Source organism: Achroia grisella, unplaced genomic scaffold (genome assembly GCF_030625045.1).
Source record: "Achroia grisella isolate CSIRO2021 unplaced genomic scaffold, CSIRO_AGI_Agris_v1 utg782, whole genome shotgun sequence".
Taxonomy (NCBI): domain Eukaryota; kingdom Metazoa; phylum Arthropoda; class Insecta; order Lepidoptera; family Pyralidae; genus Achroia; species Achroia grisella.
The window spans coordinates 2,652,061-2,709,438 of NW_026713022.1; the positions used below are offsets into that span (position 1 = coordinate 2,652,061).

Consider the following 57,378-nt stretch of genomic DNA (forward strand, 5'->3'; position numbering starts at 1 on the left):
ATGATTACCATCGCAGTGGTGGAAACAGTGAGGACCTAATTTAGTTGTGGAATTTCTTATCAATATGTGGAAGTCGTGATACTTTGTTTCAAGAGGTAGAGAAACTATCTGAATAGTTTGACAGTGGTTAGCGGGTATCTACCATACATACGTCAAATTATTGTCCAGTATTTATAGTGAAAGTGAATAAATAATTTCAACAAATCAGCGATATATATAACTAATAGACATAAATAATATGACGACCATTTAAGTTCATATAAATGAAGTAGTAAGGAATAATTTGACGATCTTGTAAACATGTGATGAAGATTAATTTGGGATTTGGTCGTCTTTTCTACACAGTAGGGCGGGCACAGAATATTTTTCCTACAATGACGTAACTTGATCTTACAATATTTTTTATGACTTCTTGAACTATGGTACTTATCTAACCTGTGGTGTGTTTTACATAAAACTTTACTTAAAGAATTAAGTACTTAGTTAAGCACAAAGTTATTTATTTTGAGTCTTATTGTATATTTTCTACATCTGTGATTTAAACTATTTATTTCCTTTATCGGAGTGAGATTATACAGTATTATAAATTATTAGTTTAGTTTTTACTATTTGTAAATATAACTTCTATAACGGCCTATTTTCTATGCAAATATTAGGGTATTCTACTTAGTGCTTTAGAATCATTATGAATATTATTCGTACGATGATGTATTGTTTGAAAATAATGTCATAATGTCAGGTAAATGATGGCGAGGTAATGTTAAAAAGTATTATTTTTATTGTTTTTAAATATACACTATTCACGACCATGGTCGATATCAAAATAGAAACTATGTTAGTTTTTGATTTGATGTCTTGTTTCTAGTTATTTTCTTAATTAGTAAGGGTTTCATTTATTGAATAATATGGTAACACTTTATGTGAATAAAAAAAGAGGTTACATTTTAATATATATACATATATATGTTGTATAATCAAAATATATAGAACTACTATTAAATTAATTAATATATATATATCATCTGTGAGATGTATTTTAATAATCCAGAAAAAATTTCAATAATATTGTAATAAATATCTACTATTAGTGTAAGATACGTCCCAAGAAGAGATATATATGTTATTAGATAATGGGAACGTTTATATGTTACATCATATGTAAATTTAGAAATCGCACGTGGGTTGTCGGGCGCTATACTGGGTCAAAGGTGTTAAAACACAGAGCAAAGAAGTAAGTAAAAACAAGATTTAATGATAAGAATATACTTTGACCACCTTTGAATGGCTTTACACAATCTTTGTGTAAAGCAAATCAAAACATATTTATTAATGTACATCTATTACAGACTCTTAATGATATGTCTAATCTACCATCGGTTCGGGGTGCTTTCGAGAAACTCAGCTCGTACCTATTCTTTTCAAATAAGGTGGTATACATGGTAACACTAATACAGATTAATTTTTAAATTCAAATTTAGAAGAATAGAGCATATGCTATTACAATTTTCTCCAAAGCGAACAGTGTAATTCGTGTTCGTTACCCAACATACTAGTCCCAACAAGCAGCACCCGTTCACGAATATGACGGTATATATACCATTGTACTTGAAAAAATGAGTTGATAGTAAAATGTCATGTATTACGAATGCAGTAAAGCTAATTATTCCGTTTCATATTTATGACTTACGACTTTTTTGTCGAGGTACCAGAAAAACATATATCTCTGTTAGGACGTATCTCCTACAATATATATGAGTTTAGTGGTAAAACAAAAATTAAATGTATAAAGTTTAATGTGTACAAGCTCGCTGGATGTGAAATAGTGTTCATCGAATGTGCCAAATGATTGGCTATTTGTCATTGCAATTCCATTCGTAATGTTATAATAAATAAGAGTTCAAATTGTTTACTTCATGTAACGAAGCTTAACTATAACGGAGCCTCTATCTACTTTATATCCTGATTGTACTAAATGTATAATTAATGTCCTAATTCTATACATTCTGGGCCTATATGTTTTGTACATCTATCTATAGGTATGTGTACCTAGTAGAATTATAAGTAATTATATATGTGAGTAGTTAATTAGAACGAAACACTGTAGTGTATACTAATATATAATAGTTTATCTAACAAACCAACTGTATTAGTAAGATGATGATGATGTTGATGTCGGACAACGCTCTAATATTTAAAATGACAACCCATCAGTTGGCTTTTTGGAGAAACTGTTACTAACTATGCCGTAAATCTGTGCTGTAATTAAACCAAAGAAATCTATTTTAAATATCATTGTATGAGAATATATATGTTAAATGTATGAAATAAAAAGACGGAAAATTATAACATATTTTTTTATTTGGTCTTCATTGCGTTATATTGGCAAGTTGCCGTATCTCGTTTGACTTTTATTGACTTAGGAGTTAGGGTTTCTTCGCTTTGTGAAATCAAGGATCAGGGAAATAAAAAAAAATGTAACAAGAAATAATAACAATTTAATTAACAATAACAATTAAACAACAATACTGTGCGGTTAACTTAGTTCTATAGCGCACCAGGTAGAAATATTTAATAAAAACACACATATTAAAAAAATATAAAATATCAGTTATAAAGTAAACAGTTTTAGTACACGTATCATTAACAACTGTAACTTTTACTTAATACTCTTTATTTGAAGAAATAGAAGGAAATGCATACAGTTATACTGGTTATAGTAGGAAAGAGATGAAAAATGAAATAAGAGGTAAGTAGTAGAGAACGCAGTGAGAAAAGACAAAATAAAGAGAGAGAAAGCAATATAAAGAAATAAGAAGACAGATGATATATGAATAATCATTAATTCATGTAATTTTATATTAAGAAGTGAAAAAAGGACAATATATAAATAAATCTATAATATATAATTTCTCATCGATATAATTTTTATGCTCAATAAGATGTCCAAATGCATATAATATCAACATATACGTAGTCAATAAAATCGATACCTGTGTAGAAATAAGAATATATAAACATAGATTCAGTTAGGAAAGAAATGGAAGAATACGTAGATAGAATGAAATTTATTATAATATTAGAAATCAGAGCATAAGGATTCTAGGTTATGAGTGACAGATGATGGAGAGACAGTGAGAGAAATAGACAATAAATATAAAAAAATAAATAATGCTGTGAATAAGTTATAGATAGGTAAATTCGTATTTTAGGATATATATAAAGGTAATAAATATAGAATGAAAGTTGCATACTGCTGTAGCAAGGAAATGTATGAAATTATATTTACGAAATGCAGTAGAAGTGGAAAAGACAGAAGAAATAAAATTTAAAAAAATAAATCTAGAAGTAATAGAAGAAATAATATTTAGTTGATAGAATAAATAAAAATGAGAAGAAGTATAGGTAGAATAAGATCATAGAAAATAATGGTAAAGTAGAGGATCAGAAGACTAAACGATATAGAAGAGTTCATATAATGATAGAAACTAGTAGAAAAAGAATAATAAATAGATAAGGTTTAGAAAGAAATTTGAGTATAAGAGATAAGAAGAAAAACAGTGAAGGAAAAGAAGACGGAAAATAGCGTAGTGATCATAGAGATATATAAAAACATAGAGTAAATTATGGAATTACAAAGATATTATAAATATGACAGTGTAGTAGAAAGAGATATAGAAATTAAAAATAGTAAAGTAATAAGTTTATAGAATATAAATATTACCGAGTATAGTTTAAGAAACAATATAAGAAGATATTTTTATCCTAATAATAAGTAAATACAGTAGATTGTTACATATATAAAATGTGTGAGTGAGAGAGAGAGAGAGAGAGAGAGAGAAAATAAAGAAAAGAATATTAATATCAGGATGAGCCGTTATATTTAAAACAAATAGATGAAGGATATTATAATATCTTTTGTAAGAAATAATGCTTCTGAGCGACAACATCAGTGTTCACGTTTTATTGTGGCGTGATCTTTTACTTAATACATATGTATAACATATTTAAAGTTTACTTGTAACTTTACTTAATTGTGTATATTTGTTAAACCGTCTGATACTGCAGTTTTACCCACACTGATAGTTATATATGTACATATCATGACACACACAGGTTATGGGAACAAGACTTAGGCTAGTGGGAGCTTTTATCATCGCTACTAAGCAAAGCATTTCGATAAATTACTGGTATCGTCTGCCACAAATTTTAGCAGGTATTAATTTATATATGAAATAATAATATATATTTTATAATGATTTAGGAATCATGTGCATGAGCAATAATGTCTATAATAAAGCATGAACTGTCAATAATAGTGGCGTGAAGTGATAGAAAAAAAGGAATGAAGTGAGCTGTGTGATGTAAGAGAAAAGCAAATATAGATAGAACAGAATAATGAAAATATGAATAGAAAAGTAAAAGATACATTCGAGCTAACGATTACAGAGACAGAAGATAAGTTAGGAAATATTTTTAATAATAGAATGAAGCGATTACTTATGTATACTAGGTATCTAAATATTTAATTGCAAGAGAGAGATAGTTAAAAGTTTGTTGTTTGGAGCGACAGATAAAAGAAAGAGAACAATGAAAAAGAAAGACATGCTAGTTTTGTGAAGTGTAAGAATTTGAAAGTGATAGTGTAAAAAAAGAATAGAACGTCTTACTTAGTGATTCTGCATCTAGAATAAGTGTAGTGTAAGTAGTCACGATGAAATGGATGGTGCTAGTTTGAGGTGATACAAAAGTAAATGAGAAACGAAGGTGAATGGTGTTTGTAGTTGGCATGAAGAAAAAGATATATATAAAATAATTGTATAGATGGAGTAGACGAAGATAAAGATTAAAGAGGACAGAAACTACATTTATGATTTAACGACATTGAAAATTATTGGAGACTAAAGCTAGTAAATAAAGAACAGACAGATACTATAGTACTACTAGGTAAATAAAAAATGTCAGTCTTTAGATTTTTACAGAAGAAGAATGTAAAGGTAAATGAGTTTGGGTTACTTAAAAGAAGATGACTTTAGAAAAAGTAAAATTAAAGATTTTAATACAGAAAAAAGAGTAAATGGTTTGAGAAGAGAAACAAATAAATATAGAAAATATAAAAAAAAGATTTTAGCAAGAAAATGTAAGTGATGAGTAAGATAAAAAAAGTATGAAAGATTATTATGTGGATAATGTTAAATGAAGATAAGAAAGAAATATAAATTACTAATATTATTATTTAATAAAAAATGTAAAATAAGGTAATAGGATAATGACGGGTGAAAGTGTGATAAGCGTATAATTAAATATTACGTTGGAGAGAATATCTAGAAATCTAGGGCATGAATAATAGACAAGAATGCAAGTTAGTGTATATATAGTATAAGAAGTAGTGGTCAAGAGACTATAAAGAGTATTAAGAAGTAAAGAGAAGGCAATGATATAAGAAAAGATGCGCTAAAATGTGTAAACATAGTAAAATAGTATAGCAGCGTGTAGAATGAAGAAAGGAAGTATGATAGAATATTGATATTACAGTTGAGATTAGAAAAAAATCATAATATTAACTAAGAAACTTAGGAAAGAGATCAAAAATTATGTAGGAAACGGTGTAGACATTAAATACATATTTTTTAATTACTTAAAAAATACATCAAGTAAGATGTGAGGCTTTTGTTAACAGTATAGATTTAAATATTATTAAAATGCATGGAAAATTTACCATAGTAAAAGTAGTCAGATTAGCAAGAAAAAGAAAGGAATGAATAAAATAATAGGAGTGAAATAAACAATAGAGGAAATAGTAGTAAAATAAAGAATGCACGTGAAGTTCAAGAGTTGTAGGTTTATAGAAGCAAAGTGAAAGCATAAAAGATATTTATTTTATATCTATTTTTACTAACTAGTCTGTGGGTGCTAGGCAGATATTCGTGTTGTATAAGTGTGAAATGGCAGATAGATAATAGAAGCAGGAAACAACGTGATACTATGAAAAAAGAAGTGAAATGCTAGATTAAAAGTAAATATTTATAAAGTACATAAAAAGTAAGGAAAATATACTTCGAAACTAGAATAATAGTACTAAATATCACTATAGTGATGGAATAAGCATAGATACTCTAGAAGCTTGGTGAAGAAATATGCTGAATGAAATAGAAATTGATAAATGATCAGTTACAATAATCGATATATAATGCAAAATAGTGTATATGTAGTACGCGTGTATGTATTACATATGTGAGAGTTTATGAGTAAAGACTAAAGACTAATGATCGTAATGATATTCAATATATTCATGATGAACGCAAGAAATGCTAATGCGAATGACATGATAAATTTCATGCAACCGGTGCAGTTACATCATATGATATAATATTTAGTTGGTAGATACAACTAATTAAAGTGAGTGTAGTGAGTGAAAGTGATAGATATTGTTAGTTACAATAAACTATGATGATAGAGATGATATTATGAAATGAAACGAAGATGAAGGTAACATGTATATATTTGAAAAGACAAGTAATGGTAAAAAGTAAGAGAGTAATAGAGTACAGATAGAGAAGTTATAGATATAAATTAGAAACAAGCAGAAAGAAGGAAAGCGATAAGGTAATAAAATTTCTAGATTGCGATAGAAAGTAGGCGTAGCTTAAATATAAAAAGCAGAAGTGTATAAAGATATTAAAAACATTTTAATAACAATTATAACAAGTGTATAAGCAGTGAAACAGTGAAATGTTTGATGAATTTTACTACTATTTCACTACCTTGGTGCGTATCACAGTGTTCTTTTAAAACTTATAACTAACGAGGAACTTTTTAGTGGAGTATTTGCGTTTTATGCGGAATTAACCGTTTTAAACAAATGTGCGGTAATTCTGCTCGACACTTAAATTATAAGTAAAATCATTTTCGAATAATACTGTCTTTGGTAATAATTAGAAAATCTTACTCTAAATTTTTTACTTAGAAATATAGCAAAGTGCGTTTGTCATGTGCAACTTGTAGTATAAGTATTGGCTAAGTTTGGCGCATTACTTTCTGTAACCCGAATGATCGTCATGGTTATTTATGGGGTAGTCCGCGTACCATCCAAAAGCACCTTGATCCCCGGTGTGGGCCCCAAAATCGACGTATTCTCCAAAGTCTGGAGGCCTCTCAGCAAGATGACTATCAGCCCCTAGAGTGGCTGCTCCAACAACGTCATGTGGTTGCTTTTGTACCCGAAGTAGTCTAGTTGAATCTGTTTCGGATGGCGCCAATGCTATAGCTGTAATTAAAGAAAATAAAAATAAATAATGTCATAATAATTATAAATCAAGAGTTCTGCACAATTCACATAGTGCCATCTAATCCTAAACAATGCAGAATTTATAGTATGTGTGAGTACTAGACAACTAATATAAATAGATAAATATAATTTTATTTTAAATTAACCAGAGGTATACAGACATACTTAAAATACAATTGTTTTGTAGTGCCTTTAATTAAGACAAGTTGTCATGGCATGACATGGTGTCATGAAGTGCTAGATTATCGAGGTCGATTTACGCTTTTTTTACGTAAGTAAACAATTCTTGTACTCATTGACTAACTTTCATGTCTTATGGAAATAATTCGATGATTTAATGAATCAAATAAATAAACACTGTTACGCAATTTGTATTATAAATAAACTATTACACAGATAGGATATTAAGTAAAATATTCAACAAAATAACAATCTTAACTAGATTTCGGTTCCGTACGTTCAACTGTAGAACTGTAGAACAAGAAAGCAGATATTATGCAACTAACACGGCTTTCGACTAGATGCAAGAATTCTCAATTGCAACATTATATTGTAGGTACATTGCAGGTCAACTCTGGTGAAATATCAGAGCGGTATCGATCAATTCATTTTACCTCTGCGGTATCATGTGACGAATTGTGGGTGTACCTAATGACATAGATACTTATCCACAATCTGAACTGGAACTATTTGTCACGAAGTCACGATTTTAATTACGTAAGATTAAGTCATACTATAAAATAGTCGGCGTGCAGTGATTTGTGTGCCTACATGTACTTGTGGATTGCTCGTATATATACATAGTATATATAACTGTAGGTATAACTACTAGTTGTTATGTGTGACGTCGTTTACTTTTTGTGAGATAAAAAATAAACTATCTTCGGCTGTCTTTGAGATACAATCAATATTTACATCAAGGACTGCAAAAAGTTTCGTATTTATACTATTCGCATGAATTAGCTTTCAATGCCTATTCAAAAACATCTTTAAATTCACTAGCTACCAGATAAATAAATCAATGATCTAGTACAAAAGTTACGTTAATTTACGTTAGATACTAAAGTTTTTAATACCTTTATATGGTCTGTATCAACAATTTAAACTGTCACAGTATAGTTAGCATATTAATTATAGAAATTCAGAAAATCAAATTAGTAAAACAAGTTTTATTTGTCACTTCTAAAGTGCCAGGCATATACCTACTAAAATATAAAGGTACTAATTAAATTTAAAGTAGACTAGACCGGAAGATTACAGGGTAATAATATCACATGAGATTCAGAGAACAATAGTAGAAAGTGTCTAAAATTATTTTTATCTTTTGTATATCACTGCAACGAGTGTATTGAATGTAAAACATGTTGCCAACATTCATGTACATATGTCCACATAGAAAGTTGATCCTTTTGTATCGCAGTGAAAGTGTCGGCGAACTAATCTTGATGGAAGGCCGTACAGATTCACATTATGGATTCACCTTTTTCAATATTTCACAAGTCGCGGATCAACGATACATAACATTGACCTCATTAAATTATTTACGCTTTCTTTAATTAACCTTTAATTTCATTCGCGTTAATTCCTGGGGCATGCTGATTTGAATATCGTGACATTTTTGCTAGTACTATACACTTATTTTACTCGAGTGGTAAACAGGCTGATGGTTTACGTAATAAAGAAAGAAATAAAGAAAGAAAGTGGTAACCGTCACCTATATATAGGTATATAGATTGCCATGGAATAACCAAAATTCGATATTTCCGTTCCCTATATTGCAACTGCCGTAGCATTGCCTTCACACGTTTTATGTTAAATCTGAATCTCAAATCTCACATTTTATGTAGTAGAAATAAATGAGACAGAGGTACAAAAGCTACAGCTACAGTAAATCCCTACTGTACCTTTCCACGTATTTACATTTACTGTCATCCTGATGTTTTTTTACTACAGTGCGGATTTTGGGATTTCTTAGTGATTAATTGTTAATTATTAACAATAATATCTATTATTACATTTTTATTTATTATTCTAATTGTTAAACTGTCAATTTTAATATCATTCATATGAGAATTAGTCAACTTTTAGCAACAGTTACGTAATCATTTTCTGTCTACATAAACTAATTAGTTACCATTTATTCTAGAAAGTGTGAGGTCTATTGCATTTATAAATAATTAGCTGACCCATGCAACTTCGTCTGCATCACTCTTATTTGACATTTATCGTTATATTTCTCCCAATATATATAATATCTTATTAAATTATAGCTTATATGTTATCCTGACATACGAACTATACTATACTACTGTTTCAGTTTCATCAAAATCCGTTCAGTAGTTTTTGCGTGTAAGAGTAACAAACATCCATCCATACTCACAAACATTCGCGTTTATAATATTGGTAAGATTCAACTTACCCTGTTGCTGATAATGCGGCAACGGTTGCAGTTGCTGCAACGGTTGCAATTGCTGCAGTGGTATTGGTTGGTAGTCCTGTTCGTACAGGTGTGGTAGCGGTGGCGGCGGTGGTGGTGATAGCGTCTGCCGCGGCACCCGGCGCGCGCGCATTTGTGTTAGATCGATGAATGCGATTTGGTCTGCTGGCACTGCGATGTAAGATGGCATCGCTGTTGACACAGCTGCGAGTGCAGCCAGGATTATGACGTGCTGCAAAAAAAAAATTTAAATAAGTAACATAAGATGGCCTAAATTTATTTTCACAAAACTTACAAATCCCTACAATAACTACATTACTACACCCGTGCGAAGTCTGGGCGGGTCAGTTGTCAACCTATCAAGTAAGAAAGTATGTTCTAAAATGAACAGCATGGGAACTTGCAATAAAAAGTATCTAAGCGTTGCTTCACATAGCACTATTAATTGGTGCAATAAGTGAACTATGCCACCGGAGGTACCTATCTGTAGGGTTGCCAGATTGTTTATTTAAAATAAAACGTATTTATGTTATTAAATGGTCGTTTGTAACCCTTTTTTAATAACCTATACATAGTTAAATTTAATGCTTATTTTATAAATCTCACGCACTTTCACCTTAACAGCTACTGATTCCATCATTCATATACATATGTTGACTCAATTTGATTCATGTTATCTGACTACACAAAGATTGAGTATTTGCGTATTGGATTCTATGTTCATTATCGCATTCCTAATCCCTGTTAATGTTTATATTTATATAAAACAACATTTATTTAAAAGAGCAATAGAAGTTTGTCGCTCTTTCTTCTTGTGATGAGTCTGTGTTCCGATTAAGTGTAAAATAAACGAAATATAACTATTCGAAACTGCGTATATTATGTTATTTTAATAAAGATTATTTTTATTTCTATTTCCATCAATAATTTATAAATATGTTCCTGTATATTTGTAAACTTTCCTCGATTAAACGGCTCTTACTGAAATTTAACCTAAATATAAATTTTATTACGTAGAAGGACTAATACAAATAATTTAGTTAAATATGTTCCTATACTGTATACTGGCAGCCCTATGTATTAGTGTGTGTAGATACATATGGTTCGGCAAGCACCGTGGTTGCGCAACGGTAAGTAATTGGAACTCACGCTTAATGCCATTGCATTCAGACATAGACAGACTGACATAAGCTGTGAACCGTATCAGAAGTTCATTGTTTATGGTAAGAATGTGATCACTATAATTGAGAACATCCAGCCTTAACTGGATCCGATCCGGTGTATATTGTGCAGTTTTAAAAATCTGTAATTTGATAGTGGATTCTAATCTTTTCGGTGATGGTGAATACAGTAATAACGAGATGGTGATGAAATTTTTGTAAACAGTGATTATTGTTACGCTGTAAATGGGTACAGTTTTTAAAATAATGCTTATTTTGCAGAATATTTTCTCCATTTAAAATACATAGTTTGGCTTTTTTATGTAACTAAAATGACGAACCAGCAGGCGATCCTGATGGAAAGTGCCAAAAATGGCCATTCCACTTACATTAAAAATATAATATGTATATAATTTACCAACTAAATAGAGGTATTATTAATTTCTTGCTCTTTAAAGTTACGTACAAAAGTAAGTATCATTACTGACAATTTGAATGCTAATTGGCGTTTTACATGCATCTCTGAATTACCTACAACCGACGCGCTCTGGGATTTAATGGCATAAAATTGCCTTTCAAGGAAGTCTGTATAATACGTAGGTACGGTACTTACAACTTTCTACATAATGTTCCGAAATATTTTACGTCAATGTTGCAATAAAAGAATATATCTTTTGTTGAGTAAAAATTTAAGACATGTTAAATTTTAATAACAAGCAATTCATATATTCAAGTACTGGCTGTACCTACCCGTGGCTTTATCCGCATGATATTTGTAGCCTATATGTTATTCTGATGTATAAGCTATATTACTGTAAAGTTTCATCAATATCCGTTAAGTATTTTTTGTGTGAAAGAGTAACAAACGTCCATCCATCCATAATTCCATATTCACAAACTTTCGCGTTTGTAATATCTATTAAATAAGACTTTATTTTTATGACTTACTACACAAAATTGTCTGTGATAATACTTACATAATTACATGTAAGTACATATATAAGACTTGTATGGTCATTAAAATCGTTCAGATCTAGTAGCATTGAGTATTTTTTATACACTCCAATCCAGTGTAATAAAATATTTTCAAGAAACCCATAGATACTAATTCCAACAAGCCTGTATTGTACTATTGCCTGCAGTATCATATAAACACTTTTATACCATATCACAATAACACCTTATTGAGATAATAGAAATCTGTCTATTTACCAACATAGTTACTATGACAAAGTTCTAAAATGTTTGAACATAATTTAAACTCATGTAGGCGTTTCAAGTTTGACACTTGGTATTAAGTTTGGCATTGGATACCAACTGTATCCTCCCACATAACCCTTTCATTTCAAAAGTCCATACGATTGTAATATGTTTAAATGTCAATTTTATGTCGGAAGTTTTATAATACATCCATATATAGAGATACATAAGTATTTGAGATGCAATCTGTTTTGGTGGGGCATTGTGTAGTCATGGAAATCCAACGCCTACTTATATTCACAGTAAATATCCAAAAACTTACATAATAGGTGTCTATTTAGTAGCAGATTTATTCTTCTGCGTGTTAAACAATACATTTTAAGGATTAACCTAACCCGGTTTAAAAATGCAAACAACAGTCCCACCCTTTAATATAATTTAAACTCTATTAACACCAGACATAAGAAATGATTTCTATTAAATTAGACATTAATAAAATAATTATGAATGTAAGTAGGTATCATTCATATTTTAAATACGTATTTATTTAGTAGCAGATTTATTAGTCTGCATATTGAACAATGGACATTGGTATTATTTAAACTGGTTTATAAATACCAACAACTAGCCTGCCTTTAATAAAATTTAAGTTCTATGAACACATGTCGTAAGAAATTATTTTAATTACTTTCGAAGTAAAAAAATAGAGATTTGTACGAATAATAATTTACAAGCGTGCGAGTCTGCTATGGGTAAAGTTGTTGATACAGTAGTCGTAATAGGTGCTAAGTGCTAACCCAACAAGTTAGATCCCACGATTTACTTTCAAACTGTTATAAAGGGAAATTATTTTATGTAACCGATTTGTCGTGGTATTTGTGCAGTATTTTTGTATGTCTGGTTACGTTCACCGATGACATTTAGAAAGTTCAGCAAATACAATTTCATGGCTTCATACCGCGTACCATGTTACACAATAGTATCGGGTAAACGCGATCAGAAATCATTGGAGCATATAAGATAATAATAATTGAATTGCTTTAGATAACAAAGACAATTCGAATGGAAACCTTTAAGAATACTAATAATATCACTCTACTTCGTCTGCGCAAACTTCAATCTCCTATGTTGCCTCATTCTAGGTTCTTTTATTAGAAAAAATATAGTCTATGCCGGTCCTTATAGCACAGTCTATCTTCATGTCAAATTTTACTTAGTTTCGTTCAGCCGTTTATTTGTGAAAAGGTAACATAAACAGGCAGACAGATACATTTTCGCATTAATGACTGACTATAATATATTCTAGTTAAGTGCATAAATAAAAATAATTAAGTTCAATTTCCCAAAAGTTATTTTTTATCTTAACTAGTTTATGTTTGCTGGACGTATGCTTATGTAAGAGCGTAGATAGAGTATATATTCTATTGCTACTGGTAACCATACCAGTAGCAATAGATGATTTGATCTATATTATTACCTTCGCATATATATTGCTAATATTGGGAACAGTTATTGTTTCAACTTTTAGTAAAGTATCCTATAAGGTCGAGAATCTCGTAACCTTTGCCTGCCTTCATTTTTAACTAGTGCCCAGCTTTTGGCTTAAGGGAGAGCACCATTTTCAGGATTTCTATGTAGCACCAGACTCCAATAATGTTAATCTATATACTGTATTAAGTTTTAATAGTGATAGTGTTTTAAAGAAATGAACACGTAAGTTCGGGATCTTTTAATAACTTGAGTGGAAAATATTTTAATTTTAAAACCCCTAGAGATACTCAAATTCTATACCTATTATTGTCGACAGGTTTAGATGTCCAATTCCTTATAAGAAAGTAGGTAGTTAACCAAGCTTTGAATCTGTAATGACTGAACTATATACTTTATCAAAATATTAAATAAATAAATTTTTCATTAACTTTATGGTAATAAATTTACCTCGTTTTAGTACAATAATATTTTATATTTATTTGTTCCGCGCGAACGCACCCGTTCCTGGTCACCTTGTATGCGCGGGTTCCGCCAGTGAAAGGTCTTTAATATTCCTTTCAATGCCATTTGCTGATATATACCTACGTATTTACTGATAATACAATTAAACAAGGTATCAAGATTTCCGTCGCTACAAAATCAAGGTCGAATGCGGAGATAAGCGGGAACTTTATTGATTTCGAAAAACTTTTTGCCCGGAATTCCTCTATTCTATATAGACTTAACTACAGAAGACTTTTTACAGGAACTATAAATTTGAACTTTAATATTTGCAAATCGCTAACGCGGCCATTATATTCTGGGAAGGTGGGTTTTCGTAGTGATTTTTCAGTAAGAATATCTCAAAAAAGGGTACTTGAATAATGTGGTAGTATGTAAACCCAATCGAATGACGGTTCGTCGGGTACCGTGCGGCTTTAGTGGACAAAAATATTACCTATATACCTATAATTAGGTACTTAGGTAAGCGTGGTAGAATACGTAGGAATTTTCCCGCTACGGAGAGAGATTCAATCTTTCTCTATCCATTAAATTATATTTTTATCCGTAAACATTTCCAAATTTTAATATTCATATTTATTTTACCTATTAACAATTGATTTTATCTTCTGTGACTTTATAAATACTGCAATTTCATACACAATCTCTACTAATCTACCCGAATACTCTAATAATCCTAATAAAACTAATAGGTACCTACGTGTATATATATGTACAGCCTATTTATCCCACTTGCGAATACAGACGAGTATATTTTATATGTTTTCCAAAAAAATTTTTTCATTAACAATATACCTATTTACTTTATAATTGCTGTTAAAACAATAATTTAAATATTATGTGCTAATACCTAATGTTTTGTGTACTCGTGGCCTTGTTCGTTTGTTCACGCTCTGTTTAATAACAGATATCGAATTAATTAACTGCAATATGCAATTAGTCAGTTATATAGGCCACTATGAAATACTGGCACGCGATAAAAGTAGTTAACTTTATTACTTTTAATACATATCACCATAGAGAAACATTTATGTGTCTATGGTATCATTAACGGAGCATGCTATTTTGCAATGCACAATTAATGTATACGCCTACGTGAGTTTAAATAATCGAAATGAACAGAATTAGAAAAGAGACTAAATCCCATTACCAAAAAATGAAAGAGATAAATAAAAATGAATATTAATTTTCTCTTTGTTTGACAACATATTTCTGATTATGTGTTTTGTTGTTAAAAATAAAGTAGGTACCTAGTTAATTCTTTTTCCTTATTAATTATTTTATCAATCATTTTTAGGTCAGTTATTTAATCATAAAAAAAATTCATTAAGAGGAGTTAAAATAATCGGCTGCAAACGAATGTGTATGATAAAATATACCAAAAAAGACAGTTTCCATTAAGAAGATTCCTTTTAAATATATTCACATCACGACCATAACCTTAAATGGTGTAATCAGGGACAATTTGTCGATTTTTGCAACTATAGGAAAAACGGTACGGTCTTATGTCACTGATTGTTAATTACCGGAGAATATTTATGTAATCAATTAATCAATGCAACTTAACAGCATGATTTTTAGGCTATTAAGGTATACCTATGGTATAATATACTAGACAAAAATATATCTACATATATAGTTATGAGAAATAACATAAAGTTACAGCTTTGACCTATAAATTACTATCATTAGCTTTACCAATTTTAATAAAAAGTTATACGAAACGAATATATAATATATAACGATACGAAAACATTAATATTTTATGGCACAAGTTATGCCTTCAGGTATTCCTTATGGAACTCCGACTTTTTATAACATGCTAACGCATATTTAAACATGAATCGATGAATTAGAATATTTAAAAGAAGATAGAATCAGGGAAGAATTTTATAAAAAGAAATTGAAGTGTAAGGATTTCTATTACTTTCTTAAAACTAGCGATAATATAAATTATGAAAAAAAGTAGATAACAGTTCTAATTTTTAAAACACTAACATAAATAAATATTAAAATAATGTTACAAAAAAATGTATACCATAGAGTATATCACGAAGAAGTATAAACTTTACATAATTATCTACTTAAAAAAACAAACACAAACTGAAACGAAAGTGAAATTATGAAACTGACCATTGTATTGCGTGGTTGCACTGGTAACAGACACTGTGAGCACGCTCGCCTCGACTGAGCTCGCTATAGCTGTTGCTACAATTTTTATAGCAACCTTTCGACAAAGCAGTTTCACTTTCTACTCAGGTCCGGTCCAACATGATCCACTTTTTTACGGCTGCCACCATGTTGAAGCCTTTAAAGGTAAACAAAGACTGTTTCACCCCCGGGCGTGGCGTGAAATCTCAGGAAAATTATAGCCACTTGGCATTTTCTATAAAGTTTCTTTGCAATATTACTGATTGATAATTCCGATACTTTTACGACATTGGATTATAGTTTTAAAACTAATAAACTGAATGCGGCCTGTCGTTGTACAGCTATAACTGTATAAGCTACAAATATTGTTTCGTAATATAATTAATGTTTAGTAGTATAAGTCTAAACAAAAGTCTCATAGAGATGAGATGCTAAGAATTTTCTTTCTGAATTGATTGAAAATATTAGATATGCTTGTAAGGGAGGAAATAGGCGCGGGCGAGGGCGGACACTGACAAATTGTTTTTTCTATACATATAAATAAAATTGGAGTGTGTGTTTGTAATATTGAAATAATCGCTCCGTGAAGCCTGTGAAGACACCAGGAGTGTTCTGCGCTGTTGGGAGGAGCTTGGCTGGCTACTTTAGTAGCCTGGCTCTGAACGCACAACGGCCCGAATGAGAGGCTAATTGCGGAGACTGGAGTCCAACATACAATATTGAAATAACCGTTTTTTTTACCACATGCATATGAATACGGTACATACACCAAAATAACATTTTTTACAATTTTTGTCTGTCTGTCCGTTTGTTTCGGCTAATCTCTGAAATGGCTGGACCGATTTTGACGGGACTTTTATTGGCAGGTAACTGATGTCATAAGGAGTAACTTAGGCTACTTTTATTTTAGAAAATAAAGTTAAATTCCACGTGGACGAAGTCGTGAGTGTAGTAAGTTAAAAGTAAAAATCTATAATATTTGAATATAAAATATTTTCTATAACTTATTATCTCTTTATTCTAATATATAAATAACGTATTCAATGACTGTCAATTATATGAAATGATGATGCAGTATCTATAATTGTAATATATATTTACATATGTATATTATTATGCAGATATCGTATTAAAGTTTCAATCACGAGGTACATAAGTATATTTAACACTTTAGTAGGCCGTATAAATATTTTATAATTCATAGTTATTTTTATTACAATTACATTAATATTATAAATGCGATAATGTGTCGGTCTGTCTGTTTGTTACATTTTCTACAAGTAAACGGCTGAACGAATTATAATTTAATTTCACGTGAAGATAGATGGCATCACGAAGATGAACTCCGGCAACATTTCTTCTAAAAAAAAAAACAAGTCTAGAATAACAGATAATAAAATGTATTATAAGCATTTTATTTAGAGATTGTTACTAATATGCCAACTACTTAGTCTAGGAAGCTGAAAATTGGTTTATTTTGGTGTGAAAATAAACCAAATTTCAGGTTCCTAGACATAGTGAACATTGGATTTTTGGAATATCTTTTGAGCCTGGAAACCAATTACTTATTCATAAAATCCAATTAGCCTCAGATAATTATATAATAAACCATTAAAGTTCTACAGCATCGTAATAAATATTGAAAATGCATTGAGGTCTAAAAGGTCGAGTTGCGGCAAATCAATTTGGTGCGTGAAATAAGTATTAGATGCTTTAGATACCTAATACAGAACTAGTAATAGTTATTAAATTTCTAATTTGTACTACAATACCTACTAATACGTATAATAAATCAACTTTTAGGATAAAATAAATATCGCTTTCGATTAAAAACAATATATATAAATAGGTTAAGAATATATGGTATAACAGCTGTGTATAAATATACATTTAATTATTTTTAATTGATGATAATGGATAGGTACTATGGCCTGCGTTTATGGTTTACGTTGGAGGGACACCAGTGGAGTATGATAAGATTAGCCTGAAGTCAGGTCAGTTAGCCCATTGTTACTAATTTATCAAGATTGTTTCTAGGGGAAAACGCCTGGAGGTCTGACACGCGGTACATTGGTAGTAATAGGATTATCAGTCCACATACCTGCGAAGGAGTCAATTATTGGATTCGGACACTGTAGTCCCATCTGTGAGAAATCCGATCTCACAAATGGGGCGTTAATGTCAAATTGACAGCTAACAGTTGAAAGATTACTAACAATCGCCTTCCTCCTCAAGAATAGGTACTCTGTAAATCTTTACAAAATTACTACCGGTTTTGATTAATAATAAAATAACAACAATGACTACATTAGATACAATTACCTAAAATATGTATTACCTAATACAGAATAGAAGTAAAAAAAAATATAGACTAAGTACTTGTAAACAATAAATTACCCCGAAAATTATACACAACGCCATCGATGCCAAATTAAGTAGAGCTTTTTTATAGTTGGTAGGTACATTTAAATAATATTTCTAGTAAATAATTATTAATGCATACAGAAAGATACTCAAGACAATTCAAACTAATAGTATTTATTTATATAACAATTAAAATCAATATATATGTATATATAAACTAGCAGATCCGCACAACGTCGTCGGGTTACATTTTCCCCGTTTTGCAACATTATTCATTGCAGTTTCGTTCTTATTAGTCCTAGTAGGTATGTAATATTATATTATCTGTGGTCATAGCATGATGTTATCGCTCGTATATAGCCTATAGCTAATATTTTCATATCTATTCTACAGCCTTCCTCGATAAATGATATCGAAAACTAAATTTCGAAATCGTATCAAGTAGTATGGAGCTGAGATTGTGCCGAACATTAAAACTCGCAAAGTTTAACTTTTTATAATATTACCACAGATAACACAATTTTAATTTACAAATAATACAACTTTAAATAACAATTAAGATCTGTATGTACGTGCGATTCTTCGTGTGATACTTGCATCATGTTGACTTGACCATTGCAATCATAAAGTTCATATTATCAGTCCATTCTCGCTCCCACTATTCTGAGCTCTCACCTCCCACATTGTGAGGTTATTGTTTTGTAATTGGGATCTATCGCCCTAGATTTATCAGATTTATGCAAAAGACCTTGTAAATGCTTATTGTTTAATTAATTCGTTATTTACGCGTATTACGAGTTATTTTACGAGTAGAATAATTTATTAATTTGTTCTATTAATTAACCTAATTTATTAATAGCTGTTTCATATGAACAATTAAAAAAAATATATAAATTCCTATTTAACAAATATCAATAATTTTACTAATAAATAATATACTAAACAATATTTAATATAATATACATACTATATATATACCTCGGTGGTCTAGCGGTTTAGCATGCCGTCTGACTACCTAAGATTGCAGGTCGATTCCTCGCACGGTATAAACATTTGTATTTATAAGTATTATTGTTTGTATAGGTCGTTATACGGGTGTTTTCTAAGTATAATATGTAGGTATTTCTAAGAAAAAAATACATTACTAACTATTTATATTAGTACCTAGAACACAAGCTTTGCTTAGCGTGAGAATAACCAGGGCTTGACTAAGTGCTATGGGTATTAGCTATTGGGTAATAAATAGCAATAAGATATACCTAATTAAAATGACAGCGAATATAAGACATTACTACTATGTTACTATTTTATCTGTATTCTATTTGATCAAAAGCTTCCTTGTCAAAGTAAAATTAATACCAATTTAATTATGAACTTTCGCTTACATGATAAGCGTAAGTAACACTAGATTGCATTTATTAATTCATTTAGAAAGTAAATATTTTCTCTTGATATCATAAATTACATTTCATAAAAATGAGTTTCGCTAGTTATAAATCGTAATTTTCTAAAACTAAGACAATTAAATACCATATTGATCATCTGGATAAATGACGGTCCTCCACCGTACGTTTTTCTAGATTTTTTTCCGCGCACAATCACATTGCTGAATCATCTTCCAGTGCTATTATATATATATCCGATATGATATTGAAACCTTAAAAAAAACTTAATCCTTCTTAAAAGGCCGGCATAGTATTTGCAATTGCATTGCCTGGTGATGGTGCTCATAGGCGACGATCAATTAATTACAAAAAATAGCTATCGAAATATCGAAAGGACTAGGTAATTCAACAATAATATAAAAACAAGTAATTCGTAGTTTTAGGTAAATTTACGAATTATTTTAAGATTCTCAACTTAAGTAGCTAACCGAACTAAAAAACGTCCTACGTGAATAAATAATTTTAAGTATGAATTTGACGTGATATTAGGTAGAATTCGCGTAGTCGCTTTACATATGGGTAAACATACGAACATAACTATTTAAAATCTCCTTTATGTCAATGATACTCCTTTTTTTTTTCTCATTGTTCTGGATAAAATATTCATGAAGATATGTGTAGTGAGGCCTTGCTTACGACTTATGCAACAAATAAAACAATATCCCGTCCCTGTTTCTTGTTATCTTAGCTATATCTTATAGTTACCTACTATTGCATGCAACAATATCATATACGCAAGAATCATTGATCCAGGTAAAGATAGAGTACGACGACGTACGTCGTGCGTGGTGTAACCTGTTGTATACACACAGCATATAAATAATTGTATTAAATTTCACTTACACAATCCTTAACGCCGGCACCTATAGAATCCGAATACGGTATCTATTGGTATACGGATACGGTACGGTACCTACAGTATCTTATAAGGCAAAGGCGTTACAGGTGCAGGATTAATGAGGATTGTATTATGTAATTGGCTTGGCGAATAAGCCTACGACCCACCATATGGTAAGAGGATACCGTTGCCTATATACAACACGACGGACATCACGATATCATGTGATGCCCGTGATACCAGCACAAATAAGAGAATATTACGTAATATCACTATGTTATTAATCCAGAGGACTAAGATGTCATGCTCTTATCCTGCACTGCCTAATCGCACCCCAAGCCTCGCAGCTTACAAAACAAGCTGTTAGGCGGTTAAATAGGCAAGGTGGAAAATTACCTCAGTAATTGCAGACGCTAACGACTTCTGTAATTCTGTAAAAACAGTGTCTACCTCACGTAAATTATAGTTTTTATAATATCAGTGAAGTAATTCTTGTACAAGCTTCTGCTTGAATTCTGTAAAACAATAATCCTAACTGATAGAAATACGAAAAATGCTTGTTGTTACGGTGTTACCTATAGTTTTATGCGTTGATGGTTTGTCTTATAATAAAGATATATGGCATACCTATATGTACTGTTTGGGATGGTTAAGAATTTTATTTTAGTTAATTGCGAGAGGGGCAGGATTGTCCATTGCACACAGTGGCCTGTGACGATGACCTTCACCCGGTAGCTTCTAGAAAAAATAAGAACAAGTTCTTAGCAAATTAAACACTATGAGGTAACTACCCCATAGTGGTAGTTAAATTATCCACTATGGGGTAGTTACCTCATAGTGCATAATTTGCTGTATTTGCACTGGCGCCCCGCCAGCGCTTACCGTTAGTGCAGGCGAGGACGCATCATACGATTTTCAACCATTAAAAAAATCATGGTTGCACAAAAGAGTACTTTAGTCATCACACTTGGCGGGAGCAATTAGTCTCGATTTTTTTATAATAATCGGTATCGTCCCGTTTCGATTACGCGGGCGTGCTCCAATGAACATCGCTATTATGTAATTTCCAATCACGCTGTAATCTCTGTCTTAGTTCATTCAGCCTATGTTTTTATTTCCGATTTCTTAAGCGTTCGCAAAACAAGTTTATTGAATGACGGAATGGATAAATTGTGTTGAATTTATTTGATTAATAGTTGTTTAATATTTTGCTAATATTCATTTATTAACGTTAAAACAGATGAATTAATTATAAAAATTATAATTATACTTATGTAGGTACTTATAGGCTATCAGTCGATAGTATATTATAAATTCCAATTTTAAATTCTATTTAGTGCTTAGATAGGTATTATGGTATCCAATAAGAAAAAGTCACGCAAATTACCTACTTATTAGATTGTCTATATGTTTTTTACTATATATAATGTCTTTTTTACGTAAAAAAATGCAAGTCAAATAAGATGAATAGAAATTGTGAGCGACTCAATACTTATTTCTGCATCAATTGGAACAGCGTATTGTATACTTTTATTCATATTTAAAATTTAAATTCCAATTATATATATAGTACCTAGTTAAAGACACAATTTAACTAGGTACTATATAATACTATATATATATAATTGGAATCCAAATTATAGAAAAAAAGAAATGAGTTTAGATCCTACTTCTTCGTTCTGTGGTTCAGATGTATATACCTATATTACAAATATAAACCTACCTCTTGAATCACTCGTAACTATTGCTAAAACAGCATTAGAACCCGTAGTGTAGCTTAAAAGATCTAAGCGAACAGACAGCGGAAGCGACTTCGTTTTATATTATGTAGGTACATTGTAAATAATGATAATGCAATTATTTTTCTGCCCGTAGGTACTGGTGGTTCACACTGAAAGGATTAAAGGATATGGATAAACTCTCCACAATAGTCTAACCTGGGTATACATTTTAAGTCTGTAATCGGGGGGAATATAATATAATGTGGACTCATGACTCCATTACCAACAATGTACCATGTCAGGTTGAACTCCACGCGGTTCCCCCCTGATAACCATCATGATAAATTCCTGGTGAATTTGTCACGATGGGTTAACTGACCTGACCTCATATTCATCTTATCATCCTCCACTGGTGCCCTGCCAGCGTATATCGTTAGCGCAGGAGGGAGCATTCCATTCCATTATAATGCATAAAAATAATCTATCATCGTCAATGATGCCCTGCAAGGGTCATCCGAATCATGAGTTCAAAACAAGCCTGAACAATTACCGGAAACAATGCTCATTATTTGTCACAAATTATGAAAATCGATTCTAACTATTCTTCTATTTTTTTTTACGAATTTGCGTAACGCTTTCATTTAGTTAAGTAGCAACTTGTGTAGTTCTTGCATTGCGTATTTACAAGTTTGCTTCTTTTGTAAGAATTTATAATTACTAGCTTTTGGCCTCGAATTTTTCAGATTTTTTCTTATTAATTGTTTAACCAGTTGGTTGTATATTTAATATTTTGTCGTTTGTTGTATATTTAATATTTTGTCTATTTGAGTATTTAATTGAATTAGTGCTAATTGGTAGTTTGTATTCACACACTTCAACTTATAAATGTAAAGTAAGAATACAATTTTTTTTTATTTAATAGAGCAACACGCAAGTTTCTTGCTTGTTCTTCTTGTGATGAGGCAGCTTTCCGAACGAGTGGTATATTAAAAAAAATGTGATATCTATTCAAAAGTGCTTCAATGTAAGTTTATTTGAATAAATGATTTTCTATTCTATTCTATTCTACTTTGATCGTCTGAGTATGATTAACGCGTATTATTAGTTTGAGTCCTCCATGTGCACCTTTTTTGTGTATGTGTTCATTAAAGTAGGTAAACTAGTTTTAACGAGTAAATAAAAAAAATTAAAGGATATCTCGTACTTTTCTACGTTTGAAATGTTAAGGGGTAACGATTACTTTACGCGATAAGGCCGCCTTTTTCTAGCACATTCATATTAAGTTCTTTTTTGTAAATATTTTTTCCGTTATATTATTATTATTATCGTAGGTGTATTATAATTTTACTGACAGAACCTTTAACGTTCACTACATTCGCCTTTTAAAATTAAAAAGGCGGCAAGGCCTCATGTCTCGGCCACCCTACAACATAGAAATTTTCACTAATAACATAACATTCCTCAAAAAATTAACTATCGAAAAACAAAAAAGGAGGTTTTGTTTTAAATCTGACTGAATACTCTTCAATTGGCATATTAATGGGTACAAATTTCCAAAACTAAATATGTACCTAGCTATATATCTACCAGAGATTGGAATTGCCATATAATTTTCTACGTAATTGTAACATTTTAATTTTTACTTAGGTATTTGTCACTCGGTGAAACTAGTATCAGTTATACAGGCTCGGCCTAGTTTAGATACTACTTACTAGTAAATTCTCAGAAATGTATGCTTAGTATTTCATAAGAACGAAATAGTCTATGAGAATGACAGCAAATTTGCAATTTGATGCCAATATAAAAATATATATTATTAATTAACTACAGCATGATACTGATCAAATCGAACGAGTCCATGTATTTCAATTTTCGTAATTTTCACACAAACAGCGCAGTCATGTGTTTGAATTAGACTTGTAACTGCCAAGTGAAGTTGAAGCCATTACAAAAGATAAAAGGGTAATGATTCGTTCCGAGAGAGTTCGTCGCTTTCTGCGGCACATTGTTTTACACCATTGTTTAATGTCTGTTACATCCGATCACATTTACGGCTTAATTCGTACATGCTTAATTTTGTTTTGTTTTTTTTTTTAATTATATCATAATAATTGCATGCTATAATAGTTTTTTTCTTATGTGAATATCATCGCTTCTATACCAACTTTATTATAGGCTATAATGCAATCGAGAGCTTGCTACTCACCAAGTGTAGCGATATAGATAAAAGACTGTGTTACATTATCTAAGTGACTGGACCTAGCGGCCCTTATGCTACTAATCCAATTATAATGGTCATGTTGACGTCAGGTTCTTCCGGAAACCATCAAAATTACCGTCCTTATTTCGTCACGTTTGATTTCGAATCGAATTGACCTGATTCCATCCACATTATATCGTCTGCCGTCTCTGTACCTCCAGTTTATACTGTTAGCATAGGCCAGAGCACCATTCCATCATCATGACTTACAAAATTGACGACCTCGGTGGTCTAGCGGTCTGGCACACCGCTTTCCGACGGTCGACGACGGGTTCGATTCCTACCACGGCACAAACATTTGTATCATTGGTCTGGGTGTTTTCTATGTATAATATGTATGTATTTACAAAAAAAAAATCTATGTATTTTTATCAGTAATCTAGTACCCGTAACACAAGCTTTATCTAGCTTAACTTGGGTCTAGATGGCGCTGTGTGAATTGTCCTGAGATTATTATTATTATAAATTATATATTATAAAACGTATCATTGTGAACAGGATCTTTCAGCGAAGTAAAAAGATACATTCTAATGGTATAAAGGATCATTGTCCCACACTATCACATGAGTATTGTGTATTTTAATAAAAACAATTTACAGGTTTGACATATTTATTCATTCAAAATAACGATATAAAATTATTCGAAAGTGTGTTGTACTTAATACATATTATTTGCAATCGTATGTATTCGGCAACTAATACTATAAAAAAATAGACTTACATGAAGGAATATTATTTTAAAAAGTAAACATTTGTACTTAGTATGGCACCCGTTTATAGCAGAAAAAAGTTCATTACTGTCTCTCAATTGTTCAAATGGGTGTACTAATTAATTGACATGACTGTCACAGCTTTGTTTTACTATGATACCACTGGACATAGACAAGGAATTCACCTATATAAAGCATAGATAACGGTCACGTATTGCGGTTTGGAGCATAAAAAGTAACTGTACAAATTTGACATCTGTCAAAAAGTACCTTTTAAACAGAATTCGAAATTCGAAATCTTAGGCCTCTTTAATATGCAGAGTGTTTTTCATTTTTTTCCTCTCTTTCGATTCCTTTTTTTCCATTACCGGGAAAGGCAAAAGGACTCCGTCCATAGAACCATTTTATTCGGTAGTATTCTGATATTAAGTATATTTCCTTACATTTATTGTCTTCACATATTCAAATGTTGATATTACATACTCAAATATGTACATTTATAATATTCTAGGTACTTTAATATCTATTTCATTGTTTCTTTTTTTTTTTATATAAAAGGCAAAGGAGCAAGTGACCTACCTCTGATTTAACTAGGAAAAATTAGTAAGTCCCATATATTTTAAATTGTTTATAAATGTTACGAAATCCGAACTCTCAGTCGACTAGAAACCACACCGGTTAAAAATGATCAATGATTGACGAAAGAACGAATCTTATTAACTTTTCAGAAAAGAGTCAGTTTAACTGAACGTTCGTTCATTTCTGAGTATTACAGCAACGAAAACTTAAGAGTGATAAATTTATTTCAGACAAGAAATTTAATAAAAATTTGAAGGTAAGAATACCTGAATATTTGGAATTAATAGACAAATGTATAAAAGTACTAATATATATCTACCAAAGCATAGGATGCCGTTATACAGTTAAAAAAAACGTTTTAGTACCATGTGACCTGAGCAGCAACCACTTTTGTATATCATACTTTTTGTTAAACAATTTATTGATAATATGCCAAAATTGGGAGTTCGCATAAAATGCGAATTCTACAATAACTTGTTTATGTGAGATTCTAACCATACAGTGATTATGCCATAGCCTATTGGACCTTTTTATATTAAATTTAACGGTATATCTATCCAAAATTTTATTGACAGAGTAATTGCCTTATACATTAGATACTAAAAATCAAATATATTTATAAAAGAAAAACAAAATAAGTATTTTTTATAATACTACATATTTTTGTACAATAATCAGGAAAATACATATTATTAACAAAACATCTGAGGCGATAGCAGTTGTTTTATATATATTTGCGAGCCACGGGCAAAGTCTACATTAGAAAAAAGAATCATCGAAATCCGCGAACATATTGTGTGTACATACAACAAAATACCGTTTCATAAGATCTCAAATATTCTGTCTGTCCTTTATCTATTAACAAATAGCTTTTATTAGTGAAGCGTTTGTTTTTTTACAAAACCGAATACTATTTATATCATATTTACATTTGTGCATATAATGTACACTGGAATAGGTAGAAATAATAAAAACGGCAAATGTTCCCAGACAACTGATCTTTTTTTATCAGGATATTATTCTTATACATTATATTTAGTAACCATGTACATACATCCAAAAAAAAATACAATTTTGTAAACATTTACTTTTAGTGTTACACCAAAGTTTGAAATGTCTAAGACATTCACATACGAAATGGATTCATTAGCACCATTTTACGCACCTTATATTATTTATCCACTGATAAATATTTAGAAAACTCGTAGAGTGAGACTTTTAAACGTTACTCTCTATTTACGAGAAATACTACTCTACATTCGTTTTTCAATAATTACTTTTTCTTTTTAAATAATAATCAAAAATGGCGGTTAACGTAGACAATAATTTGAATTTTTTTATATTGTTTTGGGATGCTTCGTTAGTAATGCAAAGAAATTGTAAAGATAGTAGAAAAAATACTTAATTTAATTAGATGGGAAAGGTAGAAATGAAAAATTCTATTTAATTAATACTGAAAAAGTGATTATCGAAAATTTGGCAATTAAGATACAATCCAATTATGATATATTTTGTGCGATGTGAAATTTTATTTCATTCAATGGTGACTTAGCTTATAAATAAAAAATGAAATATAAATAGGAGACAACAACGAGGGTATGTGTGAATTGACCTCATAGATAGAATAATCTATAACCTGTGTTTAGGAGTGTCAAGCCGATACCCTTAATAATAAATGCTATATGTATCTATGTCATTTTAAGTTTAAGTGAAATACGGAAGTACCAGAGATAATTATTAGATATATTGGTAGAGATTCTATTCCAATTTTCAACAATAACACTAATTATTCGGTACACTTCCATAGATATATACGTACATACAATTTTAACATACCAATAATAATTATATGAGAGTAAGATGCGATTGAGATTATTTTTTTTTACCCTGATATATTTTTTGAAAATATAATGTGGACAAAGGAGTCACGTATATACAGTTATAAAATGTACCAGATATGTATTAAGTTCTATGTTACGAAGGTACATAAATCCCTTAGAAAACTTATTTACTACGAAGCGACAATGTTAATGCCTAAGTACTTTTAAAGTTATCGACAATCACAGACTAAAATATGTTGTACTAATTTAGATACAAATATGTCTAATTTTTAACGGTTATTTATAAAGAAGAATGTTAATAATATATATTTATTGTAAATAATTCAAAGAACTCCAAAAACTTTTTTAGTTTCGTAATTACACGGAAATTTATGATTTTTAGATATTAAAATACTAAAAATCACAAATTACCGTTTATTTATTGTTATTATCAACAATAAAATCGTCACCTTAAATATTTACTAGTTGTGTGTATTTGTCTCAAACATTACTATAGAAAATGATTACGTATAGTCCAAATTAGTACAAACATATTATTACTATACATTTAGATATATTAACTTAAAATACAACAAAAATATTAACAGAAAAAAAAACAATTATGACCAGAAAGTATAACAGAAACAAATTACTACCATAGACAATTATAGTATCCATTTATGCATTGTATATTGATCTTGTTGAAATGGATCATCCTTCGACCAGACATTTAATAGTAAATGCACAAACATTGTCTATGGAAACAAAATATAAAAAAAAACAACCATCTCCACGTCGTACCACAACCAATAACATTCTTAAATAATCTTACATTTTCCTTTTGCATTTTCTGTTACTTAAATACTATAAAATTAAAGCTAGGTTTGTAGGAGGCCGATATTGTTGACAGATGGGGTTTAACTTCTATGGCGATCATTTAAAAGTGATTCGTTTCTGTCGCAAAAATGATGGCTCACCTAACAGAAAGTGTAAGTCGTTAACTGTACACGTGACAAGCACCACGGGAATCACGTGACGTAAAACCCGTGGTACAACTCAGGGCCAACGTGACATATCCCCCTTCCCTATAATTTGACTGTCGTGTCTCACCCTTCACACCACAACACAGCTTATATACGTATACTCGAATAAGAACCTTAAAAGTTAGTACCCATGTATGGCACTACTTCTTAAGTTATTTTTAATTGCATTCTGTTAGTTTTTAAGCTTAAATCCAGCTTTCCGAGGTTCGTTTCCCCTAGATTTGTTGCCGGAGCAAAGGGATTTGTCCCAAAGCCTCAACCTTCATCCCCATAGGTGGGTGCGGATGACCACTGTCAGTGGATACCTACTTAGACGATTTTCCATCTCTTTCTTGACAAGTGACAATAATTTAATATACTTAAATTTTAAAAAGTAATAAGCTACAGACATATACTGGAATTTGCATAGTAGTAGACAATCGCCAAGAAATAAGTTACCTTATACATAATCTGCACCATTTTAATATCTAATAACGAAACAATAGACAACAATAATGACACTACGAGATTACAAATTAAAAGCGTTGAATTTTCATGATACTACATTTAGATCGTGCTTTCCTATTATTTTATAATACGTGTTGATACTATAGACAATTATTAAATAATTTATATAATTAAAACATTCAACGAAAATGTGTACATTAACGTTTTCCTTTATACACTAGGATTAAGTAATTAAGTTGACGAAATACTTAAGCTATCGTCAAACATAACCTTAATTTAAGTATTCAAAAATGGACGCCATTTTTATAGATTGAATCTTTATTCATTAAAATGTCAAACGTACTCGTATAACAAACCCATTATATGCATTTAGTTCTTTTGGCTTTGTCATTTGATTTTATTAATTAAGATAGAGACAATATATTTCAATACTTAAAATGTGGTTTTACGAGACTTTAAATGTTAGACGATATCAGTGGTCTACAGGTTTATTATACCGCCTTACCGACCTTCGCGGGTTCGATTCTTCGCACAGTACATACATTTGGATTCATGATTATAATAGTTTGTATTGGCATGGGTGTTTTCTATGAATATTTTGTATGTATTTACAAAATAAATCGTGTCTAACTGTAGTTATAACAGTACCCCTAATATAAGTTGGCTTACCTTGGGACTAGATGGCGCTGTGTGAATTGTTCTGAGATTATATTATAAGACATGATGGATTATTACAAGAAGTAAGGGGGTAATGTGCAATATTATTTACACAATAATTTATTTATGTAGTTCATTATGGGTCCGGCCCAATGCTTCCAAATTCCCATGGTGTGAATCTATTCTATTGATGTTCGCTTTGAAATCATCTAATGGTGATTTGGATAGATTTGGTACTGGCGGCGTAAGAGTTTCTGTTGAGCCTTCCTTGTCTACATTCAACCTTTCGGTGTTGATAAAATCATCGTGGGATCCGTTAACGTGGGGTTTTGGTTTGATGTCCGGATACGTGAGGTCGAAGTTCGAAATCGACTTGATCTTGTCGGATTTCTCGAGGCCAGACGCGTGTGATATAGATGTAGGCATTCGTTCGTTATCTGGGGAAAAGTGTTTATTTTCATATTAAGTATACATGTATATACATATTGTTATATCTAAACCTCTCATTTGCTAAACTAAATAAAAAATATAATCAATTTGAACCAAGTGTTACATTAACCATGCATAATCACTAATCTATATTTTAATATGTGAAGCAAAAACTTTGTACCCCTTTTTATGAAAATTGAACGGTCGGAGGAGTTTAAAATTTCGCACATTTATACTTTATATAGAGAAGGATTGCAGAGTAATAATATTTTGCTTAATAATACATTAAAATTATGCCTAATAACTCAAATAACTTAAATCAACAATCAAAAACATTACGCATACTACAATGTCTGTATGTTTGACACACACACAAGTATATGTATATATTCTATTGTTTATTGTTGAGGTCCCTGGTCAAATTGAGTATTGTTTGTCTGTCTTGTATGGTCGCATTTCGACTAATGGGCGACCACTAGTATTATTATTAATTACCTAATTTTTCATTCCCTTTCTATGAAGGAAGATCTAACAATAATAGAAATCAATAATTGGACCAGAAGAAATATTTAATTTAACAATATAAAAACATAAGTATGTATGTTATTGTTACTTACCGTTCGCATTGTTGTCGGTAGATTGTGTATCGGTTGTTTTTTTATCATCCTTGTGGTCTTTGGGTAATGATGAAGATCTCCCACTGCTGGGTGATAACATGCCTAGCACTCTGTAAACAATAATAATTATTATAATACGGCAACAATATAGACAGCGTCATCTAACCTTAAACGAAACGGAACTTGTACTGTGGATACTATGCAACAGATACACCCAGTTTAAAACTTTTTTCAATATATAAACAGACAGAATAGATAAACACACATAATCGCGAATATTAATATTTGTATTGCATTATTAATAACAACAGTAGTATATTTTTATTCAATAATAAGAACATTAAACACCGTTTAGTTGCACAAAAAAACTGATTTAAATATTGTAGCCTAAAACATTTTGGATAAAACAAAAATTACTAATATTTCTAACATAAAGACCGTCATCATATAGATTTTAACCTTTATTGATATGTATAGGTACCTAAAAAGTGAAGGCTATGATTCGAAGAATGTGTTTAATATGAAAGGGGATGCATGCTTCACAATACATATGATGATTAGAGAACAGATGGATGTACAGTGTGAAAGACAATATGCATCAAAGAAGATTACTCTTCTTTGACCATTGAAAAATGACATTGTATAGACTCCAAATAATGAGATAAATGCCAGGTAATGACGATGATGTGTACCTTGAGTTTCCAAGGTCTCCGAATGGCGTGGAAGGATGTGAGGCTTGAGGAGTGAACGGCACTTCAGGGACTGGATCCGCCCAGCCTTCTGCCACCAGTGTCGCACCGATATCCACTTCGCCCTCTACAAAAGTATATGTCACGGGTTTAATTTTATCACCATTTACAGATGCAGCTTCATTGTTTGATCTAGATAAGGTAAAAAGAATAGAAGTATGCTTGAGGTAAAAAAATAAAAGATCTGGGAATATGTCCATTCTATTCTATTTAACGCTTTTTGTTGTAACTTAAATAATGGTTGTAATCATACAAATTTCTAATTAAAACATTCAATATTTTATTCCACTGAGTTCTAAAGTGTGAATTGTCTAAAAAATTTATTTACCTTCAGTGGCATCAAATAATTTGATACCAGGTATTTCCTTCTCTTTCTCGCCTTCAGCTGTCACCGTCTTCTTGTATATACAGGTGCGAGAGACAAGAGGTTTCCATCTTGCTACCTGTAAAAATCGATTTGTCATGATAAATAAAAACAAAAATTAGATACAACACAGATAAATCAATATTAGGGAACATATGTACACAGACAATTCTTAATAGAAACTCAAATAAAAATACCGTAAATACAAATTACTATTGTATAATATTTCTCATCAAGAATCTCTAAAAAAATCAATATAGTATAGCTAGATTCGAAAAAAATATATGGTTTCAGGGTAAGTTATGCTGATGACGTCATTCAGTGATTCAATGACAAAAAAAAACTATGTAGAGAGAGTGATACCTGTGTAAGATCTTCAAACCGCTCGACCGCCTGCGGATGCCACCGAGAGCCGTTAGTGGGAGAGCCTGTCGCTCCGTTGGTGGCCGGCTGCACGCCCGCTAGGAAGCACTCCATGGCCTGAGGTCAATATTATTTTTACATATATAATATCTCAGCATAATTCACAAAGCGTCCTCTCGTCCTAAGCTAGGCAACGCTTGTGTTATGGGTACTAGACGACTGATATGCGCGACCACCGAGACCGTCAAATACAATCAATAATATATTTTTTTAATTATTTATTGCTATTAATATATGAAACCCCTTTATTATGATATATAACTACCACTATGCCATTAAGCATTAAATGCAGATAATTTGATAGTATCTTATATACAAAATAAATGCAAACTCTGACATTTCAATATTTTTTTAAATAAGTAAAAATTTGATGTATAATTTGGTAAATTGAAATTGGAGAAGTATAGAGAGACGACCTAAAAATATGAGTGAATCTGTATATAATTGGTTTAGACTACAATATTTTTGGGTCTAATCTTTATATTTATATTCAATTAACAACAAAAGTGAAAAGAATCAGAGAGACTACTCATTCATTTTTAGTGATGATTTTAACATACCTGGAATCGAAGCCGTAACAGATCTGCACGTAATTCACACAGTTCGTGCGTCGCTACGTATTCACTGTCGCCATAATCTACGTAGAACACATCAGCCACCTGCAGTTTACACAATATTCTTAAGTTAGTTTGTTTTGTAAGTTGTTTGGCTTGAAGGATGAGATAAAGCAGTGAAATTACAGGATAAGAGGCTTAAGATATCCCCTCCCCCTTTCGTCTGCATCTCCACACACTCGTCACCCCTGCGGCGGGAGGACGGTCTTAAAAACACGTTAAAAATAGTATGTGACGGATATAGGTGCGTTATGATGGTTGTAACACATGAGAGGAAATTACGGAGAAGGTATATTAGAACCGAGTGTGTTACGCACGTATATCACACGACACGACGATCATATAAGTTCAACAAACTTAGGAGTCCCTTTCGTGTTTAAAACTTCCCGCCGCTTTACTTTTCTAAATCATCGCGCTGCCTACTGCGCTGGCGCCGCAAATATAGTAATATAATAGGAAAAAGTACGGTTATGGAATATAACTTAACAATTTGCGTTTATAACGCACCCAAACACGCGTAAACACATATTAGCTATGATATCAAAAACCAGTGAAATTAGATGCTCTTTACGAACAAGTGCGTTGAAAAAGAAGATAGAGGTTACCATTTGTGAGGGGTCAAAATCGTTGGGCCGCAGATCGTGCACTCGTGCGCGGTACCAGCGGCCGTCATGTCTGAACACCGCCGCCACCACCTGCCCCACGCTCACAGACGATATCTGCCGACAGAATACAATACAAATCGTTTATTCAAATAAACTTAAATTTTGAATGGTCACCTCATTCAGTTATCTATTAATCTACCACTCATTCAAAAGATCTCTAATCACAATGCCGCAGATCGGAAAGATACAGTGGTCTTGATATCACGACGTGTCCATGCATATAAACGGTTATCAATTACAGGTAAGCAAAGTTGATGGCTTACCTGATAGAAATTACTTTCTGATTTGGTTATTGGTTGCTTATTCAAGTAACTTAAACAATACTCACAGCATGTGCGGCACGGTTGTCCTTATTCCCGTAGTAGTCGGTCATGTGAGCCACGAGTTCGTCCAACTGGGACACCTGGGGCCCGACGAACTGCACCCAAAACCGAGACGGCGACGACACCGCTGATACGTACACCTCTATAGACGCGCCGCCCGCTTCTGTTATAGTGTAATACACACATATTTGAGTTTAAACGAGAATACATTAATAAATAAATGATCCTGGGCAATATATATTGCGCAATCTTCCGAAACTAAGAACATTCTGAAACTAACAAATAAACTCATGAATACATTACTGTTCGGAGATCGAACCTGCTGTCGTCTTAAGGAAAAGACTGTGCCGAACCATTGTGATAAATTCCTGGTGAATATGCCACTATGGGCCAACTGACCTGACCTCAGGCTCATTCTACCATATGGCGGGTGCCCCGCCAGCGTAAACCACGGTTAGTGCAGGCGGGTGTACCATTCCATTATCATACGTATAAAAAACTGAAGAACTAGAGAACTGGAGAACTGGAGAAAATTCATTTATAATATTTGACTAGTCTTTACCTGCGAAGCCGATTGATTGAACTTATATATAGAAAATATAAGTCATATTCCTTCACATTTATATTAAGGTAAAGATTATAACTAATTATGATTATTTGAACAATCCAACAGTGTTTAATTGACATCGTTTAAAAATAACTATAATTTAAAGAAACAATAATGGGACTTTCACAAACACAATCAACCTGACCCCGTACTGCCTTTACCAAGCTACTAATATTTTACAAATATAATACACATATACATATAAACACACGACACACAAAACAACAGATATTAAATACATACACATACGTATATACACCACACCGGCACACCAATAAATACAATCATGATCAATCAGACTAATTCTTCTGGACTGAAGTTAGCTACTTCAGTAGAACTGGGCGGTAGGAATTGTGATAAAAGTTATGACATGCGTTAACTATCAAAGAATTTCCTATATGAATAAATAACTTCAATACTGAATATTTTGTTATTACTTTTATTAAAAAATATTTTTTTCTTTATTTTTTTAATAAAACTTTTTTTTCTTTACAATGTTTTTAATAAAACTATTTATTAATACAGTTTCAAGTTAAAAAATTATAGGCATATCTGATATTTTGAAATTTAAGTGAAAACTGGACTTCACAACATTGGTTGCCGATGTAATTGGTTTCTGAAAAGGTTTAAAGGGTACTGTTATATAACTAGGAATACATAAGTGCTATATGATTCACATGGTATGTGGGTGTAACATGTGTAAAAACAGACTTACATGTACATGTGTTGCTGCCTATTTCTATATTCTTCAGAGATATCACATTTTTAATAGACTGCATTATCGCGAGATCGACTTTAAAGTCATACATTTAAAGTTGATTTGCTATAATTTTGTGTTATTCTATTCTGCCTCGCGATGCTCTCAGGAAGTCATTGTAGTTAAGTAACCATAATGGATTAATTCTTGACCTGTTTTATACTCAGTATATCATCACCAGCGCAGGCATTAGCATCAATATGAAATAACACTACTGTCAGCGCTAACCATAGAATGTTTTAATGTAATTGGAATGGCAAAATCAAGCGGCCCATCTGATGGTAATCGGTAACTATTAACTATACACATGAACAGCAGTACGTTCATCACATTATCATATAACACCTCTGATATCACTCATCTCTTGCCATTCCATAGGAATATGTCGATATGCCTGTTATTCAATAATTTTGTTATTCAATAATGAAATAGGTTAGACTCGCAGACGTTTTTTACGATCTACCTTTGATAAAAATTGTATGGTTGAAAAGTTTAATACGAATTTATCTATTAAAAAAATCAATAGCTTCCTTTACACGATATTTTCTTTCATGCGGAGCAGGAGCGCCCGCGATTTGCCGCGGGAAAGCTAGCTCCAGCAATCGTGAGTGATTGCATTGCAACTATTTTTGTTGTTGACTCTGCGCGTGATTGCGCGTATGTTTCAAGTCATTTAACTTTCTTTTATTTTAATAGTCTTTGGTCCATAGTCCGCAATTTTGCAATGATAACTTATTATTACAAAAAAGTGCTAACACACACTCGCAATCTTTCTCGTTCTCTTTGTTTGCAATTACGTGCTCATTATTTCCTGCCTGCCGACTCGCGCGTGCATGAACGTACGTGTAAAGGTAGCTTATGTATGAGTATTAAATATAGTGTGTATATTGCTCCAATAGCGCATGCTGTTAGTATCTTACCAGGCTTTTTATATTTGATATGCTTGTGTGCGGTGTCACCTGGCAACTCATCGCGGTCGGCTGTCTCTGCCGGCGGAGGCTGCGCTAGCCGAGGGCCACGCTTTGACTGGTCGATCTCGCGTCGGCACTTCTGCTGGGCCACCTTTGGACGATAGTATAACATACATATATATCTCTTACTACAGTAGAGATTGGTTTGTTCACTATGACTGATTTCATATTATTGTGTATTTAATGTATGTATTAAGACTGTAATGAATTACTGATAGTTGGTGGGTATTGGTCTGTATATAAATATTTCAAACTAGCTGTGCCCACGGTTTGTTATGTTATTCTAATGCATAAGCTATATTACTGTAAAGCTTCAACAAAATCTGTTCAGTAGTTTTTGCGTGAAAGAGTAACAAACATTCATACTTACAAACATTATAATATTCTTAAGATTTAGATTAAAAATATAAAAGAGCAATATACAAGTATCAAGCTATATAAATAAATATTTTATTGTTGTCAGAAAATTTAATAATCTTACGCAGGTCTCAACGAGTCCTTTGGCGATTTCTATTTGTTCCTTGGTTCCTCGGAAGGACACCTGCCGCTGCGTGTTTTTGTCACTAGATGTTTCAATCTTGACCCGTGCTCCACTACGGTGACTAATGTCGTTTATGTTCTCGCCGCCCGTACCTAATTTTACGTAATGCATCATAAAAACTTTAGATAAAGATGTATGATTACAAATATTTTACTTTGATCGAAACGTAGACTGTAGGCATTCAGTACTAAAATCTAAATAGTTTTGAATGTGGATTTTTATTGAAAGTAGTTTGGCATCTCTGAATAAAATAGTAATACAGTGTGGTACCCCCATCTCACCTATTACAGCAAGTCACAAAGCAGCTTCTTTGTAAGTAGCGTTCACTGAATGACGTAATATCTGTGGTGCTCTTCATGTATATACGTGAGGGTTGCCACTTACTAAGAAACGAGCCGACATTTATTTGCTATTACAATTACAAAATTATATAGATGTGAATGATATTAATACGATGGTATTGATAGTAATATCTTTCATGTACTGTTGGTTTTCCTAATTTATTCGTTCTGAGACATACACCAATGTACATATTCGCTGTTTGCAGCTTAATGCTCGCATGACGCCAGCAGTGTGCGCTAGAGACGTCTATAATGCTTCCTTCTCTTTTCCACATATACTACATTTTCTATTTCCTCAGATTGAATGAGAATCACAGAATAAAAAATATATTCAAATGCATGAGGTACTCACCAATGATTCTACCACAGGCCCATCCAGGAACCTCTATTGTATCTTCTACAATTTGTGGTTGTTGTTTAATGAAGTCATGTATCATAGTTTCTGCCAGCTGTGTCGCTGTATTACGACCTCTGATGATACATACGTCATAATCCTTGTCACTGAACTGCTTGAAGTGCATCAAAGCACCAGAACGCTTCTCCAATTCCTTAATGTTGGTTCCACTGCGGCCTGAATAGTATATAAATATATATCTTAAAAAATACTGTATAAAATGATATTATGCAACAACAGAGTTTTTATCAACATTTAATGTTTGTTTTTTACAAGTTCAAGTGATATTCACCCACAAATAAACTAAAAATTTCAAAGATTGGACTTAGAAAATGATTATATTATTAAAATCAAAAATAGAATGTGTCGTAAGTATTTGTTTTTTCAATTTTATTTAAAAATACACATTTCTATACTTCATCTTGTAAAGTAGAATGTAGATGTAAATCCTCTATTATCCGGAACTATAAGTATCTATATGGATTTTATATTATTGATATAATATTAAATAATTAACATGTTGATGAACATCATTTCCATATCTTTATTCTGATTACATGCAGGCGTACAATGTACAGTCACTATTATGTAAACATTAACCATCAGTATAAATATTTAGATTTAAAAATCTCTTAGTTTCATTTACTGTGTTTGTTTTGTGTAGTGACACATCCTGCCTGAAGCAAACACAGCTAAATTAGAGATTAAGCAAACAATCTATCAATGAGTTGGAAGCAATATTACACCTATGGAGGAAAAAATTACAAATAAATCCAATCCAGAATACCATATTGTAAACTGCTGCAGCCTAATTATCAGAAAATGAGACCCTACCCTGCTTGCTTGATTATGTATGACTACTGCATGAAAACTTAAAAACACAATTTGAATTTATATTCATACCAAAATCAATATAGTTAAGTATCTTAGATTGTTCAGCCATTTAGTCATAAATAGGTTGCCATACTTACACATTTATAGTATTGGTATGTATTGCTCAGTATTACATTGTGTAGAGTGTATTAAAAACACAATTTGAATTTATATTCATACCAAAATCAATATAGTTAAGTATCTTAGATTGTTCAGCCATTTAGTCATAAATAGGTTGCCATACTTACACATTTATAGTATTGGTATGTATTGCTCAGTATTACATTGTGTATAGTGTACAGGTTTTAGAACTCATCTTGCTATTATAAATTTAAATAGGTTCTATTCTAGGACTCACTAACAGAAATAACATTTTCCATATTATTACAGTTAGTACTAATTAATAATAAACCAGGATAATTTACACAGCGCAATTTAGTCCCAAGCTATGCAAAGCTTGTGTCATGGGTGATAACAACCAACAAAATATTTTTTTAACACATTGAAGACCGTATTGAAAAATCTTATTTCCCAAATAGGGATGAGCATTTGTTTATTTTTAATTAAACTAAGTCCTCTATATGCAGTATCTCTTCAAGCATCCAGCGAATGAACTATTGTACTTAAATTGAAATTTAAATCATGACCAAGTACAAGCGGTCCCCAGGTAAAACATGTTGTGTGCCCACCCATAAGCACATGGGCTCGTAATGTTGCTTGCAGAGTGACCCACCGGTGGGCATGCTGTCTTTAACATGTTAAAAACATACCTAATATATGTACAATTGGGGGATTGTTTTAAAAAGATATTGTTTGTAAATAACATACACATGAATACAAAAGAACCTACAACCATACAAAATAGTGGTCTGCCAAACCGCTAGACCATTGAGACATTCAAGTGATGACATCATTATTTTTTTAAATGATTACCATGACATAATGATACATATAATCCACCTGAGTTTTTTATATTATGGGGAGGCTTTTGTTCAGTAGTGACTAAGGATTGAAGTGAGGATGATGTAATAATGTCAACAAACTGTTTAATTTGAGTAAATATTTGTGATGCTGTGATAATATAAATTTTAATAGAATGTTCTGTAGTTAATAGGGGTTAAAATGTTCTATCGCTTGGTCTATTGTGTTTACAGATTTGTAATGAAAACAAATATTTATAACAAACACATCCTGAGGGTTTTGTCCGTGTAATCTACATACCCCAGAAACCCCAGGATGTACTGTACATAGATGTAAATTTATATAAACTTATCAATTACATTTTATTAATTTACAAGCTGTGTGAAATTCTCACACAGCCTGTGTTATTCTAATGTGTATATTATTGCAAAGTTTCATTAAATACTTTTTATGTGAAAGAGTAAGTAACATACATGCATCTACAAGTCCAAGTTTGTACTTGTGGATGGATGTATGTTTGTATTTGTTTTATTTTGACATTATTTTTGTTACTTCTGTGTTTACAATATTAGTAAGATAAATCTACAAGATTGAGTTTTATAATGATAAAAAAAATATATAACTATTTATTACTACTCAAACTTACCTATTAAAGCAGGGAGAATACTTTTGGGCACTTTAACTTCAATGGTGTTCACCTTGGCTGTCTTCACATTATCACCTCTTAATTCCTCATCTTTTTTGAACACATAGTACACCACAAAGGCTGTAACCGTAACCAACGACAAGCCCAGAGCAATTGGAACTACAAACTTAGTGTTAGAAGACATTTTTCTGAAAATTATAAACATTACAGGCAAATTTAATAATATACATACATTTTTAAAGATTTGAAAATAGAAGCATGCTGGCACCATATGTCAAGAGAAGCGACAATCGCCGCTAAAAACATTAACAAATACAAATAACAGCAAGGACATTACATACACAGGTATAGTGTAACATCCATACCAATATATATGACTATGTTGAATTTGTAAGAAATAATAAATATATTCACAATTACGTACATAAGAACCAAGTCTTATATATTAATACAAAATAGTGTAACAAGTGCTAACTTTCAAAGTACATTTTCTATCTTCCCTAAATTTTTTGTAATTACTTTATAAAATAAGATATATGAAATGAAAAAGGGTACTATATTTGTTTTATTTTCACGACGTTTCAGTTATAAACTATATAATAAAACAGAGAAATCTATTAGCAGGTATGACATAATGAGTAAAAATTACTTCGCAAGTAACATGATACCTTTGTTGGCTGTTACATACTTACGAATAAGCACGAAACTGTTTACTGGTAATTATGACACATACGAGTCAAACTTTTCAGACCAAACCGTTTGTAATTGCTTTTAAAAACACTATTGTTGTGTAAATAAACGAAAATTAATTACCTTAATATGTTTCATGTGAAATTCACGTTTCGATCGTTTGACATTTAAATATATTTTGATGACATCTATTTGACATAGCTGTCATTCGACAATTTGACATTGAGTCAGTCAGTGGGTAGTTGAGAATACAGACTTGGGACAAGAATTAAACTGCTTTGTAATTGCGCCAAAAATAAATTAAGAAAATTAAACAAACGTTTTAATTTTATGATTTCCCAAGTATTAATAAACAATGAATAGAAGTTATAAATAACTTAAAAATAAATGGACTGCGTTTGCAATAAATTATAGTAGCCCTCCTATTTGCTTGGCCGTAGTCGAAAAAAAACTAGTGTTTATTATATTTTGACAACGCATAGAAATGAAAATGTCAAAGGCTAAAATCAACATTACATATTATTTAGAAAAACCTTATATTAAGTAAGTGCATATATTTCATACCTATAACAGGTACATATTTATTAAACATCTCTCTATATAGGTGCCTGTTATACAGTATATACCTATGTTAGTTGTTTTTTACTTCTGATGATAATGGAATGGTGCTCCCCGCCTGCGCTAACGGTTTATGCTGGCGGGACACCAGTGGAGTATGATAAGATGAGCATGGGGTCAGGTCAGTTAGTCGTGACAAATTCACCAAGAATTTATCACGATGGATTCCAGGGCGTGGAGGTCATCCTGACATAGTACATTGCTAGCAATAAGATAATCAATGTACATAACTAATCCCCTTTCCCCCCTACCTATGTTAGTTAACCTAATACGTTTCCTAGATGGTATTGACCATGAAATGAACTACAATATTGCATGTGTTTATGTTTATCGTCAGTTATCCCAGGCGATATCATAATTATTTCTTAAGAAGATCATAAGATCCAATACAGCATAAAGAAGTTAATTATTTCGAGTAAGACTGTTTATAATATAAATTATTTTCTGATTTGAGAAAATCAGCAGATAGTTCATATATTAACATAAAGACCGCAGTCCGCACTTGTTTGTAGCAGCTAAGTATGAAAATAGTGCGAGTGCAAAAAAGTCATGATGGATTAAAAATTAGGAGACAACTTTTTAAAATATTGTTTTTATATTATTGGTATGATGACACGTGAAGGATATCATTGGCAGCACATGATGAGGTAATGTCCGTATTGCTGGTCATGTTCTTGTATACCAACTATAGCCACTTACCATCAGAAGAGCCGAAAATATGTTTGGTATTTTGGTTAAAAAATAATATAATAATATAATTTTAATTAATAATATAATTTTAGAATTGAAGCGGAAATATATAATTCAAAGGCTTTTCTTTACGGTACAAAAGTTTCTAATATGTCATTATACAAAATTTGTACCTACTGCTATGGTAACAGCCCAATTTTCTTTCTGCACATTTTTATTTCCCACGCAATACACGTTAGGCAATTTCAGGGAATAATCGATTTTACATTCTATTCGTAACTACTAATTTTTCGTCTTACTTTAATCTGTAGGACAAGCTTAAATATAAGCCTGTTGCATATTTAATATTATTATTTCGTTCCACTAAAAAGTCAATTTTCCCATAAATCAGTACGAAATTGACGCGTGAGTAAAATAATCACCAAAATCGGACCATAATTCATAATGATGTAATTGTACCTACAACATAATTTATTTTTGTAGAACATTAGATATTTGATTAAGATTTATATATTTTCAGTGAATTTAATTTGAAAAGGTGCATTTAACAATTATATAAATCTCATACAATTAACGATGACTTGGGATATTACGTTGGGTAAGAATAAAATCGAAAATGCATTTTACATATACATCTACATGTACCTATATTTGTAACCTAATTCTTTCATGACCTTCGCAATTTTTCGTGAATTCGTTTCTATCGCACACAAATTATTCCATACTTTGGAACAGCAGTCGGGTTGCCCAACGTTCGAATGTAATGTGGATATTCCAAAAATGAAAATAATTTCTCATTTATAAAATACGCGTGCAATTTAATAATAAAATGAGGGAAGAACTCTACAAATTAAGATGCTTCACTTTATATACCTATATAACGGATCTAAATAATTTATTCTCAATCGCCAAAAAGTCTGTTTGTCTATCAATCTGTTTGTTTTTTACATTTTCACGACTAAACGGCTTCTATTGAAATAGATTGTATCGCAAGGACGCATAGGACGCTATCTTCTATCAAAAACATAATATGAAAGAGGTGAAATAAAGGCTGAAAATTTGAGTAGACGCAGTCGCGAGTAGTAATAAAAATTCGTATGGAATCACTGTGAAGGTTGCATTGCATATCTAAATCTAAAAAATAGTCCTTAAAAAGTTTAGTAATATTGACACTCTACAGACGGCACCGATCGCGCGCCCCAATAAAATGTAATCGTCTTATTCGTCATATTTTTTATTGCCGTACTGATCACGAAAGCACAAAATAAAATGTCCGATGGCATCCAGTCAGTGTGTGATTACGAGCAGCCATGCAGCGTCCCTACAAACGCCGGTATCTGCAAATAATTGATACACATGAAGCGTTCCACGGCGGTAATATTAATAAATAAGGCATTAAAAATATATATGACATTTAAAATTGTATTACAAAATTATATACATGTCCAATTTATACATACATATATGTAAAAACATCTACGTGATATAAATGTGAAACAAGCTAGTTTTTATTTAATAATCAAAAATTAAAAAGCAATTTGTAGGTATCTACATCTATAGTAAAATGAATTTGCAGTTGTACCGACGTTGTACTTTACATATATAGATTTGACATATACTCGTAGGTACAGAATAATAAGTGTTTACGATTGATCAGTGCTTCCGCTTATATATAATAATAATAATTATTATTATAATAATAATAAATCGTGTGCAAATCTTAGGCTGTTATTATTATTATATATACACACGTTCTCCCCATGTCTGCTAGATTTCGAATATGTGGTAACGAAGAAAACACCTCCCCGCGTATGTTTTGGCACTGGACTAGATCGGGAGGTGTTGCCCTTGAAAGGAGCCAACATGAGTCCATTTATGAGACGCAATACAGGTGAAGCAAGACCTAACTTGGGTCCTGGCAGTTACGACGAGAAACGTGACGCTTTTTATGAGCTCAATCACCGGGTAATACAATTATATCAAATTTATTAATTTTATCTGTAACTCACACGCGTTATTGAACGAATAAACTATTTATTAAATTATTTATTCGTTCAATAAATATATTCAAATATTATATAATAAATTTAAAATTATCCATTATAAAAAAAAGAAACAGTAATAATGAAATTAAAGTTACGGATGATAAGGAGAGCATGAAAAGGTGAGCGTGAAACGCAATTAAAATTGTTCATTTCTTAATTTAATTATTTCTATATGTACAATATCTGAGGTCATACTAGGAGTTTAGGTCATATTATGAGGTTACCCCTCAGCCACATTAATATGACCAACTGTGACATCGACGAGGAGATGAGTAAAAATTACGAAAATCATGTGTGAGTGAAGACAATGAATATAATCTGTTTGATGTATTATATATGTACACTTTTTTTAAATGATGATTCTGTGATTAGTTACTGGATAAGGAAAGTTAGAACCTAATGATTATTTTGTAGTTCGGAGGTCTAGAGGTTTAGCACACCGCCTGACTTTTGATGGTCGGGGGTTCGGTTCCTCGCACGGTTTAGACATTCGTATTCATAAGTATGACTGGTTGCTATGTATATACAAAAAGAATGTATGTATGTATTTATATCAGTTGTTTAGTACCCATAACGCAAGCTCTTCTTATCTTGGCACTAGATGGTGATGTGTGAATTGTCCTAAGATATATTTTTTACAGATATATAGTAAATACGGTTTAGGGGCAAAGTCCTCTCGATGGAAAACGAAGCACGAGTATCAGCCGCCGCCAAAAGAGCTACCGCCAAAAAAACCTACTCCCCAAAACTGTGCTCCATTTAACGCTACCTCGAAACGAAAAGCTCTATTTACAGCAAGCGACTGTCCAGCGTAAGATAATTCATTTAATACGTTTTTTTATGATCTTATAAAATGACGATCTTGGCAGTTATTGATTTAGCACACTACTTAACTTTTGACTCCCGTATAATGAAATACCAAGTATTGGTCTGGGAGTTACTCCTGTTTAAAAAAAATACAAAAATGCAGTATCTCTATAAATAATAAAGGAGACACTACGGCATACGACCTGCTTAATTTGAGAATAACTAGATTAGGCCGTATTTCATAAAGTGTATTAAATATGTTAAAAATCTACAGACCATGCGACTACTGGCCTGAATACAGAAAAAGGGAAATTAAGTTTGCTTATAGTTTCTCTGGTAAGAAAGTCCTTCGATGTTCTGTCGAGGTAAGAAATATATTGTAATTTTATTATGATTAGAAATATATAGAGAATGATGCACACAAATAGTTGCACGAACAAAAAGATAAAGAGACAAGCAGACGTTTTTTGCCTAGTCACGATTTTATTATATGTAAAGATAAAGAAAAACAAAAGAATCTTGTAAAGATAATAAAGATACTTTCAGATAAAATGCGTTCCATACAACTTGGATGTGTGCGGTGTTTGTGGCTGTTCGTGCTCAGCCCAAGGAGACTACTGGCAGTTCGAGAATCGAATATTCCTCTGTCGTAAACATTATACAAGATTGTTCAAGCACTGTCTGTCCAAATTCCAAGGCGCCAAGTTAGCAGAGTTCAAGGTGAGTTTAACAATATCAGACCGACTATATAGCTAATGAAAATCCATTGGAAATAATCAACCAGTGGATAAAAAAAGATCATTCAGCTAATTTCAGTGACCACTAGTTAGATATTCTTTTAGAAATATTCTAGCTGTTGATCCCAGTCTTTATAGGCTACCAGGAGAAATTCGGTTGTTGGTCAACTCCAGTTGAATGGTATGACTTTCGACTGAGAGCACGTCAAGGCGAACCTCGTCTGAGATCATTTATAAAAAAAAAATTAATCAATTAATTAAAAAAAAACTAACTAACTTTCGTGCTATTTGTTTCATGTTTGATTACAAAACCGAAGTAAAAGTAAATAAGTTTAAGTTATGTCGTCTACGTGAGTGTCTACGTCTGTGCCTTACCTATTTCAGGAGCCAATCAGCGTGCTTTGTTGTGTTTCGGGTGTAGGGTGAGACAAGACAGTGAAATTGAGAGGCATGACACCTTAGTTCTTAAGAATGGCTACACATAAGTGGTATCACAGTCGTCACATGATATGACTAAGACTAAGATATGTTTTGTTTACAGTCGATCAGAGATTGCTTCTTCGCGCATGCACATAACAGCTGCAAAGCGGCTTTGAAGATCATGAAAAGCGAGGAGATAGAGAAAAAACTACGCAAAGAAGCTTACCTCGATCTTTACTTTCCACAACGACGATTCTGTAACAAATGAGAATAATTAAAATGCCTACAAATGTCTTCATTTCTTTTGAGTACAACGCTTTGCAAAATTTAATTATGTTAATCTCAAACAAATTTTATTATATACGTTCATTATATATATAGTTAGGGCATATAGGTAATTCGTATTTATTCTATGTTTTATAATTTTAATTGAATAATTTGCCTTGGTGTATTGTACATCGATGAAATAGATTTAAATATACCGGGGAATTCAAGACTTAATAACGATGTATAAAGTATAATAGAGAGAATACCTTAGTATCAAATTTCATTCATCATATTCACTTTAATATATATTTTATAATTCAATATAATTATTCATTTCTTTTGGTTTAAAAATATTGATTGACTGTGCACTCTTCAAATAAGGTTGAAGTTAAATTCATAAAGGTAACATTACGTAAATTACTCGTCTGCAGCTCAGTCACAAAATATTATCTGTATCTGACTGACGTCTAGTGTCTGTCAATGCATGTGCTCTGTGATTTATGCTATCATCTGACTTAATTTGTTCCATTATACTACATGTACGTAAATTGTCCAAATACTTTCGATAAATTTTCTTGAGTACCAAAGTAATTCTATGTTTACTTTGTAGGTTTCATAATAAATTTGAAAATATGTACTAAAGGAACATATTCGTTTCCATAAACAGTTCTATATTTAATGTAAATTGTTATTTATTATTTATTTTCATCAAATCGATATTTTGTGTATATTTTAGTAAGATACTGAGGAATCATGAAGCTTGATTCAAATAATAAGATGATAAATAACGACAGTGGCGCTGATACACCAGAGGAGGTTGTTGACGCAAGACAAAACGCAGAGGATATTATCGACGGTATTCTCGCAGACTTCACAGAGTTCGTATCGCCAGATGCTGCTCGTAACGGGAGTGTAGTGGCAGAGAATTTATTTGGAATGATACAACCCCCTCGAACGAGGACACCGGCTAATTCTTTCTCCGAAAACGCGACTATCGACGATATTGACCCCTCGTCTGATCTTGGAACGTCAATACGGAACAAGTGTTTGGAGCTGGAAGAGATTCTGCAGAGCCTCAAATCAAGGTTGAATCATGTTGTTTTAGACGAAAACATTGTGCTTAGCCCTGAGGCCAATTCATTGGAAGCACAGTTAGAACATGATCTGGATACAGATTGTCAAGAAGATTTGTCACTTCAAGAGTTTCTTGAGTTGTTGCATTCACAAAATAAAATAGGTTCAACTGGTGTACAATGATCACTTTATATTTCAATGTTTAAGTAGATATTTAAGATACAAAATTTTACATGAATTTATTGTGTGCAAACATGCAGTTAGATTTTATTGAAAAGTATAGAATTAAAATTTCAGGCCTATTGTCTGGTGGTATTATTGGCGTGATAGACTGTTGTATTATGTAATTCTTTCACTAACAATACTTATTTTAAAATTATTAAAAGTAAAAGTAACAACTTGTGATTATCTTGGTACTTTAGTGGTGTCTCACACACGGAATGTAAACAATATGATATAATAATGACATAATTTGTTACTGCATTTATCAAATGGTAGACAATTACTAAACTATTACTTTAAAAGGGAATTGTTAGTATTCAAGCTGTATTATATACCAGCTTCCGTTCAGGATCTATTGATTGATAATATCTCAATCTCTGAAATAGCTAATAATTTGATTACAATTTATCATATATTGTTTATATATTGATAATATGAAAAAGAAAGCAAATGAAAATAATAATGAATACAGTGTAATAATTGTAACTTTTATATTTCAATAGTTAAATGCATGTGTATGGTGTGTGGTTGTAAATTTATTTTAATTTAGCCTAGGAATTTCTTTATTTCATAATTTTTTATTTGTAGCTTTAATTGTAAAGAAAAATAGTAAATACTTTTAATAAATCGATTTAATAATTATTTGTTTACATTTACTATACTCAACACATCTAAATCTGATCAAAGTCAAGAAATAATTAAAATTGAACTGCCTATATTTTCTTGATTAAAATACTAGTCGCAGTATTTTACTAAATGTATCACATATAGGATTTATTATGTTTTTCACAGTCAAAATTAAGTATATTATTAAATTTGTGCTTATTCTCAGCATATCTGTAACCTATATATATGCTGATAATGCGTACATTACATATTATATTACATAATTATAAGAGATCCTTATTATAGAGTTTTGTTATCCCTATAGTTTGGTAACGCATTTATTTCGGTACTTTCAGATTACATTATATAGCCATAAGAAAAATAATAGGTAACTGCTTTTTTTTATTACAGCAGTAAATGCTCTTCACAAATATCAGCGTTGTGATATTTAATAGTGTCCATTGAGCAATACAGTCTGCTGCATCTTAGTCATAAAATTTTGATTGTCTTCTCTGTGGTAATAAAAGTCATAATCATAGTTAGTCTCATCTGTGGTGGCAACTTCTCGTTGCTCTGTGCTGTCCGCTGCTCTACTGTCCGTCTGTGCTTGTTATGTGTCTTTAATCACAGATGATAGAGAGGTAGATTTTAATATATTTGTTTGTTTGTTTGTTTTGTATTATTGTGGTCGGTATTGAAACAAGCTACTATTTCCAAATCTTAATAATGATTGCAGTCCAAAAAAATGTAGTAATCAGTAATGATTTTAGACTACGGTTAATTAAATTTCGTTAATATATAAATGAATAAAAATGTCAATAACATTAACAGGTAATAGAAGTAAAATAATAACAGAAATGATGAAGTTTTCCTTTCATCACCGAGCTTTTTACTGTTACCTAGGCATGAGCATTTGGATATTCTTCCTTATCACAGGTATGTAAGAATTTTTTAGTCACAATCATGTGATGATTATGAACCCACGCAATGTACTGTAAAAAATAATAAACGCGTAGCATTCACATTGTTTGATTATATTTTTAGATTTAAGTAGAAACAAAAAACAAAAACATTCATCCAGTGGCTAGTCCAAGATTCGCCAGGGTACATTTTTGTCAGTTTTGTATATATTAACATATATAAAGCCCATATAGCTTTAGAATGCTTTCATAAATTGGTGCGTATGGTCCCTAATATTATTTCTAGTAAAATGCTAGATCATTCTCAAACTGCTTTATTTTAATGAGATAATTATATAATAAAAACAGTAACATACCCACATAATATTGTACTATTAAATAATTACTACATTATTTTTATGACAAAATCCTCTCTCTAATATTAATATAGTGTAAGATATATTTATAATATTAGTATTTACTTGTATTAAAATTTAAAACGATTATTTTACAGTAATGTACAAATACATGTCTGCTGGTGAGGAAGTAGTAATTGTTAAAAAAAATGTACAAAATGAATACATATCAAAAAGTGACTCCAAATTCCGTAAGCTGTACCTCAGAGTTTGTACTCCACCTGACAGCATTGTGAGAGGATCTGAAGGTATGTATCAACAAACTGTGTATCATACAACTAGTCTGTAGTAATAGAAATGTGATGAAGACAAAACTTGTAATTGTACAGAATTTTCAATGGGATGATATTAGTGAACATATTTTCATTGCATTCATTTCAATATATCATTAAAATATAAAATTAATAATAAATTTAAATCATTGTAATCTGTCTTTGTCTTTGTTAGACATGTGTGTGTAGTGAACTTTATAGACATGATCAAGAGATGTTCATTTCAAGATGGTCTTTATTTATTTATTCATTTATTTTGAAATCAACAGCACACACAATATAGGTATAGGAACCAACAGTATAGGTAGCTAATGATAGGTTTCACAATATCAATAATAAATATAAGAATATAACGGACTTGGCATAGATAGATACCAGGAATATATTATGGTGCTTTAGGAGTGACTTGGGCTGCAAAATGTGCTTGTAGTTCGCAGTACACATTAGATAATACAATTAAAAGTTTTGTCTTATTGAAATGACCATTCATTCTTATTTCCACTATACTCTTCAATAAAAACGTTTAATTTAATTAAATTTATCATAAAAATGTATACAATGTAACAAACTACAAACAATGCCAATTATGAAAAAGAATGCCTACTACTCAGATAGTATAGGGTTTGTTATTGTTTTCATGGTTTCCAGGTGTGGTGGACAGTGACACTTGGCTCCTGCAGGGTGTCCTTGTAGTCACCCGACATGGTGATAGAGGACCTCTGACTCATCTCAAGAGTGGTGACAAGTTGCCTTGTGATACCCCACCCGTTTCACCATTACTTAAAAGGTTTGTTACTTTAAAGTAGGTCTAAAAATTTGTAACGACTATAAATGTATTACTAGATGAGTAAGAACTTTATTAACATTAGATTAAAAATAAAACTAACAAATGGGCCATTGTTACAAAAATAAAAATCTATATTATTATTTTAAAAAAAATAGCTGAAGACCTGTTAAATTAGACTTTATACAAAGTCATCTGTGTATGTTTTTTTTTATGAGGGGTGTAGTCTATTGCCTGAAGCACAATAACCTAGACCTATTGTGCTCACCCTTTTTCAAAGTTTGCTTTCTGCACAGGAAGAAATACCCAAAAATATCTTCAGGATATTCTTAGGTATCTATATAGGTAACTTTGCCGTAATATTTGCTGCTAATTAGTAGGCTTCGAAAGCTATATTTTAGTTAAAAATGTGATTTATAGCGGTAAAATAATATATTGTTGCTTATTACTTATCGATCCTGACCTGATCGAGAATGACAATTAAGAATATAATGGGACAACATGATGTCCATAGTGTTCTTTATTTTCATAGGTGACGGTTAATAGTTAATAATCAGGTGGGCTAAATCTTTCTCTACAATTACATAAAACATATTATGAAATTAAAAATATACTTTTAATATTTACTAGCTGTGCCTGCAATTTCACTCGCTTTAAATTTATAACTTATTGGTAGTATAGAATAGAAAATCATTTATTCAAATAAACTTAATTTAAGCACTTTTGAATAGTCATAAAAATTTTTTTAATCTACCGCTATATATTATTGTCTAGATTCATTAAAATAACTTCAGTACATTTTGCGTGAAAGAGTAACAAACATCCATCCATCCAGACATACTTTCGTGTTTATAATATTAGTCTCACTACTGACTTTATAACTACATAACTGACGGTTTTGTCACGGTACAAAAGAAGAGGCGCACAAAGAGGGTCAATCGAAACCATTGTGGTACAGCACTGACAGGGCCCAACTTCTTGTTACGTGCCGTGAAATGTACCTATCCCGCCTACACTATGCTACCAAACATTGTTGACTACATCCACTAAAAGCAACCTGACATTGAGGGTGACACAGTTGGAATACTTCAAAGCGTTCGTGGCCCTTTATAATATGCTGCCCACCTTCATGAAGGAGGACTACTGGCCGAAGGGGTGGTCTATCGGCGCTATGGCAATGCCGTCGTCATGCCATCACCATAGAGACAATTTTATTTTTCATATTTTATTATTATTTCTTATGTATGTTAGTATATGTATTTATAATATGTGTGAATTAATTAAATAAATAAATAAATAATGCCGTATATTGTGTTTCAGTTACGAGCAGTTTGTGGCGAACGCTAGTGTCGGCGGGCGCGCGTGGTGGGTGTCGGGTCCGGGCCCGTTCCACAACTTCCCGTCGCTGCCGGGCCGCCACCGCGCCACGCGCTGCGCCCTCGGACAGCTCACACCGCGAGGCCTCCTGCAGATGCTCACTGTTGGTCAGTATCATGTGTAGCTCACATAAACTTAGGTAGAATACTGATCTGAAGTATTTTCACATAAATAATGAGACAAACTTCCTTAACTTTCCTTAGCATTCCATGGATATTTGTATGGTTGATAGTGGAAAGGTGCAACCGCCCGTGCGCGTGCCGTGGTTTAGACTAGCTGCCTACAGTGAAGGATGATAAGATGAGCACAAGGTCAGGTTAGTTAGCTCGCCATGGTATAATTCACCAGTAATTTGTCACGATGGTTACCAGGAGGAACCGCGTGGAGGCCAACCTGACATGGTACGTTGCTAGCAATGGGGCTATTATATTATATTATCATGGATTCACCGTGTGGGTGCCGGGTCCATCGTGTGGCAGAGAGAGAAACCCTGAGCAGTTCCTAGGAAGTTCCCAGTTTAAGGGACCCCTTTGCCGACGTACATCAACACTCACGTTCACCGCTCGTGTTTCCTCCCTGCCAGCCAACCAAATTTGGTAGGAGCCTAGCAGGCTCAGGCAGGTTGCAAAAATGAGTATTTTTATATAAATGTTGAATTTGTAATATTAACTTGATCAGTGGCCATGCTTAAATCATGTCATACGAATTCATTAGTTTTCAAACTTCACATATTTTGCATTACACCCATAAACCAGTAGATTTTTTTTTAAGTTTTCCGTTAATAGTTTAAATTTCGTGTTACAATATATTGTATATATACAGATATATTGGATTTTTAAATATGACGTCACTGAATTTAAAACTCACCGCTTGTCACACAATGTAATACTTTGTTGTCCCATCCTTAAGAGACTGTGAATGTGAAGGAAATGGAAGTAAACGGAAATGTGAGGAAAAAAAATGGAATATAGTAATTTTAAAACCTTCATACATACAATTACATAAGAGATATCCAGAAATTACATCGTGTTATGTAATTTCTGGATATCTCTTATGTAATTGTATGTATGAAGGTTTTAAAATTATTATATTCCATTTTTTTTCCTCTTGGGACAATTAGTTCACATTTTATTTGATATATTATTTTAACAGGCAATATACTAAAGGAAGCATATAGTGAAAAATTGGACCTTCATAATTTGGATGTGCCTGGAAAAAAAGACTCAGGTGAGTTAAATTATCAAATTATTAATATTATGTACAGTTATAAGCAGTAATTAATTACTACGGGTAAATTTTCACGCCATCTAGTCCCAAACTAAAGATCTTATATAGTTGATGTTAGACATATTTTTTTATCTACAAAGACGTACATAGACAAGAATATACGTATAAAAATACCCGTATAACAGACATACCCATAAATACAAATATTTACATTGTGCGGGAACTGAACCCACGGTCATCGATAAACATAACTCTTGTACAATATGAGAAACAGATTTTTCATCTACCTGTAAAAAAAGAAAAAAAATCCGTCAATATGTTGTCTTTTTTTCTCTTACTATCTGCCATAAGGCTTATGACTATGATAATAAGATTTGTTATTATTAGATAGATATAGGCACTAGACAACTGTTAGAAATACTTAAAAACGCTTTTTAATATACATATAAAGTCCAGACTAAGACAAACAATCATACTTATGAATGTATAGAAATGTTTGGATCGTGTGAGGAATCAAACCCACCACCGTAAGTTAGTGTGTTAATCCTCTGAGCTGGGCCACCGAGGCTATCATCTGATTATGATCATCCATATGTTACAATTATGTGATACATGTATAGGTCGCGCGGTGTGGTATAGCACTCGGTACCGGCGGACGTTCCAGTCGCTGGTGGCGCTCGCGTGGGGCGCGTGGGGCGCGGGCGGCGGAGGGGGGGCGGGGGCGGGGGCGGCCACGGGGGCGGGGGCGGGGGCGGGGGCGGGGCCCGGAGCGTGGGCGGCCGCCGCCAGGGAGGCGCACAGCGTAGCCTTCTGCTTCAGAGACTGCGCATGCGCAGCGCACCATCATCTTAACAAGTCAGTATCGCAAGAAATTTGGTGTTGTTTATAGTACACAGTTACCTAGATACATCAATGTAATACATGCAATTAATTAAGGCTAGTCATCTGCCATAATGATATAAAAACTTCTAATTTCAGGAAAATAAAGTCTCAATCTAAAGACAGACTCGAATCCCATCCCGCCATTAAAGAGCTAGTCAACAAGCTGTCCAAAGTACTCTTCGAATCTCAGGAGCACACTGACGCTGACGTAGTACGTGATGCTCTCTTGGCGTACATGTGCCACGATGCTCCCTTACCATGCTCAGAAATGCCCAGCAAGACGCATAAATCTAAACTCCTCATTAAAGGTCACAAGAAACTACGAGCAGATACTATTCCTCTTAGAAGTCTTCTAGATGTCGATATAGACACACTCAATATGGAATTGGACTATATTAACAATCAATTAGACTTCAACAATGAAATAGGACGGAAAGCGAAAGATATAATAGGCAAGTACTATGACAGTAAAGACAAACAAAAGGCGCCGTTAGATTTCGACGCACAAATGGAAAGGGAGAAATTATTGTATTATCAGCAACGGTATATAGATAACGCTGACACATACGACGATGTTGTGATAGTGAAGAAAAATCTCGACGCTGATTTCAACTTTCCAAACGATGCAAGAATGGACACAGATTTTGATGAGGACTATCGGGAACCCACGCCAGAAAACACAGAAGACTTTTGCATCAAGAAAGAACATGTTATGTCTTTATTCGCGTATCTTGAGTGGAGCTATCGGCAGGAAATCAAGAATGTTCATAACAGGAAGCGAGGGTTGCTCGTCGCTTATGGTTTAATCCATAATATAGTACAAAATATAATAAGAATGATCTCCGAAAACAAACCAAAGTTCGTCGTGTACTCGGGCCACGACAAAACATTGCAAGCTTTGATTTTGGCATTAGGTTTAAATAACTATCAACATTACAATGTTCAGTATGCTTCTAGAATGATCTTCGAGGTGTACAGAAAGAAGGATCTTCGGGATGAATTCAAGTTTACAAAGAGAAAAGCGGTCGCGCAGGATTTCTACTTTCGCGTAGTGTACAACGGCGAAGACGTAACGAATCAGCTAAGTTTCTGTAAGTCCCGTCACAATATTGTTATGAAAGTTGTTGATCCCATAGATGATGTTAAAATTTACAAGACGTACTTATGTTCTATAGAGAACATAGTGAGGTTTATACATGATGATTATTTTGTAGCGTTCAATGCGAGTAATTATAAAGATGCGTGCGCTAGTTACGGGAGCGCGAAGCATGTAGTCTGAATATGTGGCAGTTTAACAGCTGAATGTATATACCAGTAATTAATTACATTCCTACATATAATTAGTGAATGTACTATTAATATAATAAATGATAACTTTATCAGGATGGATGAGTGCATGGAAATTTGATACACTAGTTCATATCCTTGATTAACACATAGGTTTGTTACTACAATTCACACAGACAGGGCTGCGGTTATCTAGTAGAATATATTGAAAATTAATGATATATCAATTAATTACCAAAATATATAAATAAATATGTCTAGTGCAGCTTTAGATAGTGTATTGTGACTGATATTACAAAGTGTAATATATTACAATGTATATTGTTCATCAAAATTAGTCAAATTAGTTAATTTTTAGCTTTAATAATTACATATTAATTGATAAATGTACATATCACACCATTGCTCAGTGATGATAAAGCACATTACGCACACACACATGTAGAATATTTACAATTATATATTATAAATTGAGTTCAACACAACATACATATAATTACAATGCATAGCCATACGGCATGGTGGCTGATGTTGGTATGACAGAGGTGCCTACGCATGCACCTTGTACAAATACGATTGTACAAAGTCGTATGTATACAAAGTCTACTTTTCTTGGTTTTACCTTTTAATTATTTGTATGTATGTCAACCGCATCATCTTTACATAATATAAAAAGAAGTAGCTTCCGCTGTCTGTTCGCTTAGATCTTTTAAACTACGCAACGGATTTTAATGCAGTATTTAGCAATAGATATAGTGATTCAAGAGGAAAGTATATATGTACACCCGTGCGGAGCCGGGTAGCTAGTACTAATGTAAAGTGTACCTTGATTGGTTGTACGTTTTAATTTTTTGTATGTCTGTGTCATACGGATTCCATACGCACGAAAAATATGTATGTGTGATAGCTTACAGCTCGAATGAGACTAATATTTTAATTTTTTACTAATTTATTCAATTTACAATTTGTTTATATTAAATATTACAATTAAGTCATAATTATGTTCTAAACATGTTTACCTACATTATTAATGTTTATAAACAATAATATAGATAGTCATAAACATGAGATTATTAATTCAATAACTGAGGCTAGCATCCTATATAAGAGAGAATAACATCATATATTTAATAATTTATTTTACAATTTGTAACCTAGATCTCACTATTTGGTTTTAATGTTAATTAATTATAAGATCTCAGTGTTGCCCGCCTACTAATTTGTAACTACCCATATTTAATAATGATAACGGAGTTGTGCACTCGTCTACTCTAACGGGGCACCAGCGGAGGATTATAAGTTGAATATGAGCTTAGGTCACTTAGCCAATTTCATCAGGAATTTATCACGATGGTTTCCAGGGGGACTCACATAGATGTCAACCTGACATGGTACATTACTACAATGGGTCATCAATCCACATTACTAATAATCGTCTAACTTGAGATATGGGCATATGTTAAGTTTTGCGTAAGTACCACTGAAAAAGAATCATTGTCTACTCTCAGCGTCGTTGGGAGTTACAATGATTCTTTTATTCCAGAATACTCAGAATGACTTGACAATAGTACATTGCTAGCGATGTGTGCAACAGCTCACATTGCTTACAATCCCCATACCCTCAACTACCCTTTTTTATTGAGGGGTTTGGGCTATTCTCAGGTGCTTTAGACCTGTAAAATCTCGATTGTCTGATTCTGACTTTGAAATAGAA

General features: G+C 32.1%; 5 protein-coding genes across 11 annotated transcripts; 3 read left to right on the forward strand and 2 right to left on the reverse strand.

The window, feature by feature from the left end:
- Positions 1 to 3,816: 3,816 nt before the first annotated feature.
- LOC131851226 (uncharacterized) lies at positions 3,817 to 16,256 on the reverse strand. The gene is made up of 3 exons (XM_059201682.1): positions 16,208 to 16,256; positions 9,705 to 9,954; positions 3,817 to 7,264 (listed from the first exon to the last, which is right to left on the reverse strand). The coding sequence occupies exons 1-3, from the start codon at positions 16,208 to 16,210 to the stop codon at positions 7,029 to 7,031; spliced, it is 489 nt and encodes a 162-aa protein (XP_059057665.1). The 5' UTR covers positions 16,211 to 16,256; the 3' UTR covers positions 3,817 to 7,028.
- A 13,055-nt stretch (positions 16,257 to 29,311) lies between these two features.
- On the reverse strand, positions 29,312 to 41,196 carry LOC131851279 (tudor and KH domain-containing protein homolog). 5 transcript variants are annotated; one of them, XM_059201762.1, is made up of 13 exons: positions 41,158 to 41,196; positions 40,345 to 40,532; positions 37,863 to 38,081; positions 37,110 to 37,261; positions 36,617 to 36,719; positions 34,299 to 34,456; positions 33,911 to 34,024; positions 33,252 to 33,350; positions 32,632 to 32,748; positions 32,233 to 32,347; positions 31,848 to 31,971; positions 31,156 to 31,265; positions 29,312 to 30,546 (listed from the first exon to the last, which is right to left on the reverse strand). In XM_059201762.1, the coding sequence occupies exons 2-13, from the start codon at positions 40,526 to 40,528 to the stop codon at positions 30,230 to 30,232; spliced, it is 1,812 nt and encodes a 603-aa protein (XP_059057745.1). In that variant the 5' UTR covers positions 40,529 to 40,532; positions 41,158 to 41,196; the 3' UTR covers positions 29,312 to 30,229. The 5 variants fall into 5 exon arrangements, with proteins under 5 accessions (XP_059057745.1, XP_059057741.1, XP_059057743.1 ...); XM_059201758.1 differs by having other exon boundaries at positions 36,578 to 36,719; XM_059201760.1 differs by lacking the exon at positions 41,158 to 41,196 and adding an exon at positions 41,037 to 41,141 and having other exon boundaries at positions 36,578 to 36,719.
- A 301-nt stretch (positions 41,197 to 41,497) lies between these two features.
- LOC131851302 (uncharacterized) lies at positions 41,498 to 46,630 on the forward strand. 3 transcript variants are annotated; one of them, XM_059201788.1, is made up of 7 exons: positions 41,498 to 41,577; positions 42,863 to 42,940; positions 44,114 to 44,307; positions 45,029 to 45,198; positions 45,469 to 45,559; positions 45,741 to 45,914; positions 46,473 to 46,630. In XM_059201788.1, the coding sequence occupies exons 2-7, from the start codon at positions 42,919 to 42,921 to the stop codon at positions 46,617 to 46,619; spliced, it is 798 nt and encodes a 265-aa protein (XP_059057771.1). In that variant the 5' UTR covers positions 41,498 to 41,577; positions 42,863 to 42,918; the 3' UTR covers positions 46,620 to 46,630. The 3 variants fall into 3 exon arrangements, with proteins under 3 accessions (XP_059057771.1, XP_059057772.1, XP_059057770.1); XM_059201789.1 differs by lacking the exon at positions 41,498 to 41,577 and adding an exon at positions 42,443 to 42,526; XM_059201787.1 differs by lacking the exons at positions 41,498 to 41,577; positions 42,863 to 42,940 and adding an exon at positions 43,647 to 43,716.
- A 533-nt stretch (positions 46,631 to 47,163) lies between these two features.
- LOC131851300 (uncharacterized) lies at positions 47,164 to 48,556 on the forward strand. The gene has a single exon (XM_059201785.1). The coding sequence runs from the start codon at positions 47,372 to 47,374 to the stop codon at positions 47,873 to 47,875; it is 504 nt and encodes a 167-aa protein (XP_059057768.1). The 5' UTR covers positions 47,164 to 47,371; the 3' UTR covers positions 47,876 to 48,556.
- Positions 48,557 to 49,129: 573 nt separating this feature from the next.
- Positions 49,130 to 57,157, forward strand: LOC131851222 (uncharacterized). Its single transcript, XM_059201679.1, has 7 exons — positions 49,130 to 49,456; positions 49,934 to 50,083; positions 50,756 to 50,894; positions 52,212 to 52,375; positions 53,421 to 53,495; positions 54,116 to 54,350; positions 54,474 to 57,157. Exons 1-7 carry the CDS (start codon positions 49,333 to 49,335, stop codon positions 55,654 to 55,656), a joined length of 2,070 nt encoding a protein of 689 aa, XP_059057662.1. The 5' UTR covers positions 49,130 to 49,332; the 3' UTR covers positions 55,657 to 57,157.
- The last annotated feature ends 221 nt before the right edge of the window (positions 57,158 to 57,378 follow it).

Bases quoted from the DNA above. Each gene is read 5' to 3' on its own strand.
- LOC131851226 (XM_059201682.1), bottom strand. The intron at 7,265-9,704 runs GTAAGTTGAATC...CTTTAATTACAG, and splicing joins GCCGCATTATCAGCAACAGG to CTATAGCATTGGCGCCATCC.
- LOC131851279 (XM_059201758.1), bottom strand. From the start codon at position 40,528: ATGTCTTCTAACACTAAGTTTGTAGTTCCAATTGCTCTGGGCTTGTCG. The intron at 32,348-32,631 runs GTATCACTCTCT...CGATTTTTACAG, and splicing joins GGTTTGAAGATCTTACACAG to GTAGCAAGATGGAAACCTCT. The intron at 31,266-31,847 runs GTACACATCATC...TATTGTTTACAG, and splicing joins GGAGACCTTGGAAACTCAAG to AGTGCTAGGCATGTTATCAC.
- LOC131851222 (XM_059201679.1), top strand. From the start codon at position 49,333: ATGTCAATAACATTAACAGGTAATAGAAGTAAAATAATAACAGAAATG. The intron at 50,895-52,211 runs GTTTGTTACTTT...ATTGTGTTTCAG, and splicing joins GTTTCACCATTACTTAAAAG to TTACGAGCAGTTTGTGGCGA. The intron at 53,496-54,115 runs GTGAGTTAAATT...ATACATGTATAG, and splicing joins GCCTGGAAAAAAAGACTCAG to GTCGCGCGGTGTGGTATAGC.
- LOC131851300 (XM_059201785.1), top strand. From the start codon at position 47,372: ATGAAGCTTGATTCAAATAATAAGATGATAAATAACGACAGTGGCGCT.
- LOC131851302 (XM_059201787.1), top strand. From the start codon at position 43,653: ATGCAGCGTCCCTACAAACGCCGGTATCTGCAAATAATTGATACACAT. The intron at 43,717-44,113 runs GTAATATTAATA...CATGTCTGCTAG, and splicing joins ACATGAAGCGTTCCACGGCG to ATTTCGAATATGTGGTAACG. The intron at 45,199-45,468 runs GTAAGATAATTC...AAAAATCTACAG, and splicing joins ACAGCAAGCGACTGTCCAGC to ACCATGCGACTACTGGCCTG.